Source organism: Thalassophryne amazonica, chromosome 11, assembly GCF_902500255.1.
Source record: "Thalassophryne amazonica chromosome 11, fThaAma1.1, whole genome shotgun sequence".
Classification (NCBI taxonomy): Eukaryota; Metazoa; Chordata; class Actinopteri; order Batrachoidiformes; family Batrachoididae; genus Thalassophryne; species Thalassophryne amazonica.
Window position 1 is genome coordinate 47,775,629 of NC_047113.1, and position 72,089 is coordinate 47,847,717.

Here is a 72,089-nt window from a genome sequence, read left to right on the forward strand (position 1 = left end):
AAGGAAAGCTGCAGAAGCAAAATACAAAGAGAAACTGGAGGAGCCTGGACCATCTAATGTCTCACTACCTGACACTGTCTCCAGCCAGAGTGAAGAGAACACAGAAAGTCCAGATGAAGAATTTGTTATGCCAGTGCCACAAAAAGCCAGTAAAATTAAAGCTGTTGTAACACCAGGACTTGCAGCATTGGATAGGACCAAAACAACAGACAGAAGTGCCACCTATATTCTGACTGAAACGGCAGCAAGTCTTGGTCATGATGCAAGCAACTTAAATATCATTATCATGTAAAGGATGTTCTCTTATGTTACACAGCTGTATAATTGGTTCTTGTGCTGATTCATACATTTTTGAATATTAAGTACTGCAAGGCATAAAGAATATTATAGTTTGGAGCTAGATCAAAATATATGTGGAAATATATAAAGCATAGACTTATTTAAATTTATCAATAATGAAACAGTATTTCATCAATAAAATGAAAATGCAATGTTACAAAATCTTCGCTACCCCAGTATGTAGGTATTGTAGGAGCATGATACATGTACGAGAAGAACTGCATCTCACAATTCATGTTTTAGTGTTAACTATTTTATGGGATATGAAAAGATTTGATTTTCCAATGTATTGCCATAATTTCTGTCCTGACATATCAATATTAAACTGACAGAAATAATTTGGAAATATCTGGAAATGACCATACTATATGACAAAGTTATTGCGAGCAAAATCTTTAAGGGCTGTGTGCTACCAGTAAAAATTATTAGAGTTTTATGAAATTGTACATGATGTGTTTTTATGTTAGGTACAACTAATTTAGAGGGTGAGACTTGAAGTTTTTTGAAAAAATTTTTTTGACCATTTTTATGGACCACCCTAGTAAGGGGGTGTGGCAAACAGCTGCCCCTTTCCATTGAAAACAACAGGCATAGAAGCAGGTTTTTCTCAGATACGTAAATGGGGAACATGGTAATTTTTAGCTACAAAGTTTGATGTGCATAACATGACCTTCTTAATTACTTTATCAGAATAAAGAATTATGCCAGGCTAGCATTAATGTGATTCAGTGCTTCTGGCTATGTCCTGTGGGTAGGCTATCTTGGGGTTAAGCTTATGCCTTTGCTTACTAGCTACAATAACTGTTTAGCTGTAAACACACATGCATGCACATCTCATGGAAATATAGACCTGGAATGGATGAGCGCGCCTCAATCTATTAGTGTCGCTCAGGACAGGAAGGCGCCATTACTAAGGGTGGAGATGTGCAGGTCATCAATAATAAACTGACTGCTTTTTTTGCACTAGCGTCGCTATTTCTTAACGGATTTTAATAAATGTAGGCTTGTTTTAAAGCCCTTTGAAAGCATGTGTGGGTGAAATAAAAACCTTTTATGTAAAATGCAGAAATTTGGGGAAATTATGACAAACTGTGCTGCTTTTCTCGCTCTATTGTCCCTATTTGTTAACAGATTTGAATTAAAGTAGGCTTGTTTTAAAGCCCTGTAATTGCTCTTTCTAATGAACCCATACATGCCTGGGTAGAAAAAAATGTTTTATGTAAAGTGTGGAAATTTGGGGAAAATATGTCATTCTATTCATTTACTGTGATGTTTTTTTTTTTTTTTCCTGTCATCATAATTCTCGATGGATTTTTAGAAATGAAGCCTTGTAAGTTGTATTCAAGCTGATTAAAAGCTCTCACGAACCCATACATGCCTGGATAAAAAATCCTTATGTATTAAAATATAAATCTGAAGTATGCCTTGCCATTGTGCTCATTTACCTTGCTGCTTTTTCCACTGTAATATTATTGCTAGTTTTTTAATGACAACATATATATGATTTAACATTTTATTACAAGTCGATATAAAGCCATTCAGAATTTATGACTTTTGACCCTCAGTCAGGGTAAAAAGTACCTCCTCCATCCCCTCCAACCACACTGTTAAAATTTAAATGCTGCCTGTGACCACCATGTACATATCATATTAAACAACAGCTGCAAGTATATATATAGACATAAATATATTTAAACATTTTGTTTCCATATCTGTATGCATGTGAATGAAAAGAACGTATGGCGTTGAGTTATAGTCTCAGTATATTGATATTAAATTGTGACATAACGACTTTAAAATAGACATTTATTTTACATAATTACATTAAGGCTCTTGTACAGTTAATTTTAGTATTGGAGAATTTGTTTTTGTAGTTGGTGCAGTTGATGGTGAAGCACTGGCTGCCTTTTTTCCCCTCATTTCACTTCTGTTTAACTGGCTCAAGGTCTCTCTCCACCCTTAGTAATGGCTGCCGTGCGGCACGCCGCTAGTCATGTGACGTCCATTCCAGTCTCTATTTCCATGGCACATCTCTGTTGTTTAATTTTAGTCTTAAATACTCAAAAAAACAAAAAACAAAAAAAAAACCCTTTATGTATCATGTCACCTACACTTTAATCTGCATTTTCTCAGTCCACCCGGCTGTAAATGGGTACTGGTCTTGGGCATCCCATCCAGGGGACATCACCTGCTTCATACTACGTAATCTGGAGATGAGCACCAGCGGCCCTCAAGCCGTACGTATATACCATATGATCTTCTATCCTACAGAATTTAGTCAGTGTTGTCAGTGGCACCGTTATGTCTCATATGTTTCAAGGAGGGCGCTCATTCCAGAGCACTGAATGAGGTGACGCATTTGTTGACATACCCTGAACCTCTGCCTCTGATCTGTAGCTTATTTGACTCTTGCTCCTATTTATCATTGTTTAGCATTTTGACACTTTTTAGGCATTATAGAAAGGTTTGACACTTTTCCAAAATACATAACACAAGGTTATTTTACAAAGCAAATGGGTTTTTGAAGAATATCCATTCTCAAGATCAAGATGTCTCTTTCACGACCTTGAAAACTTAAAGAATTCAAAAGAATATTTTGGTTCTGTTGACTTGCAGCAGCGCAGCCCGGCGCTACACAAAGGAGAACGTTCACAGCGAAGCGTCGGCCCTCGTAGTTGACGCTTCCAGCATCATGTGGGTGTGCGTGCGTTCCTCTCCGCTTCCAGCATTACGTCAATCGAAATCCCCGACAATCACTTAATGTACTCCGCTGCTCCACTCTTCATATGGGCTTTAAATGCTTTAATCGAAGACCTGCTCATTTTTATTGGTGTTATATATTGGTAAGGTTAACAATGATTTTCAAATGGACTCGGTGATTTGTAGCTAATTAGGACGAGAGATCGTTAGATTACGAGAATGCCTTTGTTTGGAGTGAAACGGAGACCACAACACACACATGCACACAGAGGTGTCCAAGCTCAGCGACACCACAAATACTCTATAATATAATATGAGTGAAGATGAAAAGAACTGCATGTACTTTTGGTTCATATAATAGCAGAGAGACAGCGAGAGGAGCACTGTGGCATCACACAGAAAGGGATGATTTACCAATTGGGCAGTCGCCTCTGTCACCATAGTTACCGGTTTCAGTTGTGACATTCAGCCAGAAATGCTGCGTGCCGAGAAATTTCTGAGACATCTCAGACGGATTCTGATGGAGCCGGTGTTACGAACGATAGGCGGACAGTGAAAATTTAAATCTCTAATTGGTCTTCCTGGTTTGGCTCCCTGTGGTGCATGTGTTAATTATCATAACAGAGACCTGGAAGAACGGCAGCAGCAGAGCGTAGACTTTATTATGCATTTATTAATCCCCCTCCAATTCTCAATTTTATCTCCTCTAAAACCTGTCCCTCTGCACCAGCCGGATTGTTTATTTAGAATTATTATTTTTTTCATCCCCTGCAAAGACCTCTTTTCCAGCCAAGCATGTACGCATGTATTTTGCTGCAACGGCCGAAATTATTTGTATCCAAGGACCAGTGGCTAATGTGGCCCTCAGGTGTGCACATTATGTGTGTTTCAATATTTAATGAGCTAAATGCCAATGCTTCTGAAAGGCCCATCAATTTTTGTGAAAAAAGCACAAGCCGTGGGTTGCAGATGAGTTGTTGTGGACAGAAATGATGTGGAGATAAATGTGGTTTTCCTCCTGTGTGATGGTTAACCCGATGCACACTTTGAAGCAAAGGATTTGGTGAGTCCTGTCAGGACATTGTGGACATTTGGCACCATGTCGTGATGCATTATCTTTCTGGAAATGTTCAAAAATGATCCGCCGTGTTGACATGTCCTGCCACATGGTGATGACGTAGTAGTGCGTTTTGTCGAGATCCTAGCGCTTTCAGCTTCTTGATTATTAGTACATAAATGTTTATGAGTACATAAATGAACCACAAACAGGCGGTCAAGAATACACCGTGAAGCCCATCCACCGCCTGTCATTCACTTCATAATTGAAAAATACATAACGCGTTATATGTAAAGATTTTGATGCGCTGTCACCTGCAACAGACAAGCTTTGCCTGTGTACCCTGCGCTACTTTGTTCCACTCTGGGAGTGACTTCACAACCCCTGGGAGGGGAGGCAGGTGCACTAACCACGAGGCTAAAACCCATGAGCTCTAGTGTCTGTTGCTAGAGCGTCTTTTGTTCTTGGGGAGTGAGGTTTACTGATTTCTTCTGCACAGCACCTCCTGCTGGCCTCTGTTACATCTGTGATGTTCCAATGACTTCTTAATGGCTTTATGCATCTTGGCATGTCATACTACTATTGCGTGTTTATGACAATTTGTATGTTGTGTGTTGTGAAAATTGAGTGGATTCCAACAGTCACTTACAAGATGCACTTTTGATGTTGATTTTGACAGTAGTGTGGGTCACACAGATGATGGAGAGAGATGGATGGAGAGAGTAGATTCACAAATGAAAACCATTGCAAAATGTAGCAAAAAGTTATAACATTTGCTGAAATAATTTGCAATTATTATTATTGTTACATCTGCCAAGGACATAATTTATTTATTTGTCTGTCTGTCTGTCTGCTTGTTAGCAGGATTACGTCAAAACTACTGCATGGATTTTGACTAAATTTTCACCACAGACAGATTATTATTATTATTTTTTTTACATATGCTTATATTTTCGGTATTTATATTGCATGCTATTAGTACTTCCTGCAAGTTTGAACAGTCCTTCTTATCCTAAGCATTTCCTTGCACTGTTGACTCTGTGTTAACCTGCATATGATCAGTAAATTATCTTGTATCTTGTATTAAGCCATGGAAGACTCCATATTGGAGGTGATCCACATCTGGATTCTGAATCAAGTTTCACTTTATATAGGCTTTTAAGGATTATGTCAAAACTACGTCACAGATTCTCACTAAATTTGCTCCACAGATACATATTAGGACATGGAAGACTGAATTTTGGAGGTGAACAGGATCCATATTCTGGATCAGGATTTTAATTTGTACATTTCATTTTGTCAGATTTTGAGGATTACATCAAAACTACTTAACGGATTTTCACCAAATTTTTACCACACATTGGAAGACTTCATTAAATTTTGGAGTTGATCTGAATATGAAACTGGATTCTGGACCAGGATTTCACTTTGTAGACTTTTAAACATTATATCAAAACTACTTCTCAGACAAGGTTGGGTAGGATTACTTTGAAAGAATACATGTGGATTACATGTATGTATGTACATACATTTGGATTATTTGTAATCTGATTACTTTTGGATTACATTTCAAAGTAATCGTACCCAACCCAGATACGACATCACGATGTAAAACCAAGATCAGGAAGACGCTATTTTGTTTCAGCTTGTGAATTAAATATCAGAATGCAATATCTTGATCAGTTGGACCATTCTGGATCAGTATGCAGTTATTGTATTGTGTTGTGGAATCCAGATCCAGGTAAAGTCTGGGTCATGATGTGAATCACACATCTGTTATTTTGAGTCCTCGTCAACACTTGGCAGATGTCAGAAATCTCAGATTGCTGTTGTTGTTGTTGTAATTTCTTATCTTTGTCATGAAATCAGCCACGGATCTCTAGGTATGTACTCTACAGATTTCTCTTCTAGTTCCAGTTTGTTTCCAGCCAGTTTTCAGAATGATTCCAGTATGGAGCGGTTTGCTTTCAGCAGAAGTAAAATGCAGTTTTCACTTGCTGACTCTGAAATGTCCCACCAACAACAATAAACATGTCAGGGTTAAACGGGCTAAATTTGTGGACGGTCCCAAAGCACAATGAATATTTCACTGAAATGCTGCTGACTCAGTATTCTTTGTCTTTATTTCTAGCCCAGTGTAATTCCTAGAAATTTGGCATTTTTTTTTAACTTTGCTGTGTGAGCACACGTCTAACTAAGTAAAACAGTTTGTGGCTTCACTTGTGCTTTTTCTCCAGGATAACTTGTGTGTCAGTGCAAACTGGATGTAATAGATTTTTAGAAACTGTTGGATCATATTTTTTTAAGTAATTCTCACATAATTGGATGAGTGATTGGCGATACTGTGTTTATATCTCTGTTATTCTGTTCATCTTCAAACTTCTAAATTTTATACATAAACCACTGAGGAGCAAAGAGACATTCAGGGCATCACCATTCAGAATGACCCTTTAGGCCAATATCAAGGAGAGGTGACTGGTGACAAACATTGTGATTTTCTGCTGCCCTTGAGGTAGAATTGCTCTGCTGCAGCTATTTTGCTGAAGCAGAGAAGGAATTCAAATGTTTTTTTTTGTTGTTATTATTGTTTTTTTCTTGATGGTGAAACAACAGCTGCAGAGCTTCTTAACAGGCTCCCAGTTGTGTCCCTGTGTTCAGTATTTGTCAATAAATGCATGTGTAAAGTTGTGGATGTCATGGAAATATAGACCTGGAATGGACGTCACGTGACTAGCGGCGTGCCGCACGGCGGCCATTACTAAGGGTGGAGAGAGCGCCTTGAGCCAGTTAAGGCATTTGTTAAACAGAAGCGAAATAAGGGGAAAAAAGGCAGCCAATGCTTCACCATCAACTGCACCAACTACAAAAACAAATTCTCAAATACTAAAATGAACTGTACAAGAGCCTTAATGTAATTATGTAAAATAAATGTCTATTTTACAGTCATTATGTCGCAATTTAATATCGATATACTGAGACGATAACTCAATGCCATAAGTTCTTTTCATTAAGCTGCGTTCACATGCATACAGATACGGAAACAAAAATGTTTAAATATATTTATGTATATATAGTGTTCAGAATAATAGTAGTGCTATGTGACTAAAAAGATTAATCCAGGTTTTGAGTATATTTCTTATTGTTACATGGGAAACAAGGTACCAGTACATTCAGTAGATTCTCACAAATCCAACAAGACCAAGCATTCATGATATGCACACTCTTAAGGCTATGAAATTGGGCTATTAGTAAAAAAGTAGAAAAAGGGGTGTTCACAATAATAGTAGTGTGGCATACAGTCAGTGAGTTCATCAGTTTTGTGGAACAAACAGGTGTGAATCAGGTGTCCCCTATTTAAGGATGAACCCAGCACCTGTTGAACATGCTTTTCTCTTTGAAAGCCTGAGGAAAATGGGACGTTCAAGACATTGTTCAGAAGAACAGCGTAGTTTGATTGAAAAGTTGATTGGAGAGGGGAAAACTTATACGCAGGTGCAAAAAATTATAGGCTGCTCATCTACAATGATCTCCAATGCTTTAAAATGGACAAAAAAAAAAAAAAAAAAACAGAGACGCATGGAAGAAAACAGAAAACAACCATCAAAATGGATAAAAGAATAACCAGAATGGCAAAGGCTCACCCATTGATCAGCTCCAGGATGATCAAAGACAGTCTGGAGTTACCTGTAAGTGCTGTGACAGTTAGAAGACACCTGTGTGAAGCTAATTTATTTGCAAGAATCCCCCGCAAAGTCCCTCTGTTAAATAAAAGACATGCAGAAGAGGTTACAATTTGCCAAAGAACACATCAACTGGCCTAAAGAGAAATGGAGGAATTTCTGTGGACTGGTGAGAGTAAAATTGTTCTTTTTTGGGTCCAAGGGCCACAGACAGTTTGTGAGACAACCCCCAAACTCTGAATTCAAGCCACAGTTCACAGTGAAGACAGTGAAGCATGGTGGTGCAAGCATCATGATATGGGCATGTTTGTCCTACTATGGTGTTGGGCCTATATATCACATACCAGGTATCATGGATCAGTTTGGATATGTCAAAATACTTGATGAGGTCATGTTGCCTTATGCTGAAGAGGACATGCCCTTGAAATGGGTGTTTCAACAAGATAATGACCCCAAGCACACTAGTAAACAAGCAAAATCTTGGTTCCAAACCAACAAAATTAATGCCTCGCAGATGTGAAGAAATCATGAAAAACTGTGGTTATAACTGTGGTTTAGTGATTCACAGGATTGCTAAAAAAGCAGTTTGAACATAATAGTTTTGAGTTTGTAGCATCAGCAGCAGATGCTACTATTATTGTGATCACCCCCTTTTCTACTTTTTTTTTGTTTACTAATAGCCCAATTTCATAGCCTTAAGAGTGTGCATATCATGAATGCTTGGTCTAGTTGGATTTGTGAGAATCTACTGAATCTACTGGTACCTTGTTTCCCATGTAACAATAAGAAATATACTCAAAACCTGGATTTATCTTTTTAGTCACATAGCACTACTATTATTCTGAACACTACTGTATACTTGCAGTTGTTGTTTAATATGATATCTACATGGTGGTCACAGGCGGCATTTAAATTTTAACAGTGTGGTTGGAGGGGATGGAGGAGGTACTTTTTACCCTGACTGAGGGTCAAAAGTCATAAATTCTGAATGGCTTTATATGTACTTGGAATAAAATGTTAGTAAAAATCATATATACGAGTATGTTGTTGTCATTAAAAGACGAGCAATAATATTATAGTGGAAAAAGCAGCAAGGTAAATGAGCACAATGGCAACGCATACTTCAGATTTATATTTTAATACATAAGGATTTTTTATCCAGGCATGTATGGGTTCATTAGAGCTTTTAATCAGCTTGAATACAACTTACAAGGCTTCATTTATAGAAATCCATTGAGAATTATGATGACAGGAAAAAAAGAGAAAACATCCAAGTAAATGAACAGAATGGCATATTTTTTTCCCAAAATTCCACACTTTACATAAAACATTTTTTTCTACCCAGACATGTATGGGTTCATTAGAAAGAGCAATTAAAGGGCTTTAAAACAAGCCTACTTTTATTCAAATCTGTTAACAAATAGCGACAATAGAGTGAGAAAAGCAGCACAGTTTGTCATAATTTCCCCAAATTTCTGCATTTTACATAAAAGTTTTTTTTAAACAAGCCTATGTTTATTAAAATCCGTTAAGAAATAGCGATGCTAGTGCAAAAAAAGCGGTCAGTCTATTACTGATGATCTGCACATTTCCACACTTAGTAATGACACCTTCTTGTCCTCAGCGACACTAATAGATTGAGGCGCGCTCGTCCATTCCAGGTCTATATTTCCATGGTGGATGTCACAGACTATCAGCTGTGGAGCACCTCACTTGATTTAACTTCTGTGTGTGCATCGCTCTGACCCCACAGCATTTACGACCTCTCTCTCTCTCTCTCTCTCTCTCTCTCTCACACACACACACACACACACACACACACACACACACACACACACACACACACACACACACACACACACACACACACACACACACACACACACACTTCCACTAACTTTATTTTGGTTTCACGTTTATTCCGTTTGACAGGGAACCAAATAAACTATCCCTGCATGTCTCCATGTCATTTCCAGTTATCTGTAGGTATAATTTCTTTTCTGTGTTCATGTGGAATGATCGGACAGAGGGGAATCCCACATCCCAGAGCCTGTTTTCATAAATCTGCATATTTATAGGGGCATGGAGGGGGAGGAGCTTGGTACTTCTGCATGTGTGATATACATCTGGATATTTTTGTGCTTACGCCAGTTTTTGGGTTTTAGCATATGCCATGTTTCTGTAGGAAATCCACGCAAGACTTTGTACATGAGGCCCAGGTGTCTTTAAACACAGATACAGTATCAAAGTGTGTCACCAAAAACATCCAGTGTATACACATCCAAAAATCACAACGTTCCTTAGCTGAAACTTCATATTTCATCATGTTTGGTACAAGTCAGATCAAACGACTTGGAACTATTGGCCTCTCTTCATTGGCTTCCTGTTAATTCTAGAATAGAATTTAAAATTCTTCTTCTTACTTGCCTTACAATATAAAGCGCCTTGGGGCAACTGTTTGTTGTGATTTGGCGCTATATAAAAAAATTGATTGATTGATTGATTGATTGAACTATGTTTCAAGTTTAACTTAATATGTCAATATTAATGTTATTGAGACATTCAGCAGTTTTCACACAGATTTGTATTTCTGGCTTTTGAATAATATGGAACCTACTAGTTCGGCTCCAAAACTATGATCTGCTATAATTTGCACATTGCAGAGGATGAAAAATATCACCCTTGAGTATCCTGGTTAAAACACTCTAAGCGTGAATATCTAATCATCTACAAATATAAGATAAAAAAATTTGAAGCTGCTTTCAGTGTGTTTATAAAAGTGGATGTAAATGGTTTTCATACATCTTTCACAGAAAAATGCTCACTGGGAGCTGTCGGTGACAAGTGGGAGTTGTATAGACACGCACCTTCATCTTCATTGGCCTGTGTCATCCTTAAGGGAGAATACAAACAGACCTGAACCTCCTGCATGCTATCTGTCTCTGTCGTACCAGCCTTTACTGGGGAAGTAACCTGCAGTGGACTAGAGTCACATCCAGTGAGATTTGTAGACTTTCAACACCAGCGTGGCTTGGCCTCTTGGCCTGTGTAGGACGTCTTTATCTTCTGTGAAATGGCTTGTTTGCTTTCACATAATCTTCTTTATTCTGTGCATGAGTCACATTTTATTAATATTTGTGCAGTAGATGTGAATTTCCTTCCCCGATGGCTTATTTTAACCTTCACATAAACAATGTGCACGCTGCTTGTACTTGTATCCATTCTGGACGTCATCTTGACTAAATGCATGACAACAACCAGCGACATTGGTATTCTGCTCGCAGCTCCCATGTTATTGTCATCCTGTTGTGATGTTAGAACACTGTGATGACACCAGGCGAGCACGGGATGACACTGAATGGGCTCCGACGTAAATGCCAACGAACTGAACTGAGCTCCAAATACGCAGAGTAAATCAACCTCCCATTGTAATGAGCAGCGGCGGCCGACTTAATTAAAAGTGATGTTGAATAATTTCTGCTTACTGATGGTGCTGTGAACTGAGCTCAGTTTATATCACGACCTGGTACTCTTCTCCACGCTTGATTTCAGTCATCATGCACACTTGAGAATCTGTATTATCATAATGGGGTTATTTACCCTCCCTATGAAAACTGCCTTCACATAAAATCCACATTGTATATTTATATTGTCCCTCTTTGCTGGCAGAATAGATTTGATGGTGACCTTAGAAATGACTGCCTTTTTTTAAACACTCCATTGACGCTCTTCCTTGAAGGCTCTGTAATCCAGATGACAGTCCAAACTAGATGGAGGGACTAAACGTCCAACCCCAAATCAGAGAAAGATGAGACAGTATGGAAAATTAAATCAACTTTACTTTGACTTTTATGTCATTGCATACAGTATGAAATCAAGATATTTCATGTTTTTGTGGTCAACTTCATTTCAGTTGTTAATATACAGCTTGTCATTGAGGACACCAAGTGATGAAGTGTGTCAGGTGTTATTTTGTCCCATTTATCCTACAAACACAACTTAGAGTGTGCGACACTACAGGGTCATTGTTGTCGCATTTGTTGTTAGAAAATTGTCCACATTTTCATCATTTGGGACAGGTCAGGACTGCAGGCAGGCCAATCTAGTACCTTTACTCTCTTCTTCCACCGCCATGCATTTGTAATGTGTGCAGAATGTGGTTTTGCATTGCGTTGTTGAAAAAAAAATGCATGAACATCCTTGGAGAAGATGTGTTCTTTTAGGCAGCATGTGTTGCTCGAAAATCTCAGTGTACTTTTCTACATTAGTGTTGCCATCACAGCTGTCTACATTACCTTTGCCAATGACACTTGTGTGGATAGCCTTTTTCATTTTTAGTCCAGAGCACATAGCATTCATTTCTTCCAAAAAAGATCTGGAAAACTGTTGACTGTGATGGTCCAACCCAGATGCCTGTGAGCCTAAAAAGTCAACACCACTTATGGACAAGGTTAACTTCTTTTTTTGCACAGTAAAGATTTAAGTGGCATTTGTGTATGAAACTATGTATTGTATTACTTGACAAAGGTTCTCCAAAGGAATTCCTCACCCATGTGGTTATATCAGCTATTGATGATGGATGCTTCTTGATGCAGTGCGATTTGAGGGACCAGAGATCGTGAGTGTTTAGCTCCGATTTGGACCTGTACTTTTTATGCACTGCAATTCCTCCAGATTCTTTGAATAGTTTAATGATATTGTGCACTGTAGAGGGAGAAATATGCAAATCCCTTCCCATCCTTCTTTGAGGAATATTGCCTTTAAACATTTAGAAAATTTTATCATGCATTTCATGATCAAATTGGAGATCCTCTGCCCATCGTTGTTCCTCAGTCTCAGTTTTTTGTGGATACTGCTACCAATCACATGTTGACCTCACCTGTTTGAAATAACCACTATTTTTTAATCGCATTGCTAGTCATTGGGGAATATATATATATATATATATATATATATATATATATATATATATATATATATATATAGTATATAGTATATACGTATTGTGATTTGGGATTGTATGTGAACATTAAATGAACACGCCATAGCATCACACAAAGCACGAACACACAGCCTACCCAGTTTTTCCTCATGTCTGATTCATCTGCACAAATCCAAGCTGAAGTCATGATTCAATCTCATTAGAATGACTTCACACTGCCTCCTGGATGATTCTGGAGACACAACTCAATTTATGAGCAACCGTCTGCATGATGTGAAGACCATGTCATGCAGAGGGAAAAAAAAAAATCAAGAGTTCTTCAGTTCGACCGCTGTAATCCTTTTGGTAATAGGGAATTTTATTTTCTTTGCTGAAAGAAAACACAATTTCATGGTCACATAATTATTCATCCTAAAATCAGTGTTGCTCTGTCTGAAGTCAGTGGTGAACACACAATTTAAAGAACCTAGCTTGAAAAGCCAGTAAAACCCTGAAAATTGCTTTCTTTGCATGATGATTATTGAAAGATTTAACATTAAGGGCCCTATTTTGACCATCTATGGCATGCACTGTACAGCACATAATACAATTGCATTTCAGGTATGCACAACTCAAGTTTGCTAGTTAGATGGCCTATAATCTTACCACAAAGTAAGGTGGAGTGCACAAGGGTTGTATTCAGTAACGTAAATGGCCATGGGTGTAACATGAATTCAACCTATTGATGTGTCTCCTGTTGTTCCTTTTAATAGCCGGGTTGTGCAAGCAGCAGGTGCTTTACTATCTAGCTTGTTCAATATGCTTTATTTTCTTACCTTCATATCAAGTCTGGGAGTATGCACTGGTGCCACATGTTTCTGCATCCCCCACACCACAGAACCACCCCTTTTCATACTTTAATTAGCTGAAGGGTTGTCCAGATGTCACACACACACACACACACACACACACACACACACACACACACACACACACACACACACCACACACACCACACACACACACACACACACACACAAAACCCCCATAATCTTCAGAATACTGATGTCAGAGGGAGCTTCAGCCAATTTTGTGGTCACATGACTTTCTGAGGAAATGTCCTTTGTGAGTCTCCTGTTTCTTCAGGGACATTTCCTGGAAGGAAACAAGTCACCCGTTCCCCAGTCTATCACTGTCCTTTATAATGGGTGTCAAACTGACAATGAGTCCAATTTTTTTAAAAGATACTTGTTAACGTCTCAGCTGGTGATTAATTGCGTCTGTGCGACAGTCACGTTTTGGGATGCAATTCTGAGCGAGCGGCGCGTCAGCTGTAGCTTCGCCATTAATGCAGCACTAAAAACCACACAGGCATGTTTGAGTTGTCAAGAGAGCCATTAATAATTAAACAATATTGTCTTATCCTTTAATACATGTAGGGATGGTGTAATTTAATATTCTTTATCTTGTTGTGTCCCCAGTGAACCGGTAACCCCCCCCCCCCCCCCACACACACACACACCGCCATCACTGAGTAGAGCAGCAGTGAGAGTGCTGACAATGCAGCCTCCGTCACACGGGTTTTATCATAGCATATATCAAGTCTTAAACGCTTCACAGAAACACTTGAACATCTGTGTGTGGGTAATTTTTTGTTGCCCTATAGATTCTCCTCAGACAGACAAAGTAATGGGTGCAGCAGAATGAAGAGCACACACTGGTTCTGGTGGCAGCAGTGATTTTTGGGCTTCGATAATCAGTGAGTTGTTGGCGTTTGCAGAGCACCCTCCTGCTTCTGCTCCTGCACAGGCAGAGTAACTCACCAGCCTCAGCATAAAGACTCCCAACAATCTGAGTGGCCCTGTGAATATGTGGTAAAGATTATAGAAACCGACAGTCAGTCAACTGACTTTATATTTTAATCTTTTTTCAAAATACAGACAAATATTGCTTCAGTAAGGCCAGAAATGATGCACAGTGACCCCAAAGAGCCACTTAAGTCATTTTATTCATTACATTTTCAAAATACCGAGCTGATATGTGTTCATAAAATAATTTTATGAGATCCTAATATTTTGATTAAAGAGTTGCACAGAGACATTTAAGCAATTATTCTCTCATATTTAACATCATGAGACTGTCCGGCCACATTTGGGGACATCATGTTTTTCAAAAACTACTTCCAGTTTAAGGTCAGGCTGTAGCAGGTTAAATACACGGAACAGATTAGCAGGTGTAAGTGAACAAATTTGATTGATTGATTGATTCCTTTATTAATATTACAATCACATTTTTTGTTCATCAACCAATTTTATTGACTAGAAGGGTCTGGACACTTGGTGCTGCAGCTACTGTGTTGTCAGTGTCCATATGGTTTGTATTCAGTCCCACGAGTGAAGCAGTATGCCACTAACTATCTTACAGTGCTCCATGATGGAAAGGCACAGTGATCTTCCTGAAAAGAGTGTGCCTCAAAAGTTGGGTATGTTAACCAGCAACTAGGAAGTTATGATGGAGATTTTAAGCTCAGCATCATCACTCACCAAGTAACTCTCAAGCAACCAAGAAATATGATCAAAGAATGTAATGTTAAGCCCAAACATACCATTCTAAAAATGTTAGTCAGAAAAGCTTTCTGTTAAAAATGGCAGCGTTTAAGTGAAAAAAAGAAACATGGGACTGCCAATGATGTGTGTTTTTATTGGCATCATTTTCAAATAAAAGCATTTTTTTTTCTTTTGTTTTGTTAAATCCATCTTTACAAAGTCTTTTTCCAAAAATATGTCATGGAAAAAACAGTGGGGGGGGGTTATACATAACCAGGGCCTTCTTATATTCAGAACAATATGGTATTCTGTTAATTAATCAATGTGATTCAGGCATACCATTATATATATACATAACATGAAACCTATCAGATTATTATCTTTCATTCCCTTTAACAGCCATGTGTGCTGGAACCTGGTGCATGTCTATTTAGATGATCAGATGACTTCTGGAGAGGAAGCAGAGCTCCATTTAAAGCACATGAGAATTAATGGATGCAGCATTCACCACAGCTCCCTGAGGTGAAACAGATGAGTGCCGTATTTCATCAGACAGATGAAACTGCAAGGACAAAATGTCTTTGCACTTTTGCTTGTTGGATGAGTATATAAGTTACAACAGGATGATTTTAGGGTTTACAAAATTGTTTCAATATAAAAATATAGCCAGCAACACTCAAGTGTCCTTCTTAATAAAAGTTTTAATGACTCACGGCAAGACGACAGGATCAGGAGCACAGACGCGTTTCGACTTGGTCTTCATCAGTGTGTAAGGCCGTTCAGGAAATGACATCTTTTATGGTAACACCAATCAAAAACAGGTGTAAAACTCCAGAAAACATGCAAATGCAGACATTACTGATAACAAACCAAAACGTACAAAAGCGGATAATAATAATAAGAAGAAAATAATAAAAAAAAAAGAAAAAGAAAAGGAAAATCCCACTAAAATTACAAAATTACAAATTACAAAATATTTACAAAATTGTTTACCATGAAACTTTATTTTCAAAATGTTAGGTGACTGAAAGTTGACTGTATGAAATTTAAACTGTCCAAATTCAGTAGGAGCACCCTTCTAAGGCTGTGGTCATGTGATGCTTATGTCATAAGTAGTATGTCATAAGTAGTGTGACTAGGCAATCCCATTTCAAAGGAAAGTGGCCAGTGGAAGCAGCCTTCTTTCCCCCGAAAACAAATGATACATCACATGTATCCTCTGTGAACCAAACAATCCCATGAGTCATTGCACCCCCCCCCCCCCCACCAAGCAAAATGGATGGTAAATAAATTTTTGTTTAAAAAAAAAAAAGGACAAAAGGCAACTTTTGGGCTCCATGTGTGCAATTGTAAAAAAAAAAGGAACATTTCTAAGTATAAATAAACACTGAAAAATTATTCCTAAATCATGGATTACGCCCACGTTAGCTTGTTGCTAGTCAACGGGGTAGAGATGGGATAAGCTAATGATGCTAATGAAACAAAACGCTGTGTGGGCTAGACCTTCTTATTTCAGAAAGGTTTGTTCCAGCCTCCTCTGTGTCTGAAGGTCTGAAGTGTGAATGTTTTTGTGGGACACAGACCTTAGAAGCGTGCAGCCCCTGAATTGGAACGCAGCCTTAGTGTGAGCTAATTGGTATGCTAATGGTTTTCAGAGTTGGGTGAAAAGCTAATCCATGAATGAATACGTTAGCTTTTTAATTAGCTGAACTGTGTCCACAAGTGGTAATAACTGATGCTGTCAAAATCGACTGGTTAGCTGCAATTACTGCATTCTGGATCATCTTTCTGCGTGTGAATGGTCAAAGAGTCCACGTATATCAGAACACTGACATTTGTCACCCTGTTAATGTATTTCCTTTCATATAAACTGCTTTTTATTGTACATTTAAAAACATTGGCACAGTGATCATTGGCACAGTCTCTCTCTCTTTCTCTCTGCATCCCAAAAGCTTGAACCTGAGTCGTGGCAGCTTGACAGTTAAACGAGTGAGTTCTTTTGAGTCCTGTTGTCTGACATGGCATCCAAGCCTCGAAATAAAAACACCTGTTCATGCAGTAATTGGACCTGAGTTCCTTGTTAAAATGTCTCACAACATCGAAAGTCGGTTTTCTGCAAGAAAACATAAATGCAATCCACCAGCCCCAAAATAAACCTAATTTCTCAGTCAATTGGATTAAGTAGCACAATCCCACATGAGGTGTTTGTGCCCATAAATGTGGATGCTTCTCTCATTAGTTTATTTAACCTCTTATATAAGCACATAGGGTAAACACAAGCAGTCAGTATTTAATGAAAGAGTTAAATCATGTTCAGACTGTACAAAAACCCCCCTCCACCCAACATGATTGGTCAGTTAGCTTCCCTGCAGCAGTGTAATCCAGCTGCCTCTGGCACTTTCCTCTCACCCTGTTGTTCAGAGGCACTTGTGAAGTCTGCTATGTTACCCTGTGCAACCCAGAATTCTTTTGTAGCCTTCCAGCAGCAGACAGTAACTCATCGGTTGCCGCTGGCAGAACTGGATAAGTACAAAGAATGTGGTAACACCCCGGCCAAGAGAGCACGTGTCTCATGTATTGATTGGACCACCGGCAGACACATGCTTGCTGTGCTGAAATTACACAGCGGCATTCTGCAGGGTGACCCTGGGGGTTAGGTGTTCAGGTGTCAGCATATGCAGAAACATGGCGGCAAGTGCAGCAGTACTTCACTTTTTTTTCCCGTACCTGTTGACTCAGTGTGTTTATTCAGATTTATTCCACTAGCTGCCACAGAGGGGCTGTTGTCAGCAGGGAATCATGTGACAAATACATTGTCAAGTTGCTTTTATTGCAGCTTTGCAGCCGAAGCCCAGCAGTGGTTAAACCAGATCATAGCAGAGCAGGCAGTGATGGATGCTCCCCTCTCCCCACTCTGCTGTTATTACGTAGGTTGAACAGGAGAAATCCTCCAGGACTTAAATTCCCACATAGTATTAAGGGAAATGTAATGTTGTAGAGGACATTCATCCTACAATGAACAGGGCTAATTACACAGGATGTATGTTCAGAAATAAAAGCTTCATATATTCAGGTCTGTAAGTATTTGGACAGTGACACGATTTCTGTAGTTTTATTTCTGTACAACACCGCAATGGAGTTAAAATTAAACAATCAAGGTATACTTGTAATGTAGACTTTTAACTTTAATTCAAGAGATTTCACCAAAACATTGCATTATCTCTCATCTTCAACTGCTTATCTGGGATCGGGTCACAGGGGCATAATCTCTCCTCTTAGTCCTGGATCTTCCCCAGGGTCTCCTTCCAGATGGACGTACCTGGAACTAGGGAGGTGCCCAGGGAGCATCCTTACTAGATGCCCAAACCACCTCAGCTGGCTCCTTTCAACACAAAGAAGCAACGGCTCTACTCCAAGCTCCCCACAGATAACTGAGCTTCTCACCTTATCTCTAAGGGAGACACCAACCACCCTCCTAAGGAAGCCCATTTCACCTCGTTGAATGGCATGTTCCAGCTTTCACCTCATGAAATATTCGTACCATTGAACTCATAAACATTCATTATTTGTATATCATCCAGTTTTTGCACTTTTTCTGAATCATGGGTGATCATAATAGAATGGCGCCTTGTGGAATAGGGGTGTTACACGATGCATAATTTCCCCAATTACAGACACGGATGAAGATAACTCCATAAGAGTAATCTTCATCCATGTTATCTCCATAAGAGTTATCTTAAGCTAAGCGCTAGCTGATCAATTTGATCAGCTAGCGCTTAGCTTAGGTTCGTGTGTTATACATCATACGGATAAAGTGAGGAATCTTGGGGCAGTTTTCGATCCTACGTTGTCTTTTGACCTACACAGAGAAATTACGAGGACTGCTTTCTTCCATTTCCGAAATATAGCGAAGATTTGTCCCATCCTGTCTATGGCTGATGCTGAGACTTCATGCATTTGTCTCTTCTAGATTGGACTATTATAATGCTCTATTTTCTGGTTTACCATAGTCCAGTATTAGGGGTCTTCAACTGGTTCAAAATGCTGCTGCCAGACTTTTGACACAAAGCAGAAAGTCTGACCACATTACACCCATTTTGGCATCCCTACACTGGCTTCCAGTCGCTGCAAGATCGAATATTAAGGTGCTGTTATTAGCTTCTAAAATTGTTCATGGACTTGCACCTCCCTATCTAGCTGACCTGGTAAAGCCCTGCATTCGCAAGGTGCAGGACTTTGATGTGTTCCCAGGGTGAATAAAAAGTCTGCCAGTCACAGAGCTTTCTCTTACCGTGCCCCAGCTCTGTGGAAAGATCTCTCGGCACACATATGGGAGTCGGATACTGTGGAGACTTTTAAATCACATTTAAAGACTTATTTGTTTTCCTTTTTTATCATTAGTTCTTTTGTGTTACAATGTGTTTTTATTCTTGTGTTTTTTTATGGTTTTGCCTTTTTATTGTGTTTTATTGAGGCGATTTCATTGCGAATTGGCACTATATAAATAAGTAAATTTGAATTTGAATTTGAAGAGTCATGAGTTCCTTGGTGGCTTCCCTCATTAGTTTCCTTCTTGAACGCTTACTTGGTTTTTAAATCATTACGAAATACAAGCAACATGGTATGCCATGTTGCTTGTATTTCTTAATGATTTACATAAACAAACTTCAAGACTCAGAGACTGGGGAATGTTCACGTCTATACCCCGATTTCTCTTTAAAAATGGCTGTAAAAGCGATGAATTGCATTGATAATAATCCTGATTTCTAATTATTGTATGGCCTTGCCTTACAATATAAAGCGCCTTGGGGCAACTGTTTGTTGTGATTTGGCGCTATATAAATAAAATTGATTTGATTTGATTTGTAGTTTGTCCAATTATTTATGGCCTCTGAAAATGGAACGACTGTATAGAAAATTGGGATTCCTAAATGGTGACAGTGATGTTTTTCTTGAACCCCTTTAATTACAGCTGAAACTTCACACTACAAGCACATCTGGATGGCTTTGAGTCCACTGTGGTGGTGGATAGAGGCAATATAACACAAGATTCTGGAGATCTGAAAGTGTGACATAGAAAACTGAGCGTTGAGGGGCATGCTGGGAAATGCTGAATGAGTCGTGTTTTAATGCCACCTGCCAGCGTGTGGTCTCAAGTTCTCCTGCTTTGTTTTTTTTTTCTGTTTAATGAAGTGCACAGCGAACCCTCACCAAAAAAATCACTGTGAGGTTTAAGTGCATCTTTCAACCAATTGTGTAGCTGTTGCATCACATGATGCTTTAATCTCTGCTAAATTTAAAGCGCTGCATTCTCACTGCTCGGAACAAACCTCTGCATCTTTTCTGCAGGCTGTACTCACTTTTTCACAGATTTAAGGGCTCTGGATGCCTCATCTGCATTTATATAAGCAGCCATAAAAGCCAGTTTTCTCATCTTTTTGCTTCCGTCTTCTTTGGACAGTCTGAAGAACAGGAATAGAATCGAGATGCTGGCGACTTACTCCGCCGAGGCAGCAGCTGCATAAACAATGCTTTATTTCACATCCTCTTTTTATTCACTGGCTCCCATTTGTACACTGATAGTGCTGAGTCACACCCTCCTGTGCGCACACTCTAATTATTCGGTGCCGTAGCAACAGAAAATTAGCAATTGCAAAATCTCTTCCATTTCAAAGGCATAGAAAAATGCCATTTTTTTCTTTTATCCTTTCAAGCTGAAAATGGTATGATGCGAAACCAGCAGCAGATGGATTGTTGTGAATTTGGATCTCGCCACCTCTCTGTGAAATCGAATCAAATTCCCTCTGTGCAAACTAGTCTTTACGGATTACTTTAAGTCATTGAAGCTGATATAAATGGATCATAAAATATTGATGTAACATTGACCATTCAAAGTGGACTTCATGGTCGCCGGCTCAGTCGAACGCTCTGTAGACGCAGTTCCGTGAACATCAACAGGTTAAGACATTTTGTAAAGTTCAGTTTTTTCCTGACGACTGTGCTGGCTGTCTCGCTCAGCCATCAAAAAGCGGTATTATCTGTATTTGTACATCTGCAGTACACTGAAGTTTATATATGTACATAGTTCTTTTTGAGGGTCGGTGGTAGATTTGGCACTACAGCCACTGTGAAATCCAGTTATCGTCTTTGCCCAAGTGACGTTCCTGCTGCCTTTCATCATGTTTTATGAAGAGCATGATGGAAAAGGTGTTTGGATCATTATCTGTGGAAAAGACAAACACTGTGGAGAGCACGAAACGTCCTGTGTCTGGAGATTATAGCAACTGTTGCAGTGCTGAAGGTCACCCACTGCACAGTGCTCAGTCCAAACTAGAGTTTAGCGAGTTCCATTGCTGGAGAGTGTCAGGGCGGGCGGGAGCCCGTCACCAGGAGTGGCTGGATCTGCAATACAGACTCCCAGTGTAGGCTCAGGTGTGGGGGGTATCAAGGTATTTATTCCAGCATCAAGTTCGGTACACATGTAATCAGTCAGCGAGGCAGAGGTACAAGAAGGGTCAGGCTGAGACGCAGTCATAAACGAGCAGGATTCAGAGGCACGAGCAAACACCGACACCCGGGATAAGGCAAGAGACATGGTCGAAGAAAACAGAGCAGGATTCATAACATGGCAAGACAAAATCAGGACAATGAAGGGCGCTGGAAAGTGTACAAGACAACAATCGGAAGTGAAGAACTGTGGGGTTTAAATACATGTGGACTAATTAGTAACAGGTGGCGTAAACAAGGTGCACGTGAGAGGAAGGATCCAGAAAGGGCCGTGGCTAATGAACAAAGATACAATGTTGTGCAAGACAGTGAGGGAAGAGAACACAAGGCGGAGAGAAGAAAAGACAAAGATGTGTGAACAGGAGTCAAGAGTGTGACTAAAGGGAGTGAGCACAGTGATGTGATGTAATAGACAAAGACACTGGAACAGGTGCAAGAGCGTGAGTAAATGGGAACACAAAGCAGACATAAACAAGGTGGGAGACAAAGACATGGGGCAGGTGTAGTGAAGTGAAGTGAGCATAAATAACTGGGTGTGAGACAAGGAGCAAAGACTTGATGGGAGGTGCGGAGTGGAAACAAACAGCAAACGCAGAACAGAGCAAAAATGGAAATCAGGGGCAGAATATAAAACAATAGCAAACCAGACATGAACATAAGAACTGAAAGAAGACACCAAGATAAAACTGAACTGGACTGACTAAGAAAACAGAGTGGTAAAACAAACCAAAAATAAAACAGACTGTAATGAAACCTGACACCAAAGCACAACAGATAATATAACAAATGAGAAGGACAAAATAAACAAATGGTAAACAATGGAAACACAATCTGGCTGAACAAAACAAGAACAAAACCGCTTCTGTGCGGGGGAGGTGCTCCCTTCTTTTGATGCATGGATTGACAAGAGCCTTTCCCTCCTGTTCTTCCTCTCAGCCATCCAGGTTGGGTGGATTGTCTGCCATATCACAAAGGCATTGTATGATGAGACATCAAGGATGCTGTGGAAGATGACCAGGGGCCAGCGTCCAGTCATCCTTCTGCAGGTGTACATTCCAGTAACCTTGTCAAGGTTGTCTACGCCCCCTTTGGTGCGGTTGTAGTGCAGGATGATGGCTGGTTTCCTGTCTTCACAATCAGTGATTCCAGCTGCCTTGTACAGTGTACTCAGTAGGACCACGTTCTTGTTCTTTTTTGGGAGGTAAGAAACAAAAGTAGTGATGGGGATGAAGGCCAACTTTGTCGAGAAGACCACTCTCCCTCTTGTTGCGAGGAGTGCAGGGGGGAGTTCAGACTTGTTTTTCCGAATAGTGCCAACCATGGTCATTTTCCTTTTCACGAGCTGCTGGCCGAGTTCATAGGAGGTGAAAAAGTTGTCACATGTGATGTTGTGCCCCTTCAGTTCAACTGTTAAATCAAGTGCTACACGCATCCCCTGGTTCTTCTCTGGTGCTCCACTGGGCAGCTCCTCGGTGTAGACTTGCATATTCCATGCATAGCTGGATTTTGCATCACAGGCCACCCATATTTTGATGGAATATTTTGATGGCTTGCTTGCATATACTGCTGGAAAAAAACAAAAATTACAGTCAGTAATGAGTGCGTGTGTCACAGAAAAGAATCACATGAATCAACAAAGTAAAAATATAAATTTCAGGTAAGTAACATTGCATATATGAAAATAAAAATTTACCTTTGAATTGAACCAGCTGCTCATCTACTGTGACTTCAGGTTCAGGGTTGTAAAGGTCTGGCAGGCCTTCAACCCACTTGTCCCAGACCTCTGTGACGGCTACCAGTTTGTCCGTCACACGCCTTGCTGGTCTTGACTAATGGTTGTCAAATCTTAGCATTGTTGAAAAAGTGTGGAAGACTTACAGTGGCATTGTAGCATGAAAAATTGCCCTTCCACTCTCTGCATCCCAGAGACTAGATGTAGCCTCGCCACAAGACCTATAGACACTTGCTAAGATCAAAAACCCTATATAGCCATGCAGGTCAGTCTGATCCATATTTTTCCACTTGTCTCCATATTTACGGGAACCTTCCAAATGTCATTTCCAGTATGATCTTTTCAATGGCTGGTGTGATGAACAGGAGGAAAGTGGAGGAGATGTCCTTGGCATGGGCAGCTGAATATCTTGTTGGCCCTGGGGTCATCCTAATGATGTTTTGTGCTATAGATCTTCCCGGGGTCCCGTTTGTGTTTGATGAGGACCATGCTATTTTACTGTTCTTGGATAAAAATGTCTCTCTGTCAACTTGGGTCATTTCTTCTTCATCTGAAGAGGCTTCATGGTTTGTGTTGTATTCCTCCTCATCTTCTTCAGATATCTCTTCTTCCACATCATACTGTTCATGCTCATCCTGAACCTGAACCTGAAAAAATCTGGTCCAGGACCAGCTGGACAGTGAAGCGTCCACTCATGGCCTCAGCAAGGAACCAACTGGGGGTTTGATCCGATGTCAGAGACGGAACGCTCCCCCTAAAAATGACGCGATTCACGGATTATCACCTCATTTTTTGCTTCAAACTGCACTCCAGTAATCATCTATCTCAGCGACAGATATCTGAAGCTTTTCTACAACAATCATTTCCACATAAATTCAGCATTATTTCATCATAAAAGGTGGCAGAAGCGATCAGAGCACTGCGGCTAAACGAGCTGCTAGCTGATGCGTTCACTGTGCATTGGACATTTCAAAGCGTCACGTATTTTACCTTGTTTCTGCTTAAAACGGCCTCGTTTCTGCTTAAAACTGACTTTAGAATGATTTAACAGGTTTTACCTTTATCATCTGATGGTTAATAATCCCATTAATCCATTTGATCGCTTTGGCTGAAGAGACTCCGTCTCAGATGTGCTGCTGTGGGCCAAAATGACGCATGTGCAGATGCAAAAGGCGGACCGATTTTTGGGGGAGGACCGTTCGGTCTGCGACACGAGGGTATCTTTACATCCTCTCCACTGAATTTGTTTTACATTATGTTTTTTGTTTTGTCTGGGATCTTGTGTGATGTGAGGGGTTAGCTGCAGGTCAGAGGTGCAGGTGCAAATTCAAGTTCAATTCATACATCAATAGGAATCCAGTTTCTTTGTTTTTGTGTGTGTGTGTGTGTGTGTGTGTGTGTGTGTTAGAGAGAGTTTGTGTGTGGCCTTTGAACTTTTTTTCTGTCATGTAAATGCTTTTATAACACGTCAGAAATTACCAATAAGACAATCTTAGGACCCTAGTGGTGTACAGCCTATATGGAAATGTCAAGAAAACCAGAGTTTCACTTTTTTTAATGTCGGGGTCCCTTTAGGAAAAGTCATAAAATTTCAAGTTGAAAAAGAGTGTTATAGGGTTTTTTTTTGCAGCTAAACATAGTGGTGGGTCATTTTTCACCTGCAGGACAACACAAGGGATAAATATCTGTAACATGACATGAAGGCTCTGGACATCGACATTAAGCACTGGGAGGAACCACACAACAACCATGTCAGGTGAAGAAGCGTCCTGAAGGAAGGCCTAATGAAGGGGGAGGAAAAACTGACAAGGCAAGCTGAGGAGAAGTGTTCCTGTCAGAAGAAGAAAAATAAACCCATCAACCCAGAAGTGGTCTTCAGATGTGTCTCCTATCGGCTTGACCAGCAACAGCAGAAGCTGCACTAAGCACACTGGAGTCAACAACAAGGGCGCAACACCATAGTCAACCACATCTGATGGGGAGGCTTACTGATGGACCATGATAATAAAGGCCCTTTTCTCATCTTCTTCTTCAGTGGACAGTGGTACTCCAGTACTGGTGCTGTAGTTTAGGAGATCGGTGACAATATTTATGGGAAGATTCTGGAGGATCCTGCAGAACTCCTGGATCTATAGGAGTGCGCAGGTTATATTATAGAAAATCAGATCAAGAAGAAAGAGATTATGATCACCATGATGTTCTTGTGAAAATCTGAGAATTCACCCAAAGCAGTTTCATTTCATTTGAACGGCAAAGGGTAGAGATAATTAGAGATCATTTTGTTTAGACTTTGATTAATTTAATTATTTGATATTTAGAAACTTTTTATTTCAATTGGCCTAATAAAGGTGTGCAGCATCTTTACAGTAGTAATTAACAACAACAACAAAAAAAACAGGCCTAAGATTCTGAGAACTAGCGCATGGGGTGGTGGCCAAGTGGTTAGTGCGCTTGGTTTCATTGTGGAAAGTTCCCAGTTCAAACTCCACCCCTGCCACATTTCTCCATGTAATGTGGAGTTTGGGTCAGGAAGGGTATCCGGTGTGAAACTTGTGCCATTTCAACATGCAGAGCCACCCTGGATTTGCTGCGACGGCCCCGAGTGCAAACAAGGGAGCAGCCGAAGGGTCTTACTTTACTGTACATCATTAGAAGTGCTGTTGATGAGTAACGTATGACATCCTTGGGAAAATGAATTGACAGTGCACTTTTTGTGTAATTTGTGTAATTTCGTGTAATTTTTATAATGTTAATTTACATGCTGACAGTCAGACTAAAGACCAAGAGATCAACAGAAATATTCTGAATTAATTATTGTTGTTTTATATTCACTCTGTGTGTGTGTGTGTGTGTGTGTGTGTGCTCACGCACCTGTGTGTCAGGCACATTCACAGCCGTAACATACAGGACATGCTTTTCTGCGAAAGACAAAAAGGACTCAAATGTTATTGAGTTTGTTTTAAGATTTTGAGCTCTTTAATTCAGTTTTATTGACATAAATAAAAATCACTGCATGTCCCAGTGAGCTTTATGTTTCCACGGCAAACGACATACTGTGTCCTCTGACCTTTGTTTGGAATGATGAAACTCCCACAGTCATAGTGACAGAGTGTTTTATCATTTTTGTGTGTATTCCCTGTGTACACTGATGCATTTGGCTGGACCTGACTCATTCCTCGTGGGGAATGCGGACAGTAAGCGTTTATCTGTACACTCCTTGATGATACGAGTGTCACATTTTTTCCTCTTGGTATGGAACATTCATTTCGATTATATGATATTGCTCTTTTTGTTTGACTGTAACACCTTAAACTGTGTTGTTTTATAGATCCAAAGAGTTTGTTTGTTCTCTCTGTTGCAGTAACAGAGTACGACTCTGTGCAATATCACTTAAATGTCAAATCGTGCAAAAATTTTAGCACCTCTCAATAGTTGCATGATGTCTATGTTGACAAGTAGATTGTTTCCTCTTATGAACAATATAAAACAAATACTTTGGAAAGACGACATTAAAAATAAAAGCACAATGGTACAAAATCAATGCAATAAAAGTAAGTACAAGTACGCATATCCTTTAATATAAACCATCTAAATCATCACCTTTGTAGATAGTTTTCACAGACAAGTCTAATGATCGATGCCACTGAATAACTGTTAACTCTCAGTAATAAATAGAACCAGTATAATACTGTTGTACTCATTTAAAATAATAGTGCTGTAATAGAGGCAGACTGGTGAGGGAAGCTTCCACAAGCCCAAAGACAACTATGGTAAAGCAAGTGGCTACTAGCACTGTGCTAGTGTGATTGTGCCACACCCCCAATTACATTTAAAATAGCTTAAACTAATGAGCTGTACAAAAATCCACCCCTTCTACAACCATGAATGGGGAAATGTGCTATACAGATAAAGCTGTTTTTGTGGTGCCAGGCTGTATTTGTTTTATAAAACTGTACATTTTAATGTGGAATTCAATACAGGTGTTTTGGAGCCAGCCTCAAATGGTCATTCAAGAAACTGCAAGTTTTAGCATTTCAGCGTTGGTTCATTGTTCAGTACAAGAGGTCGCCGCTTGACTGTCACACACTGTGACTCTGTGGGTGTGTATGTTACATGTGTCACAGAATTATAAAACAAGCCTAAAGTAGGTTTACAACAGAATATTGTCAATTTGTGGGATTTTGTAGATCTTTAAAATGAAACCTGAACCACAGTAAGCTCTGAAAGGCAGTTATTTTATTATTTTTATTATTATTACTATTTTTTGTACAATATGTTCCCTTTAATCTCAGCTCTGTGCATTTGTTCTGAATGTGGGGATGGACCTACAGTCGTGATGCACAATAAACACTCCAGAAAGTAGAAAATGAACACCAAGAACCTCAGAATAAAGGTTCATGTTACCACACACGTACCGCTAAGCTGTGGACTGGAATTTTCTTTCTGTGCTGATATTCTAAAGCACAATTTGAAAAAAAACTGAAATGAATATCAGTGTGGACTGAGATTGCCTTGGCATGCTTAGCTTTTCACATTCTCACTGGTAATGAAATGCAGCGCAGGTCACTTTGCAGAGCAAGGCGACAGATTGTTCGCTACAGCCAGAGCACGCCGTATAACAGCGCTGTCACCTGCTCAAATAACAGAATTCCTATAAGTGGCTCCAAATGTGCCGGGTACATTGTAGAGTATCACCTTGTCTCTCTCAGGAGCTACCTCTTGTTTATGGACCTCTGAAAAGTCCCCATTTCAAGCACTGACTGTCTGAACTTGTTTGTTGTGGCCTGGGTCTCTGAGCTCGGCTGGGCTCAGTGCATTCTGTGCACACAGGCTCTCGGCACGCAGGTTTTACTCTCCTGGACTCTCCGAAGCCTTTGGGTTGATTCATGCCCTTTGTCAGAGTTTGAGTGGGCCTCAAAGAAATAATCGTGCCACTTCACCCAGACTCTGGCACCTTCCATAACTGGTGTCTTATCTCACGTGTTCAGTAGAAATTGCAGTGGTGTGTGTGTGTGTTGGGGGGGGGGGGCACAAAACATCACACTTGAAAGACATAAAAAAAACCTCACAGTAGACCTGGAGGCATCATAGTGGATGGGTGGATGGGGGGGAGTAATCATTTAGTGGGAGTTGCACGCACATTTATATTTACAGATTTAAAGGTTAATATCGGGGTGTGCATCTCTCTCTTATAAAATGATATGATGCATACAGTTGTATGGAAAAGTTTGGGCACCCCTGATGATTTCCATGATTTTCCTTTATAAATCATTGGTTGTTTGAATCAACAATTTCAGTTAAATATATCATAAAGCAGATGAACACAGTGATATTTGAGAAGTGAAATGAAGTTTATAGGCTTTACAGAAAGTGTGCAATAATTCTTTAAACAAAATTAGGCAGGTGCATAAATTTGGGCACCCAACAGAAAAAAATACATCAATATTTAGTAGATCCTCCTTTTGCAGAAATAACAGTCTCTAAACACTTCCTATAGCTTCCAATGAGAGTCTGGATTCTGGTTGTTTGGACCATTCTTCTTTACAAAACATCTCAGGTCTGTTCATTTCAGAGCTTGGACAGCCCACTTAAAATCACACCATAGATTCCCAATAATATTAAGGTCTGGGGACTGAGGTGGCCATTCCAGAACATTGTACTTGTTCCTTTGCATGAAGACCTTAGTAGATTTTGAGCAGTGTTTAGGGCCGTTGTATGTTGAAAGATCCAGCCCGGCACAACTTCAACTTTGTCACTGATTAATGAACATTATTCTCTGGAATACATGTGACCCTCAACTTTAACAAGATTCCCAGTACCTGCACTGGCCATACAGCCACACAGCATGATGTAACCACCTCCAAATTAACTGTAGGTAGCAAGTGCTTTTCTTGGAATGCTGTGTTCTTTTTCAGCCATGCATACCGCCCTTTGTTGTGTCCAAATAACTCAATTTTAGTTTCATCAGTCCACAGCACCTTATTCTAAAATGAAGCTGGCTGTCCAAATGTATGCAGAAAAGGCTTCCTCTGCATCACAGCATCATACAGCATCTCCTTGTGCAAAGTGTGCTGTATAGTTGAACGATGCACAGAGACACTATCTGCAGCAAGATCATGTTGTAGGTCTTTGGAGCAGGTCTGTAGGTTGACTATGACTGTTCTCACAATCCTTTGCTTCAGCTTATCTCAGATTTTTCTTGGCCTGCCACTTAACTAGTACTGTCTAGCCTGTCTTAACTAGTACTGTGCCTGCAGTCTTCCATTTCCTCACTATGGTCCTCACAGTGGAAACTGACAGCTGAAATCTCTGAGATAGCTTTTTGTATCCTTCCTCTAAACCATGATGTTGAACAATCTTTGTTTTCAGGTCATTTTGAGAGTTGTTTAGAGGCTTCCATGTTACCACTCATTAGAAGAGATGCAAAGAGGAGAAACATTTGCAAATGGCCACCTTAAATTCCCTTTCTCATGACTGGATTCACCTGTGTAAGGAGGTCAATGGTCAGTGAGCTTACCAAACTAATTTTGTGTTCCAATAATTAGTGCTAAATGTATTCAAATCAATAAAATTACAAGGGTGCCCAAATTTATGCACCTGCCTAATTTTGTTTAAATAATTATTGCACACTTTCTGTAAATACTAGAAATTTCATTTCACTTCTCAAATATCAGTGTGTTTGTCTGCTATATGATATAGTTAACTGAAATCTCTGAACCAGACAACCTATGATTTATAAAGGAAAAATGTTTTGCATACAACTGTATATCCAGATACCTGGTACTTTGTTTAATGTAGACATTTACTTTTAATGATAAACTGGAACAAGTCAAATGTCACATTGCTTACCTTCAAATTCTGTACATCATGACAAAAAAACATGTACTGTCAGACTGTTAGGTTTGCCTTGAATACCTAAATAACTTTCAAAGACGTTTTGTTTTAGTAACAGCAGATAAAGCCAGCAACAATATCCTAATAGTTTGCAAAAAAATATTACTTAGATGTAGTTTTAAAAGAGCTTGACACTAGTGATAGGACCAACCCACAAACATATATGTCTTGTAATAGTCACATGAAAGACATTATAACAAAACACCAAGAATTTATGACTAAACATTATAATTAATACTGATATGAAACACTTCCCATCCTTTTTTCCTGGCTTCCAAAAATGCACAAAAATGCGGTAGGTAGTAGATTTATAGCAGCCTCTCATGCATGTACAACTAAACCATTATCCCAACTGCTAACTTCTAGCCTGAAATAAAAATTAAACAAAACAAAGTAGCTACACATTTGGATAGTTTTGATTTTTCCACTCTGTATATGAACATTCAACATTCTAAATACATCGTTATTAGAAATGATGGCACTACATACTGGTCTAACACAACATCTACACGTGATTAAAATGTAACTGAGGAAAATATGATTGAGCATATAGAATTCCTTATAGACAATCTATATAGAGGTCAGCAACAGAATTTTCCAAAACACACCAGGGATACCTATGGGAACAGGACTGTGCTCCACTTTTAGCAAACCTTTTCCTTTTTTATTATGAATATATATTATGAAAGATAAACTTAAAACAGATAACCAGTCAGCAAAAACCTTTTGTAATACCTGCCGTTACATTGATGACCTACTTACTTTAAATAACCCTAATTTTGAGAATGAAATTAAAAATATTTATGCATCAGTTAGAGCTTAAAAAGACTACAGAAAACAATAGCAAACTTTCGTACTTAGATATTGAATAGAGTATTATATAGACAGACAGTTTATGAACAGCAGTTTTTGACAAATGGATGATTTGACTTTCATATTGTAAAATTTCCTTATATGAGTGTAACATACCTAGTAAGCCTATATATGTTTGCACCTCTCAACTAGTCAGAATTGGTTGAATTTGTGATAATTACCAAAGTTTTTCCACTAGACATTATAAACTTACTAGAAGATTAGTTAAACATATATATATATATATTATATATATATATATATATATATATATATATTATCTATATATATAATTATAATATATATATATATATATATATATATTATATATAAAGCAGAAGAAAATGGATGGATGGAGATATATATATATATATATATATAAAATTCAAAATTTTAAATACCAAATTTCTGAAAACTGTTTTTTTTTCTTTCTTAATTCAGTTTGTTCAACATCTAAATTGTAATACATCACTGAACACAATTCGTGTTACTGATTGTGCCTAATGGTCTCAGACAGTTGTGCTGTTTTACAGTTGGCCACACTTTAGACAGCAGCACTTAATGTTAGAGGTTGTGAAAATATTTCCATGCAACACTGGGAAAGGCATTGAAACACATAAGAAAAATGTAGTTATTTTAAAAGAATCATAATGAAATAAATGTAATGTCCTTGAAACGCTGTCTTCACTGATGAAGTCGTATGTATCATAAATGATGTTTGGATTTGAACGGCTTTTCCCTGACACCAAAGGGGAGAAAAACCCACATGGTCGTGTTTTCTTCCTGTCAGCTGTGAAACTGCTGCTGTACTGGCAGATTGTTGTGGTTTAATGTGGTCTCTGAGGTCCGACAGCTTATCCCTCTGCACCTTGGCAAACTGCTTGAACAGTTTGTATCACATGTGGTGTGGTGCTTCCACAGCGGTCTCCTTGTGTAAGCAAAGATTTGTGAGGAGCTGGTGTGCAGGAATGTGTCTGAACGTGACTGCAAAGTGCTCTGATGAAAACTCCATAAGCAAATGTGATGCTGGTACAGGGGCATAACCGCATTTCAATAAATCTTCTGGGGTGGGGGACACCACTGTTCAATAAATGCATTCATCACAGCAATTTTGAAACACCCATTTCAGATACCACATTTACAACTAGAGCACTGCGCTCATAGAGCACAATCCTCCGCCAACACTAGTTTCCAATTCCACAAATTTTTACCTTGGAAAATAATTTGAAGGTCAAAGTCCTGTTAGAACTGACTTTTCATAAGCTAAATTATAATACAAAATATAGATCAAAAGGGCTTTTTAGTGTTAAAAAGAATCAAATATCTGCTAAATCCGCAATACGGATCAGATGCAGATCAAACTTAGTGTTATGTGTCGGACGCAGTCGGAGAACCGACCAGCGTTTGACAGGACCCAGTATAAAATAAGCAGAGCACGGTTCAAAGGATAACAGAATTTAATAACATAACAGTGAGTGCTAAATTACAAACAAATAAGTGTGCGGTCTGGCGAGGTGGAAGAACGGTGCGCTCCCAGCAGCACAAACGGTCCGGAGCCAGAACAGTTCGGAACCAAGGACCCCGCCGACACCCCCCAGGTGGCCGCGACCAACCGAGTCTGTGAAAGAAGACACCATCATGTGAGTCCACCACTCCACACACAGAGAGACCACTCAAAGGTGTACATAAACAGCAAACACTTCCTGGCTTAATCACCAATCAGCTTCCCACCCTGCAGGCATGGAACACCCAGTTCAATTCTCCACTGCAGTGGAAGCTGATTAAACGACTAACATAACAGCTCAATATAATAAGGTGTGAGGGACACCACATTTACTGACTGTACTCATGTTAGTCACAAAACCTAAAGTACCTCAGGAAGTGTGCTGACGAGCGTGAGACCTCACCCCCTCCTCTTTCACAGACCATGGCATCAAACCTGGTACGGTCTCTGCATCCATGATGATGAGATGGTTCTCTAGACGTCGATCTCACCCGTCTGGTCACAAGGTCGAGTCTCTGGCAAATACACACTGTGTACTCCAGACTTAAATGCAACCATGCCCCAATCCATAAAGATGCACCACAGCTGTGAGTCCTGACGAGCTGCACATGACAAGCTTCAGGTGATCAGGGTGAGGTCCTAATAACTCAGCCACACATCCACTCAGTCCTGAACGCATGCCACCTGGAAGGAAAAACAGAAGACAGAAAACAGAAGACAAACAAAAGCCAGCCAGGCACGCCAGGCACCCCAGCCACAACACTTAGGCTATTCATTGAGAGTGCCAGTTTGAGGCACTTTTGATTGCGATATAATGCAAAATGTACACCAAATGGGCTTTTTAATATTAAATTCAAATCTACACAAAATCCACAATCCAGATCAGATCCGGTTCAAACTTTGTCTGGCGATAGTGAGTGCCCGTCTGCACCTCACTATCAAATATTAGAGTGATTGACCTTCCCCAGGAGCGAAAGCACTAAACAAAAGAAAATCCAGTAGTCAAAGTACAATACATAAAAAATCCCAAATTAAAGAGCTGATTAAAAATAATAATAATAATATAGAATCCTGTTTTTAATTGTAGTGTTTCCAGTGCTGTGTGTCTGCAATCTGTGCATCAAATAACATCCAATATGTTTTCTGCTACATGTTTATTTGTCCATCTTGCTTATTAAGTCCTTATGTTAAGTAACAGTACATGCTTTACTGTGCACATGTGCTATGCTGAATTGCTGTCTGTTATTAAACTCGCCCCTTGGGAAACAATGTGTTCAAAAGTGAATTCTTCATACAGATACAGAATAAAAGTGCAGCTCATACTTAATTATGACTACACACACACATACAGTAGTGTTCAGAATAATAGTAGTGCTATGTGACTAAAAAGATGAATCCAGGTTTTGAGGTTCTTATTGTTATATGGGAAACAAGGTACCAGTAGATTCAGTAGATTCTCACAAATCCAACAAGACCAAGCATTCATGATATGCACACTCTTAAGGCTATGAAATTGGGCTGTTAGTAAAAAAAAAAGTAGAAAAGGGGGTGTTCACAATACTAGTAGCATCTGCTGTTGATGCTACAAACTCAAAACTATTATGTTCAAACTGCTTTTTTAGCAATCCTGTGAATCACTAAACTAGTATTTAGTTGTAGAACCACAGTTTTTCATGATTTCTTCACATCTGCGAGGCATTAATTTGTTGGTTTGGAACCAAGATTTTGCTCATTTACTAGTGTGCTTGGGGTCATTGTCTTGTTGAAACACCCATTTCAAGGGCATGTCCTCTTCAGCATAAGCACATGACCTCTTCAAGTATTTTGACATATCCAAACTGATCCATGATACCTGGTATGCGATATATAGGCCCAACACCATAGTAGGAGAAACATGCCATATCATGATGCTTGCACCACCATGCTTCACTGTGAACTGTGGCTTGAATTCAGAGTTTTGGGGGTCATCTCACAAACTGTCTGCGGCCCTTGGACCCAAAAAGAACAGTTTTACTCTCTTCAGTCCACAAAATATTCCTCCATTTCTCTTTAGGCCGGTTGATGTGTTCTTTGGCAAATTGTAACCTCTTCTGCACATGTCTTTTATTTAACAGAGGGACTTTGAGGGGGATTCTTGCAAATAAATTAGCTTCACACAGGCGTCTTTTAACTGTCACAGCACTTACAGGTAACTCCAGACTGTCTTTGATCATCCTGGAGCTGATCAATGGGTGAGCCTTTGCCATTCTGGTTATTCTTCTATCTGTTTTGATGGTTGTTTTCCATTTTCTTCCACGCGTCTCTGTTTTTTTTGTCCATTTTAAAGCACTGGAGATCATTGTAGATGAACAGCCTATAGTTTTTTTGCACCTGCGTATAAGTATTCCCCTCTATAATCAACTTTTTAATCAAACTATGCTGTTCTTCTGAACTGTTGGGAAAGTGTCGGTACACGGACCCACAACAGGGGGCGCAAATGAACGGACAATGGAGGAAGTCAAATAACAACACTTTACTGTTATGAATGGGCACAACAAATACAACAGATTACAATAATGGACAAAAAGCCAAATCACAAAAGGTGTCGTGTGGGCAGGCTCGAAGATAGGAGACGTCCGTCCAAAGTAGAACCGGAACCACATGATTTCCTCCGCCACCAGACCCCGGGAATACTGGAGCCGCCAAGTCCCGAATTCCCAGGTGGCCACTGCCTCCGCGTGTCGGACCTGGTACTGCTGGCGAGGAACAAAGAGATAATTAAACGAGGGCGCGTTTGCACCCAGCAATCCGCACGGCAGGGAAAACTACCTCCACCTCTCATTGGAAAAGAAGTCTGTTACAACGCACAAAGTCACAAGAAGGTTTACTGTCACACAGTTAGCTGAGTACGTTACCTTCCAGGTAGAACGATATCTCGGCAAAGAGGTGGAGACGTCGTCCTGCTGATATTCCCCTGCTGATCAGATGAGTGGTAACAGCTGTTGCAGGTGATGCGTGACAGCTGTCACCCTGGCTGCTCCTGTGCGGCGACTGCGCCCTCTCGTGCCTGAAGCCCGCACTTCAGGCAGGGCGCCCTCTGGTGGTGGGCCAGCAGTACCTCCTCTTCTGGTGGCCCACACAACAGGACCCCCCCCTCAACGGGCGCCTCCTGGTGCCTGACCAGGCTTGTCCGGGTGGCGGCGGTAGAAATCGCCAGGAGGGCAGGGTCCAGGATGAAGCTCCTCTTCACCCAGGAGCGTTCTTCGGGGCCATACCCCTCCCAGTCCACAAATACTGGAAGCCCCAGCCCATCCTACGGACATCCAAAAGCCGGCGTACAGTCCAAGCCGGCTCGCCATCGATGATCCGGGCAGGAGGCGGCGCCGGACCCGGAGTACAGAGGGGTGAGGTGTGATGTGGTTTAACCCGGGACACATGAAACACTGCGGCTGGACTGATGACCTTAAGGATTTTGAATGGGCCGATGTAACGGTCCTGTAGCTTGGGGAGTCCACTTTGAGGGGAATTTCCTTTGTGGATAACCACACCTCCTGCCCAGACGATACGCAGGGGCCGGGGCGCGGCAGTCACGCAGCGCAAGGCCTGTTCCACCTCCTGGTTTACCCGTTCTGCTTGCCCGTTGGTCTGAGGGTGTACCCAGACGAGAGACTCACCGTGGCCCCCAGTTCCCGGCAGAAGCTCCTCCAGACTTGCGAGGAGAACTGGGGACTGCGATCGGAGATGATGTCTGTTGGAATCCCATGCAGCCGGACGACGTGGTGGACCAGGAGGTCCACTGTCTCCTGGGCTGTTGGGAGCTTCGAGAGGGCCACGAAGTGGGCCACCTTGGAGAATAGGTCCACTATCGTGAGGATGGTGGTGTTGCCCTGGGACGGCGGGAGGCCCGTGACAAAATCCAGGCCGATGTGGGACCAGGGGCGATGAGGCACAGGCAGCGGCTGGAGTAGGCCTGATGCCCTGCGATGGTCAGCCTTGCCCCTGGCGCAGGTGGTGCAGGCCTGGATATAATCCCGGACGTCGCCTCTAGGGACGCCCACCAGAAGCGCTGCCGAACAACTGCCATGTTCTTCGCACCCCTGGATGACAGGAGAGCTTGGAGCCGTGACAGAAGTCCAGGACGCAGCCCTAGCTTCTGGTGGGACGTATAGTTTGTTCTTCGGCCCAGTTCCGGGGTCCGGGCTTCGTGCCAGGGCCTCCCGGACGGTTCTCTCTACGTCCCAGGTGAGGGTGGCCACGATAGTGGACTCCGGGATGATGGGTTCCGGTGGATCCGACAACTCCGCTTTGACTTCATCTTCATGTACCCCGGGACAAGGCATCCGATCCTCTGGTTCTTGGTCCCGGGACGATAGGTGATCCGGAAGTCAAAACGGCCGAAGAACAGTGACTAGCGGGCTTGCCTGGGGTTCAGCCGCTTCGCGGATCCTGATATACTCCAGGTTCCGGTGGTCAGTGAAAACCATGAATGGCACGGACGTTCCCTCCAACAGATGTCTCCACTCTTCAAGGGCCTCTTTCACCGCAAGGAGTTCTCGATTGCCGACGTCATAGTTCCGTTCGGCCAGGGTCAACCTGCGGGAAAAATAGGCACACGGGTGAAGGACCTTATCGGTCTTCCCGCTCTGGGAAAGCACAGCTCCTATCCCTGAGTCCGAGGCGTCCACTTCAACCACTAACTGGCGACTAGGATCGGGCTGCACCAGAACGGGTGCAGATGAGAAGCGCCGTTTCAACTCCTTGAACGCGGCATCGCAACGATCCGACCAGGTGAAGGGGACTTTTGGTGAGGTCAGGGCTGTCAGGGGGCTAACTACCTGACTGTAGCCCTTAATGAACCTCCTGTAGAAATTTGCAAAGCCGAGGAACTGTTGCAGCTTCCTACGGCTAGTGGGTTGGGGGCCAGTCTCTCACCGCCGCAACCTTGGCCGGATCAGGAGCGACGGAGTTGGGGGAGATGATAAACCCCAGGAAGGACAAAGATGTGCGGTGAAACTCACACTTCTCCGCCCTTCACAAACAGCCGGTTCTCCAACAACCGCTGCAGGACCTGATGTACATGCCGGACATGAGTCTCAGGATCCGGAGAAAAAGATGAGTATATCGTCTAGATATACGAAGACGAATCGGTGCAGGAAATCCCGCAAGACATCATTAACTAATGCTTGGAACGTCGCGGGGGCGTTTGTGAGGCCGAACGGCATGACCAGGTACTCAAAGTGATCCTAACGGGGTGTTGAAGTGCCGTCTTCCACTGGTCTCCCTTCCGGATCCGAACCAGGTGATACGCATTTCTAAGATCTCGCTTCGTGAATATTTGGGCTCCATGCAGGGGCGTGAACACTGAATCCAACAGGGGCAACGGGTATCGGTTACGAACCGTGATTTCGTTCAGCCCTCTGTAATCAATGCATGGACGTAGTCCGCCATCCTTTTTCCCACAAAAAAGAAACCTGCACCCATCGGGGAAGTGGAATTCCGGATCAACCCGGCAGCTAAAGAGTCCCGGATGTAGGTCTCCATTGATTCGCGCTCAGGTCGTGAGAGGTTGTACAGCCTGCTGGACGGGAACTCAACGCCTGGAACCAAATCAATGGCGCAATCGTACGGACGGTGGGGGGGGAGGGTGAGTGCCAGGTCCTTACTGAACACATCCACAAGGTCCTGGTACTCCACCGGCACCGTCCCCAGATTGGGCGGGACTCTGACCTCCTCCTTAGCTTGGGAACCGGAGGAACCGAGGAACCTAAACATACCCGATGGCAGGTCTCGCTCCACTGAACCACTACCCCGGACGGCCAATCGATCCGGGGCTTGTGTTTTAACATCCAGGGGAACCCTAAAATCACACGGGAGGTAGCAGGAGTCACAAAAAACTCTATCTCCTCCCGGTGATTTCCTGACACCACCAGAGTTACTGGTGGTGTCTTATATTGTGATTGGCGGGAGTAGGGAGCCATCTAGTGCCCGCACCTGCACAGGCGAGGTAAGCGCCACCAGAGGGAGCCCTATCTCCCTGGCCCATCTGCTGTCTACCAGATTCCCTTCAGAGCCCGTGTCCACCAGTGCTGGGGCCTCAGGGTTAAATCTTCATAAAGGATTGTAACTGGGAGTCGTGTGGCAATGTGGGTGTGTCCCACGTGAATGTCTCGAATGTCTTGGTGTTTTAACCGCTTGGGGCAGTCTCTTACCTGATGCTCTATCGAGCCACAGACAAAACACGCTCCGCGGGCCAGCCTCCTCTGTCTCTCTGGTGCCCTAAATGTGGCCCTGCTCGTGTCCATAGCTTCGTCAGCAGGGGGAGCTGTAACCACACGGAGCGTAGGGGCCGTGGAGCGTGGGGAGGGCGGAACGCGGTCGGCACCGGAAGGGAGAGGGACGGCGCGTGCCCGGCCACGCCCTTCGTCTCGTTCCCGACGGCGTTCTTCTAACCGATTGTCTAATCGTATAACGAGATCGATAAGCCCGTCTAAATCCCGCGGTTCGTCCTTGGCCACCAGGTGCTCCTTTAGGACTAACGACAGTCCGTTTACGAAGGCGACGCGGAGGGCAGTGCTATTCCAGCCGGACCTCGCAGCCGCGATGCGGAAGTCGACTGAATAAGCAGATGCGCTCCGGCGCCCCTGTCTCATTGACAGCAGCACGGTTGAAGCGGTGTCTCCTCTATTTGGGTGATCGAACACTGTTCGGAGCTCCCTCACAAACCCATCATATATCAGAAGGAGCCGCGAATTTTGCTCCCAGAGCGCTGTAGCCCAAGCGCGTGCCTCGCCGCGAAGCAGATTAATCACATAAGCTATCTTACTAGCGTCAGTCGCGTACATGACGGGACGTTGTGCGAAGACGAAGCGAACACTGCATAAGAAAGTCCGCGCATGTCTCCACACAACCCTCGTACGGATCGGAGGGCTTATGTATGCTTCAGGGGAAGGTGGGAGGGGTCGTTGAACGACCTGTGGAACGTCACTGTTGCGCACAGGATCGACAGGAGGGGGAGCCGCAGCAGCGCCCTGAGGGCGCGCTTCCACCTGCGCGGCGAGAGCCTCCACCCTGCGGTTAAGGAGGACGTTCTGCTCGGTCATCAGATCCAGCCGAGCCGTAAAAGCGGTGAGGATTCGCTGCAACTCACCGATCATTCCTCCTGCAGACGCCTGTGCGCCCTGCTCTTCCATTGGCCGTTCAACAGCCGGTTGACGCCCCTCGGGATCCATGACGTTGGCCGAGATATCCTGTTGGGAAAGTGTCGGTACACGGACCCACAACAGGGGGCGCAAATGAACGGACAATGGAGGAAGTCAAATAACAACACTTTACTGTTGTGAATGGGCACAACAAATACAACAGATTACAATAATGGACAAAAGCCAAATCACAAAAGGTGTCGTGTGGGCAAGCTCGAAGATAGGAGACGTCCGTCCAAAGTAGAACCGGAACCACACGATTTCCTCCGCCACCAGACCCCGGGAATACTGGAGCCGCCAAGTCCCGAATTCCCAGGTGGCCACTGCCTCCGCGTGTCGGACCTGGTACTGCTGGCGAGGAACAAAGAGATAATTAAACGACGGGCGCGTTTGCACCCAGCAATCCGCACGGCAGGGAAAACTACCTCCACCTCTCGTTGGAAAAGAAGTCTGTTACAACGCACAAAGTCACAAGAAGGTTTACTGTCACACAGTTAGCTGAGTACGTTACCTTCCAGGTAGAACGATATCTCGGCAAAGAGGTGGAGACGTCGTCCTGCTGATATTCCCCTGCTGATCAGATGAGTGGTAACAGCTGTTGCAGGTGATGCATGACAGCTGTCACCCTGGCTGCTCCTGTGCGGCGACTGCGCCCTCTCGTGCCTGAAGCCCGCACTTCAGGCAGGGCGCCCTCTGGTGGTGGGCCAGCAGTACCTCCTCTTCTGGCGGCCCACACAACATGAACAATGTCTTGAACGTCCATTTTCCTCAGGCTTTCAAAGAGAAACGCATGTTCAACAGGTGCTGGCTTCATCCTTATATAGGGGACACCTGATTCACACCTGTTTGTTCCATAAAATTGATGAACTCACTGACTGAATGCCACACTACTATTATTGTGAACACCCCTTTTCTACTTTTTTTTTTTTTTTTTTACTAATAGCCCAATTTCATAGTCTAAGAGTGTGCATATCATGAATGCTTGGTCTTGTTGGATTTGTGAGAATCTACTGATCTACTGGTACCTTGTTTCCCATGTAACAATAAGAAATATACTCAAACCTGGATTAATCTTTTTAGTCACATAGCACTACTATTATCTGAACACTACTGTATGAGCATATCCTTTTTGCAACTTATACTCTGGTGCAACTTACACTCTGGAAAAATATCTTACTCCTGTGAGTGTTACCTTATGTGTAGCAATTGGATCCTTGCTGTTTGAGTTTTCTGAAACAAAACATTTCTGAAGCAAATGTTTTATTTTGTATTATAGTGTTTCTGTAGCTGGTTGTTTGAGAGGAGAGATGCAGGAAAGTCACAAAATAACGCTGCCACCTGTCTGTTCTGCAGCGCTCTTGTGTTCTGCTGTGTGCACAAATGGCTCGGTCTCATCTGTGCAATGATCTCGCTGTTTTGGAGCCTCTTTCATCTATAAATAATGCTGTCATCTGCAGTGTGCTCCCTCTGAAACCCCCCTTTTTACCAGAAATGTGGAGGCAATCAGCTCTCCTAGGCATGTCCCGTCTGTCTTCAATAATTGTGTCGCCATCAACATCTGCTTGCACACTTCAGATAAACAGACCTCCTGCGCTCTTTGTCTCAGACCCTCTGCATCTGCAGGAGATTGTGAAAGTTCCTTACAACAGGTAACGGTCATCATCAGGTCAGGTCACAAAGATCATTGCTGCTGAAACCATGGGAGTAAATTACAACGAGGATTGACTATTTTGCTTCATATTTGCTTGCAAATATTGCCCAAGTAATGCCGTCGGACTCACTTCATTATCAATGCTTGTTGCGCGTCTTACTCAGTGTTCTGTAAACTCTTTTAGTGCAATCTGGGAGAGCTCAGAGTGTTGAGATTTCCGTTCTGTTGCACATTTCTGCTCTCCAGAGACTGTTTGAGGGTTGGATTGCCAGGACTCCCCTGAGGTTGGACACCAATCTCCACGCACCGCGAGCAGATTAAGTCTGAGATGGAAATTCAGATTCTTTGCAACTAGTTGAGCCTTTGTGTTGCCATTGTGTACCACACATGAGAAAAGTGAAAATAGAATTTTGTTGTTCACAGTGTGTGTTCAATGTGCTGTGAATTTTGGTGCATTACAAAGAAAATTAGACATTATATAATCATGAAGTGCAGCTGAGTTTTAGTCTACTTACACTAGAACCACCTCACATGCATAGCAGATGTGTCTTCTCAGAGATACTGGAGCTTAGATTTGTTGTTACCTTTATATATTTTTTCTTTCTTCCATTACAAGGCTGCACACACCACAGTGTGGAGAACCGGGGTGAAAGTGGGTGGATATTTGGATTAAATCATCATGAAATATTACAACCTAGTGATGGCAGAGCCAAATCTTTCAAATGTTTTATTGGATTTAGATCCAATGAATCCTATAAGGCAGCCAGATGGGTGCGCACCCAGTACCTTCTGAGTGCTGCTCCAAAGTGTGCATAAATGAGTATCAGGAAGTGAAATGAATGTCAGGAAGGGAACTCAGCATGAGTTTTGCCAGACCAAATATATAGATCACACATTGAATTTCCATACCAGATTGGTCTAGACCCTCGTTAACAATGACTACTACTGGTGGTGTTGTCCAACATGGTGACAATAGAAATTGGTCAACTGTTGGGCAAATAAGAAGAGGAGGTGGAGAATGTGTCTGAAGGCAGCAGGAGAACAGGAAAGTTAGAAGTGTGGAAGTGAGGGTAAGGACTTAATACGCTGGCAGTATGGCTGGTAAAAGGACGGAGTTGGCCAACATGATGGAGAGGAGAAACATGGACATATTTATGTACAAGTATCCAGTGGAAGTGAAGTAAGTGCAGGAGCATCAGCTGTGTTTTCAAACTGTTGTATCCACAGTGTGGATGGGAGGAGAAATGGTGCTGAGGTCATTATAAAGGAAGAATTTATTAGGGCTCCTTCACACATAGTACAAATATGTTCGAATTGCGCATGAAGCAGTAATCGTATGCAATACGTGTAAAATTGTAGCTGCCTCCAATGCCTCATACACCTGTTGCTACAACTATTTGCACACACCAGTGGCTGAAAGACAGAGTGCCCTGTGAGAGCCCATTCGATCCCCTCGTGGCAGGTGTCAACCAAATTCAAGGTGACACACACGAACATCTGACACCACTTGCTTGACACTTAGAAATGTGTGGCCATTCGTGCTATTAGCATGACAACAGTCAGCAGATGATCACTTGGCAGTGAAAATTTGTCTAAGTGCCCCATGACTGTGGAGTTGCTGATTACACATGCGGCGTGCCAGAGTGTCTGCCTCCCCTCACACACGTGTGTGCATGTGTTTCGTGCGCTCCTACACCACCAACATGTGCGTGTGTGTGGTTTGTGCCCCCCCCACAGGCAAGGCGCCTGTCATCTGACCAACAGAGTTACACCTTGGTCTGTGCCACTGAATGGACAAGAGGCTGTTGACAACTCTGGTCCTGGACATCACAGCTGCAGAATACGTACGTGTTTTGACGGACATGCTGTGTGTGTGCGCTTGCTGTCCTCACATGGAAATACATAAAAACATATATCGCTTTTGCAACGGGCTAGAGAGCAGGCACACTGACAGGCAGGCCCAGCTGAAACAGACCATCACTTCATGTGGACATGCTGCAGGCAATCTGAATGTCACGTCTGTCTGACAGGACACATGTATCCTCTGAGCGGGTGAGCCACAGGACTATATGACAACCAGTGGTGCGACAATACGCCACTTTCAGTCACATATCAGCAGACATATGCCCTAACAAATGCCATTTGGTCAGTTATCATTGCACTTTTTTCTCTTAAAAAAAAAAATACGTTTATGTCCTTGTTGATTTCAGGCATTTTTCAGGGCTTTTTACAGGACAGCGATGGTAGTGCAGTGGTAAAGTTTCTGGCTGGCAATCAGAGCTTTTGTAAATTCCAGGTTCGAATCCCATGGGTGGCATATATATATATATATATATATATATATATATATATATATATATATATATATATATATATATATATATATATATATATATATATATATATATATAGTGCCAAATCACAACAAAGTTGCCTCAAGGCACTTCACACAAGTAAGATCTAACCTTAGCAACCCCTCACACTGTGTTCCTGCTGCAACGGTGTCATGCATGCTTGTCCATGACACAGTCATGTGCATGAACCCATCACAGCGGGATCGTTCATGCCTGCCCGTCGGCTCAGTGTTTTCGTGGTTCGCTCATACAAACTGTTCCACCGTGATTCGCAATGATTTGTACTTATTCGTACTATGTGTGAAGGGGCCTTAAGAGCGAGTTGGAGGTTAAGTGAGCATCTGATAGGATGATGTCATATTTCCCCACAGGTGGGTTGTGAGATGAAGGAGAAAAAAGATTTCTCAAGTGAGTTAGATGAGGTGGTAGAGAGAGTGAACCAAGCATGAAAGTGTGGTGACTGGAGCAGACTTTAATGGGCATGTGGGTGAAGGAAACAGAGGTGATGAGGTAGTAATGGGTAGATATGGTATCAAAGAGGTGAATGTGAAACAGTAGATAGAGGTAAAATTTGCAAAAAGGATGGAACTGGCTGTCAGGAATATTTATTTTAAAAAGAACGAAGTGACATATAAGAGTGAAGGAAGGTGCACATAGGTGGACTACATTTTTTTGTGGTAGATGGAAGCCAAAACAAATGGGAAACTGTAAGGTGGTGGGCAGGAGAGAGTGCAGCTAGACAGTATAGGATGATGGTTTGTAGTATAACTTTGGAGGTGAAAAAGATAAAGAGAGTGAAAACTGAAGCAAGGGTCAGATGGTGGAAGCTGAAGGAGGAAGACTGTCATGTGAAATTTAAGGAGAAGGTAAGACAGACACTGGATGGAGGTGAAGTGATTATGGTCATCTGGAAAAGTACTGCAGATATGGTAAGGAAGATAGTTAGGAAGGAATTGGGTGTGATATCTGGATACAGGAAGGAAGACAAAGAGACTTGGTGGAATGAAGATGTTCAGAAAAGTATAAGGAGAAAGAGGTACGCAAAAAAAAGAATTGGTGCAGCAGATCAGGATGATAAAGGATGTTGACTGAAATCTGCTGAGTTGCGAGCAGAATATGTTGAAAAAGTGGAGGGACTATTTTGAGGAGCTCATAAATGAAGAGAATGAGAGAGAAGGCTGGATGATGTAGAGAGAGGTAATCAGGGAGTGCAGGGGATTAGTAAAGATGAAGTGAGGGCAGCTATGAAGAGTGGAAAGGTAGTTCATCTATGTGATATGCCACTGAAGGCATTGAAATGTTTAGGCGAAATGGCAGGTTTTTTGTTTTTAACCAGATTGTTTAATAAAATGTTGGAAAGTGAGAGGATGCCTGAGGAGTGAAGAAAAAGTGTGGTGGTTCTGATTTTTGAGAACAAGGGTGATGTGCAGAGCTGCAGTAACTACAAAGGCATGAAGTTGATCTGTCACAACATGACAGAAACCATCACAGTGAGATCGTTGACGCCTGCCCGTCGGCTCAATGTTTTCATGGGAAAGAGTAGTAGAAGGTATTCTTAAAAAGAGGTGAAGATATGTGAGCAGCAATATGTTTTCATGCTGAGAAAGCACACAACAGACCTGTGTAATGGCTACATTGTGTGTTGTGGCTTTAGAGAAAGCTTATGACAAGGTGCCAAGAGACGAGTTCTGATACTGTATGAGGTAAACTGGAGTAGAAGAAAAGTGTGTGATGGTGGTACAGGATATGTACAAGGGTGGTGCGATGTGCAGTAGGAACAGGTGTATACAAGGTGGAGGTGGGATTCCATCAAGGATTGGCTCTGGGTCCTTTCTTGCTTGCAGTGGTGAAGGACAGGTTGACAGAGTAGATGAGACAGGAGTTTCCAATGGACTATGATGTTTGCAGATGACACTGTGATCTGTGGTGAGAATTGAGAGCAGGATGAGAGTAGCCTAGAGAGGTGGTGATATGCTCTGGAGAGCAGGGGAACGAAAATCAGTTGGAGCAAGACTGAGTATGTGTGTGAATAAAGAGGAGGTGGAATAGTGTGGTTACAAGCAGTAGAGGTGGTGAACATCGATGAGTTTAAATATGTGGGGTCACATATCCAAAGTAATGGAGAGTGTGGTGGAGAGATGTAGAAGAGAGTGCATGCAGCGAAGAGTGGGTGGAGAAAAAGTGGCAAATTCTATTACCTAGTGCTGCTCAACCCCAACTTAAAAAGGATGGGAAAATAATAAATTAAGCAGAAGAAATAAAAGCTTTTCATTATGTTTATATCAGGTTTAATGACATCTGAATTGGGCGGTCACTACTACCATTAAAAAGACACCAAACCATACAGGGTTGAAGTCCCGGTCTTACTTTCGGTACAAACAAACTGGACGTGTGTTACTTTCTGAAAGTTTTGTTGTCAGTGCTGCAGTTTCTTTGCTTGGTTCTGTGTCTGTGAGCAAACGTGCTGCAAACAGATAAACAATCCCACTGGGGATTGAAGACACATTTGGCTAAATGGCTGCCAATAAACAGGACTCTGTGGAACCGAATCACACTCACAATCATTCTGCTGCTGCTCTTCAGTACGGGCACAACACAGTGCAGCGCTCCCTTAAATAAGAAAAGCAGCAAGATGATGCAACTTTCCAATTGTGTGGCATCATTTTCACAACAAAGTTGTGAAGGAAGTGCGCTGCTGTCCACCAGGGATGTGTTGAAAAGGTTCTGTTTGTTTTCATGTGACAAAGATGAAGTCATGAGGACTGAAAAATCTGTCAATTGTGCGAGTGCCTGATCGTCAGATTGTTGTGATGTGTCACATTGTGGCTGTGAGCTTTAGGGCAGAAAGATTAAACACTGTCAGCCGTGCAAACAGTTGTTAAACCAACAACTTCTTCAAGATGGTTTTGGCTACTGATTTAACAATCATGTACCTGTTTCCTCTTACTCTCACTAAGATAAGAGTGCTAATTTCAGAACGTACCATTCAACGAGAAACCTCGTTGAATGGTACGTTCCAGCTGTCACCTCATGAAATATTCATACCATTGAAAGAATGTAAGAACATTTATTATTTGTTTTATATAATGGCTAAAATAGATACTTGTCATTTGATATTATATTTTACAAATAATGAATGTTTATGAGTTCAATGGTACGAATATTTCATGAGGTGAAAGATGGAATGTTCTATTCAACGAGGCGTTCCAGCTTTCACCGAATTAAATATTTGTTCCATTAAAAGAATGAAAAAACATTCATTATTTGTTTTATATAATGGCTAAAATAGATCCTTGTCATTTCATTCATTTTATTCATTTCTAAGTAACTTTTTGGTGGTTCTCACTGGTGCTTAACAGTCCAACACGAACTTTAAATAGGAGTCCAAAATAATTCTGATGATGTAGTCTGTGATAATAATCCATGTCACGTAACATACAAAGCACCAATCAAATGACAAGGATCCACTCAGCCATTATATATTAATTTATAATAAACAACAGAAAAGAACTTACATTTTGGTGTTCCACTGGTGCTTTGACATCAACAGTCCAACATACACTTTAAAACTGGAGTCCAAAATTGTTCTCAGTCAACTTGGAAAAACAGATGTAGTCCGTGATACGTCCAAAAAAAGAAAAAAAAAGAAAAAAGACTTTGTCTACTCCTCAGTTCAGCGAAAAATCTCATCAGAAATTTGTCCAGGTTTTCACTCTAACCGCTCTTCATGCCTCCATGAAGAGCTCCATGGCTTACGACATAGTGGATGTTTTTTGTGTGTGTGTGTGTGTTAGAAGAGTTATCACCGTCAATTAGCTCCTTCAAATCATCGTCCGTCAGCAAAACAAACTCCGCCATGTTTAGCTAAACGCCGCCCCCCACTAGTGTGTGTGTGGTGTTGTGTGGTGTGTGTGTGTGTGTGTGTGTGTGTGTGTGTGTGTGTGTGTGGGTTCCCTGTGTGCAATGGTACAAAACTTATGGAACCAAATTTGCACAGCAAATGGAACCATATTTGCATGCTAAATACAACGCAACACAAATGGGATAAATAATCCATGTCACGTGACATACAAAGCATCAATCAAATGACAAGGATCCACTCAGCTGTTATATAATTATGAATATCACAAAAACGAACTAAACTTATTCTCATGTGAAATGCATTGCTTTCCTGCATCCAGTGCAGAGATTCTTTAAAATGCATCGCGTAAAGACAATCACACTGTATTGGTAGTAATATTTCTATATGCAGTTATGAGAAGTTCTGATATTTTTTTTTCCTGAGAACAAAGCGTTCAGATGGGACATAATCAGCTGTTCGTGTCAGTTTACTGCTGGGATGCCGAGGAGCATTCAAGTGTTAAAGTCCCCATATGGAGTGTTTGATGCATGTACAGAATGTTATACTTTACACTGTGTTTTCTTGAGGGATTTTGTGGAATAAATATTTGGAATCTTCCTAAATTAAATATAAAAATGATTAAAATACCCTTAAAGGAAAATGGTAAAAATCAACTGACAGTGAGATACAAACTGTAACAGACACTCAGAACTGCACTTGAACACCCAATGTATCATGGAAATATTTACACATACATCCAGGTGAAGTGTTTTGTGTGAATGTTTTTCTTTTTCTCTGCACTGTGGATCGCAGTGGGACACCCCCTCCCACCCCCCAAAAAAACCTCCATTCCAATTCATTAAATTTGCTGCTTTCCCTCAGTATAAAAACTGACATCTTTCCACCACCTCGTTTTTATTTGTGCTGTCTTTTCTCATTTTTTCTCACAAGGAAAAAAGATTCACCAAACAAATAAACAGCTCAGTGGTGTTTCTTTTAAACTCTAGACTGTCACAGATGACTGTAACACAGTGGTCACAAAGTGGCAGACTGGGGGCCAGATGAAGCACAGCAGTCTGTATTTTATGGACCTTAACATGGCCTGATAAGGACAATCAATCAATCAATCAATCAATCAATTTTATTTATATAGCGCCAAATCACAACAAACAGTTGCCCCAAGGCGCTTCACATTGCAAGGCAAGGCCATACAATAACCACGTAAAAACCCCAGTGGTCAAAACGACCCCCCGTGAGCAAGCACTTGGCGACAGTGGGAAGGAAAAACTCCCTTTTAACAGGAAGAAACCTCCAGCAGAACCAGGCTCAGGGAGGGGCAGTCTTCTGCTGGGACTGGTTGGGGCTGAGGGAGAGAACCAGGAAAAATACATGATTAAATGCAGAGTGGTGCATACAGAGCAAAAAGAGAAAGAAACACTCAGTGCATTATGGGAACCCCCAGCAGTCTGTCTATAGCAGCATAACTAAGGGATGGTTCAGGGTCACCTGATCCAGCCCTAACTATAAGCTTTAGCAAAAAGGAAAGTTTAAGCCTAATCTTAAAAGTAGAGAGGGTGTCTGTCTCCCTGATCCAAATTGGGAGGCTGGTTCCACAGGAGAGGAGCCTGAAACTGAAGGCTCTGCCTCACATTCTACTCTTACAAACCCTAGGAACTACAAGTAAGCCTGCAGTCTGAGAGCGAAGCGCCTATTGGGGTGATATGGTACTATGAGGTCCCTAAGATAAGATGGGACCTGATTATTCAAAACCTTATAAGTAAGAAGAAGAATTTTAAATTCTATTCTAGAATTAACAGGAAGCCAATGAAGAGAGGCCAATATGGGTGAGATCTGCTCTCTCCTTCTAGTCCCCGTTAGTACTCTAGCTGCAGCATTTTGAATGAACTGAAGGCTTTTCAGGGAACTTTTAGGACAACCTGATAATAATGAATTACATAGTCCAGCCTAGAGGAAATAAATGCATGAATTAGTTTTTCAGCATCACTCTGAGACAAGACCTTTCTAATTTTTAGAGATATTGCGTAAATGCAAAAAAAGCAGTCCTACATATTGTTTAATATGCGCTTTGAATGACATATCCTGATCAAAAATGACTCCAAGATTTCTCACAGTATTACTAGAGGTCAGGGTAATCAATCAATCAATCAATTTTTTTATATAGCGCCAAATCACAACAAACAGTTGCCCCAAGGCGCTTTATATTGTAAGGCAAGGCCATACAATAATTATGTAAAACCCCAACGGTCAAAACGACCCCCTGTGAGCAAGCACTTGGCTACAGTGGGAAGGAAAAACTCCCTTTTAACAGGAAGAAACCTCCAGCAGAACCAGGCTCAGGGAGGGGCAGTCTTCTGCTGGGACTGGTTGGGGCTGAGGGAGAGAACCAGGAAAAAGACATGCTGTGGAGGGGAGCAGAGATCGATCACTAATGATTAAATGCAGAGTGGTGCATACAGAGCAAAAAGAGAAAGAAACAGTGCATCATGGGAACCCCCCAGCAGTCTACGTCTATAGCAGCATAACTAAGGGATGGTTCAGGGTCACCTGATCCAGCCCTAACTATAAGCTTTAGCAAAAAGGAAAGTTTTAAGCCTAATCTTAAAAGTAGAGAGGGTGTCTGTCTCCCTGATCTGAATTGGGAGCTGGTTCCACAGGAGAGGAGCCTGAAAGCTGAAGGCTCTGCCTCCCATTCTACTCTTACAAACCCTAGGAACTACAAGTAAGCCTGCAGTCTGAGAGCGAAGCGCTCTATTGGGGTGATATGGTACTACGAGGTCCCTAAGATAAGATGGGACCTGATTATTCAAACCTTATAAGTAAGAAGAAGAATTTTAAATTCTATTCTAGAATTAACAGGGAGCCAATGAAGAGAGGCCAATATGGGTGAGATATGCTCTCTCCTTCTAGTCCCCGTCAGTACTCTAGCTGCAGCATTTTGAATTAACTGAAGGCTTTTTAGGGAACTTTTAGGACAACCTGATAATAATGAATTACAATAGTCCAGCCTAGAGGAAATAAATGCATGAATTAATTTTTCAGCATCACTCTGAGACAAGACCTTTCTGATTTTAGAGATATTGCGTAAATGCAAAAAAGCAGTCCTACATATTTGTTTAATATGCGCTTTGAATGACATATCCTGATCAAAAATGACTCCAAGATTTCTCACAGTATTACTAGAGGTCAGGGTAATGCCATCCAGAGTAAGGATCTGGTTAGACACCATGTTTGTAAGATTTGTGGGGCCAAGTACAATAACTTCAGTTTTATCTGAGTTTAAAAGGTGGAAATTAGAGGTCATCCATGTCTTTATGTCTGTAAGACAATCCTGCAGTTTAGCTAATTGGTGTGTGTCCTCTGGCTTCATGGATAGATAAAGCTGGGTATCATCTGCGTAACAATGAAAATTTAAGCAATGCCGTCTAATAATACTGCCTAAGGGAAGCATGTATAAAGTGAATAAAATTGGTCCTAGCACAGAACCTTGTGGAACTCCATAATTAACTTTAGTCTGTGAAGAAGATTCCCCATTTACATGAACAAATTGTAATCTATTAGATAAATATGATTCAAACCACCGCAGCGCAGTGCCTTTAATACCTATGGCATGCTCTAATCTCTGTAATAAAATTTTATGGTCAACAGTATCAAAAGCAGCACTGAGGTCTAACAGAACAAGCACAGAGATGAGTCCACTGTCCGAGGCCATAAGAAGATCATTTGTAACCTTCACTAATGCTGTTTCTGTACTATGATGAATTCTAAAACCTGACTGAAACTCTTCAAATAGGACCATTCCTCTGCAGATGATCAGTTAGCTGTTTTACAACTACCCTTTCAAGAATTTTTGAGAGAAAAGGAAGGTTGGAGATTGGCCTATAATTAGCTAAGATAGCTGGGTCAAGTGATAGCTTTTTAAGTAATGGTTTAATTACTGCCACCTTAAAAGGGTTAGTGGTACATAGCCAACTAACAAAGATAGATTGATCATATTTAAGATCGAAGCATTAAATAATGGTAGGGCTTCCTTGAGCAGCCTGGTAGGAATGGGGTCTAATAAACATGTTGATGGTTTGGATGAAGTAACTAATGAAAATAACTCAGACAGAACAATCGGAGAGAAAGAGTCTAACCAAATACTGGCATCACTGAAAGCAGCCAAGATAACGATACGTCTTTGGGATGGTTATGAGTAATTTTTTCTCTAATAGTTAAAATTTTGTTAGCAAAGAAAGTCATGAAGTCATTACTAGTTAAAGTTAATGGAATACTGAGCTCAATAGAGCTCTGACTCTTTGTCAGCCTGGCTACAGTGCTGAAAAGAAACCTGGGGTTGTTCTTATTTTCTTCAATTAGTGATGAGTAGAAAGATGTCCTAGCTTTACGGAGGGCTTTTTTATAGAGCAACAGACTCTTTTTCCAGGCTAGTGAAGATCTTCTAAATTAGTGAGACGCCATTTCCTCTCCAACTTACGGGTTATCTGCTTTAAGCTACGAGTTTGTGAGTTATACCACGGAGTCAGGCACTTCTGATTTAAAGCTCTCTTTTTTAGAGGAGCTACAGCATCCAAATTGTCTTCAATGAGGATGTAAAACTATTGATGAGATACTCTATCTCACTTACAGAGTTTAGGTAGCTACTCTGCACTGTGTTGGTATATGGCATTAGAGAACATAAAGAAGGAATCATATCCTTAAACCTAGTTACAGCGCTTTCTGAAAGACTTCTAGTGTAATGAAACTTATTCCCCACTGCTGGGTAGTCCATCAGAGTAAATGTAAATGTTATTAAGAAATGATCAGACAGAAGGGAGTTTTCAGGGAATACTGTTAAGTCTTCTATTTCATACCATAAGTCAGAACAAGATCTAAGATATGATTAAAGTGGTGGGTGGACTCATTTACTTTTGAGCAAAGCCAATAGAGTCTAATAATAGATTAAATGCAGTGTTGAGGCTGTCATTCTCAGCATCTGTGTGGATGTTAAAATCGCCCACTATAATTATCTTATCTGAGCTAAGCACTAAGTCAGACAAAAGGTCTGAAAATTCACAGAGAAACTCACAGTAACGACCAGGTGGACGATAGATAATAACAAATAAAACTGGTTTTTGGGACTTCCAATTTGGATGGACAAGACTAAGAGTCAAGCTTTCAAATGAATTAAAGCTCTGTTTGGGTTTTTTGATTAATTAATAAGCTGGAATGGAAGATTGCTGCTAATCCTCCACCCCGGCCCGTGCTACGAGCATTCTGACAGTTAGTGTGACTCGGGGGTGTTGACTCATTTAAACTAACATATTCATCCTGCTGTAACCAGGTTTCTGTAAGGCAGAATAAATCAATATGTTGATCAATTATATATCATTTACCAACAGGGACTTAGAAGAGAGAGACCTAATGTTTAATAGACCACATTTAACTGTTTTAGTCTGTGGTGCAGTTGAAGGTGCTATATTATTTTTTCTTTTTGAATTTTTATGCTTAAATAGATTTTTGCTGGTTATTGGTAGTCTGGGAGCAGGCACTGTCTCTACGGGGATGGGGTAATGAGGGGATGGCAGGGGGAGAGAAGCTGCAGAGAGGTGTGTAAGACTACAACTCTGCTTCCTGGTCCCAACCCTGGATAGTCACGGTTTGGAGGATTTAAGAAAATTGGCCAGATTTCTAGAAATGAGAGCTGCTCCATCCAAAGTGGGATGGATGCCGTCTCTCCTAACAAGACCAGGTTTTCCCCAGAAGCTTTGCCAATTATCTATGAAGCCCACCTCATTTTTTGGACACCACTCAGACAGCCAGCAATTCAAGGAGAACATGCGGCTAAACATGTCACTCCCGGTCTGATTGGGGAGGGGCCCAGAGAAAACTACAGAGTCCGACATTGTTTTTGCAAAGTTACACACCGATTTAATGTTAATTTTAGTGACCTCCGATTGGTGTAACCGGGTGTCATTACTGCCGACGTGAATTACAATCTTACCAAATTTACGCTTAGCCTTAGCCAGCAGTTTCAAATTTCCTTCAATGTCGCCTGCTCTGGCCCCCGGAAGACAATTGACTATGGTTGCTGGTGTCGCTAACTTCACATTTCGCAAAACAGAGTCGCCAATAACCAGAGTTTGATCCTCGGCGGGTGTGTCCGCCGAGTGGGGAAAAACGGTTAGAGATGTGAAACGGGTTGGCGGTGTACACGGGGCTTCTGTTTAGAACTATGCTTCCTCCTCACAGTCACCCAGTCGGCCTGCTTTCCCGGCTGCTCGGGATCTGCCAGAGGGTAACTAACGGCGTCTAAGCTACCTTGGTCCGCACCGACTACAGGGGCCTGGCTAGCTGTAGAATTTTCCACGGTGCGGAGCCGAGTCTCCAATTCGCCCAGCCTGGCCTCCAAAGCTACGAATAAGCTACACTTATTACAAGTACCGTTACTGCTAAAGGAGGCCGAGGAATAACTAAACATTTCACACCCAGAGCAGAAAAGTGCGGGAGAGACAGGAGAAGCCGCCATGCTAAACCGGCTAAGAGCTAGTAGCTACGCTAAGCTAGCGGATTCCTAAAAACACGCAAAGTGAATAATGTGTAAATAATTTAGAGGTGATTCAGCAGAAGGAGTGCTTTAGTTAAGGCACGTAAAGATTACACTGGGAAACAAATCGTAATCTAGATAACTAGATCAATCTAACTGCGCAGATTAAACAGCTAACAGATACAGAAAAACACCGCTGTGCTCCGGAACAGGAAGTGATACAATACCGCAGTGAGAGCCAACCACCAGTAGAGGCAAGCAAGAGTCCAGCAGTTGATCACTAATGATTAAATGCAGAGTGGTGCATACAGAGCAAAAAGAGAAAGAAACAGTGCATCATGGGAACCCCCCAGCAGTCTACGTCTATAGCAGCATAACTAAGGGATTGGTTCAGGGGCACCCATCCAGCCCTAACTATAACTTTAGCAAAAAGGAAAGTTTTAAGCCTAATCGTAAAGTTAGAGAGGGTGTCCTGTCTCCCTGATCTGAATGGGAGCTGGTTCCACAGGAGAGGACCTGGAAAGCTGAAGGCTCTGCCTCCCATTCTACTCTTCCAAAACCCTAGGAACTACAAGTAGAGCCTGCAGTCTGAGAGCGAAGCGCTCTATTGGGTGATATGGTACTACAGAGGTCCCTAGATAAGATGGGGACCTGATTATTCAAAACCTTATAAGTAAGAAGAAGAATTTTAAATTCTATTCTAGAATTAACAGGAAGCCAATGAAGAGAGGCCACTATGGGTGAGATATGCGCTCTCCTTCTAGTCCCCGTCAGTACTCTAGCTGCAGCATTTTGAATTACTGAAGGCTTTTAGGAAACGTTTAGGACAACCTGATAAAATGAATTACAATAGTCCAGCCTAGAGGAAATAATGCATGATTAGTTTTCAGCATCACTCTGAGACAAGACCTTTCTGATTTTAGAGATATTGCGTAAATGCAAAAAAGCAGTCCTACATATTTGTTTAATATGCGCTTTGAATGACATATCCTGATCAAAAATGACTCCAAGATTTCTCACAGTATTACTAGAGGCCAGGGCAATGCCATCCAGAGTAAGATCTGGTTAGACACCATGTTTCTAAGATTTGTGGGGCCAAGTACAATAACTTCAGTTTTATCTGAGTTTAAAAGCAGAAATTAGAGGTCATCCATGTCTTTATGTCTGTAAGACAATCCTGCAGTTTAGCTAATTGGTGTGTGTCCTCTGGCTTCATGGATAGATAAAGCTGGGTATCATCTGCGTAACAATGAAATTTAAGCAATGGCCGTCTAATAATACTGCCTAAGGGAAGCATGTATAAAGTGAATATAAAATTGGTCCTAGCACAGAACCTTGTGGAACTCCATAATTAACAGTCTGTGAAGAAGATTCCCCATTTACATGAACAAATTGTAATCTATTAGATAAATATGATTCAAACCACCGCAGCGCAGTGCCTTTAATACCTATGGCATGCTCTAATCTCTGTAATAAAATTTTATGGTCAACAGTATCAAAAGCAGCACTGAGGTCTAACAGAACAAGCACAGAGATGAGTCCACTGTCTGAGGCCATAAGAAGATCATTTGTAACCTTCACTAATGCTGTTTCTGTACTATGATGAATTCTAAAACCTGACCTGACAATAACACAACAAGTTGTCTGTTATTTCTGCTGCTCATCAAAAGAAGCTGAGGGGTTGAATTTAATGTCAAATGCTATATCAAACACTGAGAAATGCAGCTGAATTCTAAAACACAGGAAGGCATAATAGAATTGCTTTCTTTCTTTTATCTTCCCTCATGGGGCTATCCACAGAGTGCCGTTCTTTCCCATTTAATCCAGAATAAAAATATTAGAGCACATAGTACATAGTAGTTACGGCCCTCATCTGCCCCAGATTTGAACTCAAGATCAAATTTTTGAACTGTTTTAAAATTTCATCCCTATTCTTTAAATCATTTATAGTACATGGTAACTTCCAAGTATTTGTAGTCTAAACAGCTTCAATCATGTTCAAACTTCTTTAAACGGAGTATTCATAGTGACTATGGCTTAACTGGGCTCCATCTGGGTAAACTTTTGCAGCCGAAGCAGTGTTTGTTGTGGTTTTGTTCAAAGTTGAACAGCTCAAGCTACTTTCTTTTGTTTTCAGGTAAGTTGCCAGGTCTGCACTTTATAAGGCCGTCTGTTAGGATGCAAGTGGATTAAGCAGCTTCATCCCATTTTTGCATTTTTTTTATTTTGCGGGATTGTATTAGTATGGCGCCTTTTGGAATTACTCTCTTGAATAGTAAGTAAGTCCCTTCGGCTGCTCCCTTGTTTGCACTCGGGGTTGCCACAGCAAATCCAAGGTGGATCTGCATGTTGAATTGGCACAAGTTTTACGCCGGATGCCCTTCCTGACGCAACTCCACATTACATGGAGAAATGTGGCAGGGGTGGGATTTGAATCCAGAGCCTTCTGAACTGAAACCAAGTGCATTAACCACTTGGCCACCACCCCTTACTCTCTTGAATGAATAAATGAATTTATTTATTCTGCACACAGATCAACAATAACAATAATTCATAAAAAGAACAACTTAATAGCGTACCTTGAAAGGGTAAGCAGAAGCAAAGCTTGTAAATACCCATCCCTTATATGTTAAAAAATAAAGAATCTATAGATATATGAATATATACTCATAACAACAAATACCAAAGTAGTGTGTACAAACAATATAACTTAATCAATGAAGTAAAATGTCAAAACACAACCAGACAAACAATAGTGCACAATACATGAACTCAAAAACATTAAGAATCTATAGATATATGAATATATATACTCATAACAACAAATACCAAAGTAGTGTGTACAAACAATATAACTTAATCAATTAAGTAAAATGTCAAAACACAACCAGACAAACAATAGTGCACAATACATGAACTCAAAAACATTAAGAATCTATAGATATATGAATATATATACTCATAACAACAAATACCAAAGTAGTGTGTACAAACAATATAATCAATGAAGTAAAATGTCAAAACACAACCAGACAAACAATAGTGCACAATACATGAACTCAAAAACATTAAGAATCTATACATATATGAATATGTATACTCATAACAACAAATTCCAAAGTAGTGTGTATAAACAATAAACTTAATCAATGAACTAAAATGTCAAAACACAACCAGACAAACAATAGTGCACAATACATAAACTAAAAAACAATAACAAAATCAGTAAACCTAATTCTTCAAACTATAACAAGTAATTTTAATTTTACAAAGCCTTTTAAAGCCAACTAAGGTACCAAGTAATTTAATGCTTTCAGGACCGTTATTACAAATCTTAACACCTTTAACAGAAACACAATGACTTTTTACAGTAGTTTGGATCTTTAATTTCTCAAAAACAGTATTCCTCTCAAATTATAACTGGAGTCTGCTAATTTTAAACAGATCCTGGACATGTTGAGGCAAACCTTAATTTTTAACTTTATACATAATTTGTATTGTAATGCAATCAACCAAGTCCCAGAATTTAAAAATTTCTAAACAGGCAAATAATGAATTCACTGGCTAATGATATGGTTTGTTACTGATAATTCTATGGCTTTTTATTGGTAATTCAACCTAAATAATACTGATAATTTAGCACAGGACATAGCATATCTCTTATGGAGATGTGCTATGTCCTGTGAGTGCATGGTGCACTGAGCTTATTTGCCAAGTTTGATTTAAATTGCTCTTTGTGTTTTGAAGACATCATCATAGAAATTCACAAAAAAACACCACAGACAGATGGGACCCTTATAATAACGTCTTTCCATTTCCTGTTGAGGCTAAAAACATTGAATCCTACAATGTTCCAAAATGAAGTGCTTATGAACAGATTACTTTTGTTTTTGAAAAAAAAAAAAAAAAAAAATTTAAAAAGCTCAGGCTTGGCATCAGAATGTGTTGGTTCACAGTGCACATATGGTGTCACTTACATTCACATGAGTAAGCTTTTATTGTGAAATAGTAGCTTCAGATTACCTCATTACATGGAAAAACACAGATTTTTTATTTTTTTTTAAAGCACTTGACATCCAGCTGTGAGAATGCGAGGGTGCTGAAAACAAGTTGTCAAGTTGTGTTTATTGGATCATTTTGTTACACTTTCTTTATTTTAGCGGCGGTGCACCGGGACTGTTAATGAGTGGGAGAAATGGCGAGCGCTGTGGTATTCGTCTTGGTGCATCCAACTGCAACATATTAACCACAGGAAAATGTAGCTTCGCTCTACTGGAAGTGGACGGAGCCCAACCTCTGGCACTCTGAAGCAGCATATGAATGCACAAGATTAAAAGAAAGGAATTTTGCTAGTGCAACAAAAATATCAAAGAGAAACAAGGGGAGAAAGGATGTAATAGCTGCTGGATAAATTGTGCTTAATAGTGTAAAAACCCTTAAAATTAATTGAGCAGCCAAATGTTACTTCATCCTTCTCATGCCTGCTTGAGAATGCCTACGGAGAATCTGTCTGCAAATGGAAATGGATTTATCTTTTGTCTCAAAGCTGGGCAACTGTGTGGGCATGGTGCTCATCTCATTATTCTTTATTTTATGATGGCTTGTAGTGCTAATGCTTCAGAATGCTTCTGGTGTGGTATTTGATTGTACAGAGGTGGAAGGTTGCTGTCGGTAGTAAATATTGCAGCAGGCATTTGTTGTGATCAGGTTTAATGCCAGCAATCTCTAACTGCTCAGCAATCAGCAGCTATTAACTGGATGTGGATATGCATGAGGAGAAAATCATGTACATGATCAGACGCCTACAAATCATCACGGCACACTGTGAGCCGCCGTGTCGCCAAGTCCACTTATTGTAAGCAACTCTGAGCTTGTTTTCTATTGACCTGTTCCCTACACCCAAGTAATAATGACCAAAGTCCAGTTGTCAAATATCCCCACATACTGTCTGTTGGGTGCTGGTTGGGGGGGGGATCAATTCATGAAACTTTATTTGTACTTTATTTGAATACAGTACTTATATAATTATATATATATATATATATATATATATATATATATATATATATATAATATATTATATAAAATTAACAAGAAGCAATCATATTTCTGATGTCCGCCAAGTTTTGACAAGGACTCAAAATTACAGATATGTGATTCACATCGTGACTCGGACTTTACCTGGATCCAGATTCCACAACACATTGCAATAATTGCATACTGACCCAGAATAGGTCCGACTGAACAAAATCTTGCAATGTAACATTTAATTCACACGCTGAAACAAAATACTGTCATCCTGATCTTGGTTTTACATCGTGGTGTCGTATCCATGAAGTAGTTTTGACGTAATCCTTAAAAGTCTACAAAGTGCAATCCTGATCCAGAATCTTGATCCATATTCAGATCACCTCCAAAATTTAATGGAGTCTTCCCAGGTCTCACACCAATGTGTAGTGAAAATTTGGGAAAAGTAGTTAAGTAGTTTTGCACGTAATCCTCAAAATCCAACAAAGTGAAGCGTATAAATTGAAATCCTGTTTCAGAATCTGGATCCGGATCACATCCAAAATTCAGTGGAGTCTTCCATAACCTAATATCTATCTGTGGTGCAAATTTGTTTGAGAATCTATGAAGTAGTCTTGATATAATCCTTCAAAGCCTATATAAAGTGAAACTTGATTCAGAATCCGGATCCACATCACCTCTAAAATTCAGTGGAGTCTTCCATGGCCTGATATCTGTCTGTGATGCAGATTTCTTCAAAATCTGTGCAGTAGTTTTGACGTAATCCTGCTAAAAGTAAAACAGACAAATAAATAAATGCTGATGATTTTATTACGTGTTTGGGGGATGTAATTAAGGACCCACAACAAACAAACAAACAATGCTACACATTAAAAGTATGCCTTCAAAATACAAATGCATCATCAGTGCAAATAAACTGTGTGGCTATAGATATGTTTGTGTTTGTTTTCTTGGAAAATTCTGATGAAACATTTGAGCTACTGTATGTATCTTTTGTTTTTTGTGTGTTTTTTTTTCTTCAAAAACACTTCCCAGAGGCAAATGTGACCACAGTCCAGTTCTTAAGGCCATTTTCGAGTCACAAAAATTCTTCACTCCAGCGTTTTCAATTATATTCCATCTCAGTTTGGCGGTGGGGGTGCGGACTAATATGAAACTCGGTCACTTTATCTGTGAGGTTTGAGATTGTTAGCTGACCCAGTATTCAGCCAGGGCTTCATGCTTCACGGAGCCTTTGCTCCAATCTACTCTACTGTAGCACCAGAGAAATTAGAGCTACAGTTGCACTGATACATTTCATCTTTTCTCACACCACTGTGTCTCTCATGCAATCAGTGAGCTGGAGCCCAGCAGCCAGAGTGTCCTACATAAAAAAAAGCTATGAATCCCTGCTAAGCCATCAGGGATTTATAGGCTATTCCCTAGGAAGCAACAATTATTCCATTGTAATGAACGCACACACAAATGTGGTGTGTTCCACATGGCCATCTTCCAGATTGTGAACACAGCTGATGCTGACGACAAACAATCCCTAAAAATGATTAGCGAAATGACTCTGCTGCAGTTTTTTCCCCTTGCAACTATTAAAGGGAGAAAAAAGTCGACCTGAAAGCCACACAAAGGATGGAATAACAGTTATAAAAAAAAATATCAGCTCTGATGAAACATCTTAACGCAGTCACGAAACGCATCCCAATCAAAGATGTGAGAGAAATTGCAACTTTTTTGCCTCAATCCCATTACGACAGATCTACATGTGTCCTGGGATGCTGCAGGGTTCATCATCCTCCATCTGAACTCAACCAGCAGCAGCATGGATCCAGCCGTCGATCAATCATCAGTTTAAATTGAACAATGATCTAATTCTGGAGCGCTGAGAGACGAGCAAGAAGGAAGTGGAAAATGCTGATTTTACAAAATGCAATTTTATGACTTGTTCTGTCACATCTTGTTGCTTTGTCAATTTAGAGCTGACGCCGCTCTGCCGCGGGCTGTTGAGATGGGGAGCTGCGGCGTAGCTGCACAACAACCACTGGAGCATGCGAGGAGACTGATTCTCGTCTCGTACAGCGCAGTGTTAAAAGTTCAAAAGGTGAGGCGAGTGGGGACAAAACTTCAGCCACAGGAACGTCCACCCAGGAGAGCAGTGCTGGTTTCGTCAGAGGGCAACATGGCCCCGCACGGCCAGTTTGCGACCATGATCAGACTGCACTTGCATGCTCGCTGACAGCGTGGGAGAATGGTGTGAAGGTTGGCCTGTCAGGCTGCAGAGTGCCAACTCTTCTTTCCACGTGGGCGTTTTACTACAGCGTTGCCGCTTGTGCAGCTGTGAAACTTTGCTTAAATGATGAAAACTTGTGCTTAAGGGGGATATTCCTGTCAGTGCTACTCTACTCTCTTGTGATTGTTCTTTTTAATCGTGTTTATTCTGATTCTTTCCTGCAGTTAACTGTGATTTGATTGACTGTAATCAACCTCAGTTCTTTCATTACTTTTCTTTTCTGCAGGTGTTCCCTTGTTTTATAAGATAAAGTGAATAAAAGCTTTTCACGGTGTAACTGATTAAAGAGATAATATTCATTCTAGATTATTTAATTGACTGCACAACTAAGTGTTTAGTCTATAAAATGTCATGTAATAAGAATTATTTTGCAGTGATATAAAATCGTACCAATAAGTGAAGTTTTCTTCATGAGTGGCTGAATGTCACCAAGAAGAATCCTTTGTGATTCAGTGATAACATAATATGACTCTATGTGACCTTAATATTTTCATCAATCTCTCCAAAACTGGACAATTCTATTTTTGACTGAACAGCATTCAAAGGTCATGTAATCAATAGAAAAATGACACATTACATCATAATAGGAACCAAAGGTGTATCTTTAACTAATTCCTCAAACGAACCATTCCAAATGACTTTGACTTTTAAAGTCACCCAAGATTAAAGGTCATGTGATCAACAGAAAGGTGATATGACTTCATATTAGTGTTAACAAGAGCAATTGGAGAATTCTCACGTCCGCCAATCTGGATCTGGATCACCTCCAACATTTACTGGAGTCTTCCATGGCCTAATATCTATCTGTGGTGCAAATGTGGTGAATCTGTGAAGTAGTTTTGATGTAATCCTGCTAACAGACAGACAAATAAATAAATAAATAAATAAACAAATAAAACTTGATGATTTCCTTACGTACTTGGTGGATGTAATAATAACCATAGATGCATCTTTTAGCTTGTTGCACCCCCCCAAAAAACAAACCCAAACCATCATTCTTTGAGATTATGTCAGGATGTTCCCAAAAGCAAACCCTATATCCTCAAGCCAAATATTCAACATGGTGCCCAAAATGGCTGCCAAAATAGTGTTTTTAATTAATATATTTAATTTAATTTATGCATTAAAATGAAATATAAAAGACTTGTTTTTCAAAAATATCCCATAAGAAGAATGTTTCAGGTCACAGTAAATACATTTGTGTCTAAATATTTCAGTTTGAGTTTTTAATTCAAAATGGTATCCAAAAATGGCTTTCAAATTACCATTTTAAAATGCCCCTAAAATGCATCACAGCAATATAAATTATAATAATAAGCAGTAATGACAAAAGAACATATCTTGTCAACCATTTTGGATGCCATTTTTAATATCTGGCTTGAAGCTGTTTTTTTTTTTGGGGGGGGGGGGGGGCAGCCTGATTGTGTTTAAGGGTCTTAGAAGAAGAAGAAAGAAGGAGAATATAATCATGACCTTTATTGTCATTGTACATTCATATGTTGAAATTTGTCCACTGCATTTAACTCATCCTAATTACAGTTAGACACAATCCAACCATGAGGAGCAGTGGGCAGCCACAGTCCGGCACCAGGGACTAACTCCATGTACAGTCCAAGCCGGCTCGCCATCGATGATCCGGGCAGGAGGCGGCGCCGGACCGGAGTACAGAGGGGTGAGGTGTGATGTGGTTTAACCCGGGACACATGAAACACTGCGGCTGGACTGATGACCTTAAGGATTTTGAATGGGCCGATGTAACGGTCCTGTAGCTTGGGGGAGTCCACTTTGAGGGGAATTTCCTTTGTGGATAACCACACCTCCTGCCCCAGACGATACGCAGGGGCCGGGGCGCGGCAGTCACGCAGCGCAAGGCCTGTTCCACCTCCTGGTTTACCCGTTCTGCTTGCCCGTTGGTCTGAGGGTGGTACCCAGACGAGAGACTCACCGTGGCCCCCAGTTCCCGGCAGAAGCTCCTCCAGACTTGCGAGGAGAACTGGGGACTGCGATCGGAGATGATGTCTGTTGGAATCCCATGCAGCCGGACGACGTGGTGGACCAGGAGGTCCACTGTCTCCTGGGCTGTTGGGAGCTTCGAGAGGGCCACGAAGTGGGCCACCTTGGAGAATAGGTCCACTATCGTGAGGATGGTGGTGTTGCCCTGGGACGGCGGGAGGCCCGTGACAAAATCCAGGCCGATGTGGGACCAGGGGCGATGAGGCACAGGCAGCGGCTGGAGTAGGCCTGATGCCCTGCGATGGTCAGCCTTGCCCCTGGCGCAGGTGGTGCAGGCCTGGATATAATCCCGGACGTCGGCCTCTAGGGACGCCCACCAGAAGCGCTGCCGAACAACTGCCATGGTTCTTCGCACCCCTGGATGACAGGAGAGCTTGGAGCCGTGACAGAAGTCCAGGACTGCAGCCCTAGCTTCTGGTGGGACGTATAGTTTGTTCTTCGGCCCAGTTCCGGGGTCCGGGCTTCGTGCCAGGGCCTCCCGGACGGTTCTCTCTACGTCCCAGGTGAGGGTGGCCACGATAGTGGACTCCGGGATGATGGGTTCCGGTGGATCCGACAACTCCGCTTTGACTTCATCTTCATGTACCCGGGACAAGGCATCCGATCTCTGGTTCTTGGTCCCGGGACGATAGGTGATCCGGAAGTCAAAACGGCCGAAGAACAGTGACTAGCGGGCTTGCCTGGGGTTCAGCCGCTTCGCGGTCCTGATATACTCCAGGTTCCGGTGGTCAGTGAAAACCATGAATGGCACGGACGTTCCCTCCAACAGATGTCTCCACTCTTCAAGGGCCTCTTTCACCGCAAGGAGTTCTCGATTGCCGACGTCATAGTTCCGTTCGGCCAGGGTCAACCTGCGGGAAAAATAGGCACACGGGTGAAGGACCTTATCGGTCTTCCCGCTCTGGGAAAGCACAGCTCCTATCCCTGAGTCCGAGGCGTCCACTTCAACCACTAACTGGCGACTAGGATCGGGCTGCACCAGAACGGGTGCAGATGAGAAGCGCCGTTTCAACTCCTTGAACGCGGCATCGCAACGATCCGACCAGGTGAAGGGGACTTTTGGTGAGGTCAGGGCTGTCAGGGGGCTAACTACCTGACTGTAGCCCTTAATGAACCTCCTGTAGAAATTTGCAAAGCCGAGGAACTGTTGCAGCTTCCTACGGCTAGTGGGTTGGGGCCAGTCTCTCACCGCCGCAACCTTGGCCGGATCAGGAGCGACGGAGTTGGGGGAGATGATAAACCCCAGGAAGGACAAAGATGTGCGGTGAAACTCACACTTCTCGCCCTTCACAAACAGCCGGTTCTCCAACAACCGCTGCAGGACCTGATGTACATGCCGGACATGAGTCTCAGGATCCGGAGAAAAGATGAGTATATCGTCTAGATATACGAAGACGAATCGGTGCAGGAAATCCCGCAAGACATCATTAACTAATGCTTGGAACGTCGCGGGGGCGTTTGTGAGGCCGAACGGCATGACCAGGTACTCAAAGTGACCTAACGGGGTGTTGAATGCCGTCTTCCACTGGTCTCCCTTCCGGATCCGAACCAGGTGATACGCATTTCTAAGATCTCGCTTCGTGAATATTTGGGCTCCATGCAGGGGCGTGAACACTGAATCCAACAGGGGCAACGGGTATCGGTTACGAACCGTGATTTCGTTCAGCCCTCTGTAATCAATGCATGGACGTAGTCCGCCATCCTTTTTCCCACAAAAAAGAAACCTGCACCCATCGGGGAAGTGGAATTCCGGATCAACCCGGCAGCTAAAGAGTCCCGGATGTAGGTCTCCATTGATTCGCGCTCAGGTCGTGAGAGGTTGTACAGCCTGCTGGACGGGAACTCAACGCCTGGAACCAAATCAATGGCGCAATCGTACGGACGGTGGGGGGGGAGGGTGAGTGCCAGGTCCTTACTGAACACATCCACAAGGTCCTGGTACTCCACCGGCACCGTCCCCAGATTGGGCGGGACTCTGACCTCCTCCTTAGCTTGGGAACCGGGAGGAACCGAGGAACCTAAACATACCCGATGGCAGGTCTCGCTCCACTGAACCACTACCCCGGACGGCCAATCGATCCGGGGCTTGTGTTTTAACATCCAGGGGAACCCTAAAATCACACGGGAGGTAGCAGGAGTCACAAAAAACTCTATCTCCTCCCGGTGATTTCCTGACACCACCAGAGTTACTGGTGGTGTCTTATATGTGATTGGAGGGAGTAGGGAGCCATCTAGTGCCCGCACCTGCACAGGCGAGGTAAGCGCCACCAGAGGGAGCCCTATCTCCCTGGCCCATCTGCTGTCTAACAGATTCCCTTCAGAGCCCGTGTCCACCAGTGCTGGGGCCTTCAGGGTTAAATCTTCATAAAGGATTGTAACTGGGAGTCGTGTGGCAATGTGGGTGTGTCCCACGTGAATGTCTCGAATGTCTTGGTGTTTTAACCGCTTGGGGCAGTCTCTTACCTGATGCTCTATCGAGCCACAGACAAAACACGCTCCGCGGGCCAGCCTCCTCTGTCTCTCTGGTGCCCTAAATGTGGCCCTGCTCGTGTCCATAGCTTCGTCAGCAGGGGGAGCTGTAACCACACGGAGCGTAGGGGCCGTGGAGCGTGGGGAGGGCGGAACGCGGTCGGAACCGGAAGGGAGAGGGACGGCGCGTGCCCGGCCATGCCCTTCGTCTCGTTCCCGACGGCGTTCTTCTAACCGATTGTCTAATCGTATAACGAGATCGATAAGCCCGTCTAAATCCCGCGGTTCGTCCTTGGCCACCAGGTGCTCCTTTAGGACTAACGACAGTCCGTTTACGAAGGCGACGCGGAGGGCAGTGCTATTCCAGCCGGACCTCGCAGCCGCGATGCGGAAGTCGACTGAATAAGCAGATGCGCTCCGGCGCCCCTGTCTCATTGACAGCAGCACGGTTGAAGCGGTGTCTCCTCTATTTGGGTGATCGAACACTGTTCGGAGCTCCCTCACAAACCCATCATATATCAGAAGGAGCCGCGAATTTTGCTCCCAGAGCGCTGTAGCCCAAGCGCGTGCCTCGCCGCGAAGCAGATTAATCACATAAGCTATCTTACTAGCGTCAGTCGCGTACATGACGGGACGTTGTGCGAAGACGAGCGAACACTGCATAAGAAAGTCCGCGCATGTCTCCACACAACCCTCGTACGGCTCCGGAGGGCTTATGTATGCTTCAGGGGAAGGTGGGAGGGGTCGTTGAACGACCTGGGAACGTCACTGTTGCGCACAGGATCGACAGGAGGGGGAGCCGCAGCAGCGCCCTGAGGGCGCGCTTCCACCTGCGCGGCGAGAGCCTCCACCCTGCGGTTAAGGAGGACGTTCTGCTCGGTCATCAGATCCAGCCGAGCCGTAAAAGCGGTGAGGATTCGCTGCAACTCACCGATCATTCCTCCTGCAGACGCCTTGCGCCCTGCTCTTCCATTGGCCGTTCAACAGCCGGTTGACGCCCCTCGGGATCCATGACGTTGGCCGAGATATCCTGTTGGGAAAGTGTCGGTACACGGACCCACAACAGGGGGCGCAAATGAACGGACAATGGAGGAAGTCAAATAACAACACTTTACTGTTGTGAATGGGCACAACAAATACAACAGATTACAATAATGGACAAAAAGCCAAATCACAAAAGGTGTCGTGTGGGCAAGCTCGAAGATAGGAGACGTCCGTCCAAAGTAGAACCGGAACCACACGATTTCCTCCGCCACCAGACCCGGGAATACTGGAGCCGCCAAGTCCCGAATTCCAGGTGGCCACTGCCTCCGCGTGTCGGACCTGGTACTGCTGGCGAGGAACAAAGAGATAATTAAACGAGGGCGCGTTTGCACCCAGCAATCCGCACGGCAGGGAAAACTACCTCCACCTCTCGTTGGAAAAGAAGTCTGTTACAACGCACAAAGTCACAAGAAGGTTTACTGTCACACAGTTAGCTGAGTACGTTACCTTCCAGGTAGAACGATATCTCGGCAAAGAGGTGGAGACGTCGTCCTGCTGATATTCCCCTGCTGATCAGATGAGTGGTAACAGCTGTTGCAGGTGATGCATGACAGCTGTCACCCTGGCTGCTCCTGTGCGGCGACTGCGCCCTCTCGTGCCTGAAGCCCGCACTTCAGGCAGGGCGCCCTCTGGTGGTGGGCCAGCAGTACCTCCTCTTCTGGCGGCCCACACAACATGAACAATGTCTTGAACGTCCCATTTTCCTCAGGCTTTCAAAGAGAAACGCATGTTCAACAGGTGCTGGCTTCATCCTTATATAGGGGACACCTGATTCACACCTGTTTGTTCCATAAAATTGATGAACTCACTGACTGAATGCCACACTACTATTATTGTGAACACCCCCTTTCTACTTTTTTTTTTTTTTTTTACTAATAGCCCAATTTCATAGTCTTAAGAGTGTGCATATCATGAATGCTTGGTCTTGTTGGATTTGTGAGAATCTACTGAATCTACTGGTACCTTGTTTCCCATGTAACAATAAGAAATATACTCAAAACCTGGATTAATCTTTTTAGTCACATAGCACTACTATTATTCTGAACACTACTGTATGAGCATATCCTTTTTGCAACTTATACTCTGGTGCAACTTACACTCTGGAAAAATATCTTACTCCTGTGAGTGTTACCTTATGTGTAGCAATTGGATCTCTTGCTGTTTTGAGTTTTCTGAAACAAAACATTTCTGAAGCAAATGTTTTATTTTGTATTTATAGTGTTTCTGTAGCTGGTTGTTTGAGAGGAGAGATGCAGGAAGTCACAAAAATAACGCTGCACCTGTCTGTTCTGCAGCGCTCTTGTGTTCTGCTGTGTGCACAAATGGCTCGGTCTCATCTGTGCAATGATCTCGCTGTTTTGGAGCCTCTTTCATCTATAAATAATGCTGTCATCTGCAGTGTGCTCCCTCTGAAACCCCCCTTTTTACCAGAAATGTGGAGGCAATCAGCTCTCCTAGGCATGTCACGTCTGTCTTCAATAATTGTGTCGCCATCAACATCTGCTTGCACACTTCAGATAAACAGACCTCCTGCGCTCTTTGTCTCAGACCCTCTGCATCTGCAGGAGATTGTGAAAGTTCCTTACAACAGGTAACGGTCATCATCAGGTCAGGTCACAAAGATCATTGCTGCTGAGAACCATGGGAGTAAATTACAACGAGGATTGACTATTTTGCTTCATATTTGCTTGCAAATATTGCCCAAGTAATGCCGTCGGACTCCACTTCATTATCAATGCTTGGTTGCGCGTCTTACTCAGTGTTCTGTAAACTCTTTTAGTGCAATCTGGGAGAGCTCAGAGTGTTGAGATTTCCGTTCTGTTGCACATTCTGCTCTCCAGAGACTGTTTGAGGGTTGGATTGCCAGGACTCCCCTGAGGTTGGACACCAATCTCCACGCACCGCGAGCAGATTAAGTCTGAGATGGAAATTCAGATTTCTTTGCAACTAGTGAGCCTTTGTGTTTGCCATTGTGTACCACACATGAGAAAAGTGAAAATAGAATTTTGTTGTTCACAGTGTGTGTTCAAGTGCTGTGAATTTTGGTGCATTACAAAGAAAATTAGACATTATATAATCATGAAGTGCAGCTGAGTTTTAGTCTACTTACACTAGACCACCTCACATGCATAGCAGATGTGTCTTCTCAGAGATACTGGAGCTTAGATTTGTTGTTACCTTTATATATTTTTTCTTTCTTCCATTACAAGGCGCACACACCACAGTGTGGAGAACCGGGGTGAAAGTGGGTGGATATTTGGATTAAATCATCATGAAATATACAACCTAGTGATGGCAGAGCCAAATCTTTCAAATGTTTATTGGATTTAGATCCAATGAATCCTATAAGGCAGCCAGATGGGGTGCGCACCCAGTACCTTCTGAGTGCTGCTCCAAAGTGTGCATAAATGAGTATCAGGAAGTGAAATGAATGTCAGGAAGGGAACTCAGCATGAGTTTTGCCAGACCAATATATAGATCACACATTGAATTTCCATACCAGATTGGTCTAGACCCTCGTTAACAATGACTACTACTGGTGGTGTGTCCAACATGGTGACAATAGAAATTGGTCAACTGTTGGGCAAATAAGAAGAGGAGGTGGAGAATGTGTTGAAGGCAGCAGGAGAACAGGAAAGTTAGAAGTGTGGAAGTGAGGGTAAGGACTTAATACGCTGGCAGTATGGCTGGTAAAAGGACGGAGTTGGCCAACATGGAGAGGAGAAACATGGACATATTTATGTACAAGTATCCAGGTGGAAGTGAAGTAAGTGCAGGAGCATCAGCTGTGTTTTCAAACTGTTGTATCACAGTGTGGATGGAGGAGAAATGGTGCTGAGGTCATTATAAAGGAAGAATTTATTAGGGCTCCTTCCACATAGTACAAATATGTTCGAATTGCGCATGAAGCAGTAATCGTATGCAATACGTGTAAAATTGTAGCTGCCTCCAATGCCTCATACACCTGTTGCTACAACTATTTGCACACACCAGTGGCTGAAAGACAGAGTGCCCTGTGAGAGCCCATTCGATCCCCCTCGTGGCAGGTGTCAACCAAATTCAAGGTGACACACACGAACATCTGACACCACTGCTTGACACTTAGAAAATGGTGGCCATTCGTGCTATTAGCATGACAACAGTCAGCAGATGATCACTTGGCAGTGAAATTTGTCTAAGTGCCCCATGACTGTGGAGTTGCTGATTACACATGCGGCGTGCCAGAGTGTCTGCTCCCCTCACAACACGTGTGTGCATGTGTTTCGTGCGCTCCCCCAACCCCACATGTGTGTGTGGTTTGTGCCCCCCCACAAGGCGCCTGTCATCTGACCACAGAGTTACACCTTGGTCTGTGCACTGAATGGACAAGAGGCTGTTGACAACTCTGGTCCTGGACATCACAGCTGCAGAATACGTACCGTGTTTTGACGGACATGTGTGTGTGCGCTTGCTGTCCTCACATGGAAATACATAAAAACATATCGCTTTTGCAACGGGCTAGAGAGCAGGCACACTGACAGGCAGGCCCAGCTGAAACAGACCATCACTTCATGTGGACATGCTGCAGGCAATCTGAATGTCACGTCTGTCTGACAGGACACATGTATCCTAGCGGTGAGCCACAGGACTATATGACAAACCAGTGGTGCGACAAACGCCACTTTCAGTCACATATCAGCAGACATAGCCCTAACAATGCCATTTGGTCAGTTATCATTGCACTTTTTTCTCTTAAAAAAAAAATACGTTTATGTCCTTGTTGATTTCAGGCATTTTTCAGGGCTTTTTACAGGACAGCGATGGTAGTGCAGTGGTAAAGTTTCTGGCTGGCAATCAGAGCTTTTGTAAATTCCAGGTTCGAATCCCATGGGTGGCATTATATATATATATATATATATATATATATATATATATATATATATATATATATATATTATATATATAATATATATATATAGTGCCAAATCACAACAAGTTGCCAAGGCACTTCACACAAGTAAGATCTAACCTTAGCAACCCCTCACACTGTGTTCCTGCTGCAACGGTGTCATGCATGCTTGTCCATGACACAGTCATGTGCATGAACCATCACAGCGGGATCGTTCATGCTGCCCGTCGGCTCAGTGTTTTCGTGGTTCGCTCATACAAACTGTTCCACCGTGATTCGCAATGATTTGTACTTATTCGTACTATGTGTGAAGGGGCCTTAAGACGAGTTGGAGGTTAAGTGAGCATCTGATAGGATGATGTCATATTTCCCCACAGGTGGGTTTGAGATGAAGGAGAAAAAAGATTCTCAAGTGAGTTAGATGAGGTGGTAGAGAGAGTGAACACAAGCATGAAAGTGTGGTGACTGGAGCAGACTTTAATGGGCATGTGGGTGAAGGAAAGAGGTGATGAGGTAGTAATGGGTAGATATGGTATCAAAGAGGTGAATGTGAAACAGTAGATAGAGGTAAAATTTGCAAAAAGGATGGAACTGGCTGTCAGGAATATTTATTTTAAAAAGAACGAAGTGACATATAAGAGTGAAGGAAGGTGCACATAGGGACTACATTTTTTTGTGGTAGATGGAAGCCAAAACAAATGGGAAACTGTAAGGTGGTGGGCAGGAGAGAGTGCAGCTAGACAGTATAGGATGATGGTTTGTAGTATACTTTGGAGGTGAAAAAGATAAAGAGAGTGAAAACTGAAGCAAGGGTCAGATGGTGGAAGCTGAAGGAGAAGACTGTCATGTGAAATTTAAGGAGAAGGTAAGACAGACACTGGATGGAGGTGAAGTGATTATGGTCATCTGGAAAATACTGCAGATATGGTAAGGAAGATAGTTAGGAAGGAATTGGGTGTGATATCTGGATACAGGAAGGAAGACAAAGAGACTTGGTGGAATGAAGATGTTCAGAAAAGTATAAGGAGAAAGAGGTACGCAGAAAAAAAAATTGGTGCAGCAGAT

The 72,089-nt window shown here is 42.2% G+C and overlaps 1 pseudogene; it reads right to left on the reverse strand.

The window, feature by feature from the left end:
- Positions 1-21,359: 21,359 nt before the first annotated feature.
- On the reverse strand, positions 21,360-28,370 carry LOC117519672 (annotated as a pseudogene).
- Between the last annotated feature and the right edge of the window lie 43,719 nt (positions 28,371-72,089).